Below are 72,089 nucleotides of genomic sequence, written 5' to 3'. Positions count from 1 at the left end.
ACACCCATGAGCCTTCTCAGAGACACTCAAATCTAACACCTGCCCTATTTCTTTTCAGCTACCCTTTCCCCCATAGAGATGGTGGCATCTGGTCCTAGGGAGGCAAAGGTCTCCAGCTCATTCTCCCTCACTTGTACTGTRATGGGAACACCTCTGGATAGCCCTCGATATGACTGGAATTGTGTTCGYCAGACCCCAGGAGGGCAGCTGCAATTTGTAGGCTGGATATATCCTTTTGGGAATAACACAGGCTATGCTCCAGCCTTCCAAGACCGAGTCACCTTTTCTGCAGACAAACGCAAAAGCAAGGTCTCCCTGCAGCTGCATGGYCTTACAGCCTTGGACACAGCCATCTATTATTGTGCCAGGCAGCATGCACAGTGATGCCAACGCAGGGAGAGGAAGCACAAAAAGGGGAASGACTGTGGTGGTGACAGGGTCTTTTCTCAAAATGACAGCTGCCTGGACTTGCTCTGAGARATGTCAGTGAGCTCTGGGATTGATAGATGTTGGAATTCCTTATCTGTCCATCAGTAACTGAATTTGCAGTAAAATTTGACATTTATAATAGAAGTTAGATATAAAATTTCATGCATGAGTAGTCACATGGGCAGATCATTCCCCAGTTCCTCAGATAACACAGATACTTCGCTTTCATTCACAGACTTCCCCACCGTCACCACCTCTTTTTTATTACTACCCTGGGTACTCTTTCAGTCCCAGGAGAATGGGGACAGAGGGACCATCCCAGAGCATCTCTCTGGGCAGGGATGCTGTTTGGGCCAGTGTGAGAGCTGTGGCAGAACACATGACTCCTTCTCTGTGTAGCCCAAATCTGCCCCAGATGCCTGCACAGCATCCTCCTGAAAAGAAGGGGGTTGTAACCTTGGAGGATTTGTACCCACAACACAACTCTGGGCATGGGGAGAATGAATGGATGTTTTGTTCATGTTTGACCTAAGGAAGAGAAGATATAGATGGGGGGAACTCATAAATATATAAATATCTGAAGGGTGATCTGAAGAGGGTAAATATAGAGGACAGAGCCAGGCTCTTTCACAGGATGTCTAATGTCAGGACAAGAGGCAATAGGCACAAATGAAAACACAGAGGGCTCCCTCTGAGTTGAAGGGAACTCTTTTTTTGCTATGAGAGCAACCCAATCCTGGAAGCAGGTTGCACAGAGAGCTTGTGGAATCTCCCTTCTTAGAGATAAGAGACATGGTCCTTGGCAGTTGTCACTACTGGCACTGTTTGAGCAGGAGAGTTGAAGCCAATGGCTTCCAGAAATCCCTTTCARCCTCAGCCATTCTCTGATTCTTTAATTCTAAGCTGTCTGTTACAGTTTCCAGTTTAGGTATACACACAGTTATCATTCAGTCCAACTGCCTGACCACTTCAGGGTTGACCAGAAGTTAAAATATATTGTTWAGGGCATTGTCCAGATGCCTCWTCATCACTGACAGGCTCAGGGTATCCTCCTCCTCTGTGGGGATCCTGTACCAGAGTTTAACCACCCTTCAAGTAAAGCAATGTTTCCTAATGTCAAGTCTGAATTTCACTTCATGCAGCTTTGAGCCCTTCCCACATGTCCTATCACTGAATYCCTGAAAGAAAAGCTCAACACCTCCTCTCCAATACCCTGCTCAGGAAGCTGTAGAGAGCAATGAGGTCACTGCTCCTTCTACTATTCTCCAATCTAGACAAAACCAGAATTCTCAGATGCTCCTTATGAGATGGACATGCCTTCCAGCACCTTCACTAGCTTTGTTGCCCTCCTCTGGACACGTTGAAGTACATTAGCATCCTTTTTTAAACGTGGAGCCCAGAACTGCACATAATGCTCAAGCTGAGGCAATACCTATGATCATGTCTTTTTTCCATCTGGATCCACTGCATTAGATACACCCAGGAAAGTGTKTGTCCTCCTRYCTGTCAAGGCAYTGGGCCAGCTCACATTAAGCYTGCTGTCAACCAAATTTCTTTAGTRTAAATGTATTTATGAAAGCTGTATGTTAACAAAGAAACAGAAATGTTTTTCCAAGGTGCCCAGGTGTAGAAAGGTGTGTCAGTGTAGAAAGATTTGCTCTCTGAAGGGTTTGGGGCATTTCTGGTGGTTTTAGATCTTTTCTCCTGGTTGATTATCCCTCCTCCTTGCTCTCAGATGCCTGTCAACCTTGTAGCATTGGTCCACTTTTCCTGTCAGCCTTGAAGCATTTGTCCCTATGTCCTAACAACTTTGTAGCATTTGTGTTTTGTGGGAGAAAGTTTCAAAGTCTCCCACCCCAAAGAGTTTTGTTGTTACTTAGTAACTGTCCCGTTATAAACTGGACTTGGGACATAATTGTCCTTGGATTAACTAACATCCTGCTAAGATTCTAGTAACATGTTAAAWAGGCTAATAAACATTAATAACCCATAATAAACCCATTATTACACAAGCAAAATCAAACTCAAGTCCTACTATTTAATGTTACTATTGATGCACAAGTCTATTGCTTTAAAAATTGTATGACTCACACATAAGCCCTACTAAATTGCAATTCTATTGTCTTTTCCTCTGACACGTTAAGATRAAAGAAATCTCTTGCTCCTTACAAGTTGGATAKTAGGAAAAGTCTGTTCCCCCAKAGGGTGGTTGGGCACTGGAACTGTTTCCCAGGGAATGGTCACAACCCCAAGGCTGCCACAGCTCCAGGAATGTTTGAACAACACTCTCAGCACAAGGTAAGATTGTTGGGGTATTCTGTGCAGAGTCAGGAACTGGACTGGATGATCTTTGTGAATCCCTTCCCACTCTGCATATTCTGCAGTTCTGGGATTCTGTGAAAATAACCTGACATTTAATGTRTCTGGTTCTTGACATTCTTAGGAAAATATCCTCCCTTAAATCTCTAGAAGTATATTAAAAATATATATGGACTCAAGTAATTTGATTTAAAAGGGCTGTTACAATCCAAATTGACCCATATTCAGTGTTACCAAGTATGTTTCAGAAAGACTTGCATTATTACCTTTATCTATCATAAAGATGATATTAAAGATTTTTAATAACAGCAATTGCTGTGTGGTTTGATTTTCCAGGAACAAAATGGCTGAGGAAGTAAAAAACACAGCATTCAAAAGACATCAAAGAAGAGGTGTCAGCTGACACTGAAATGAGAAGATATTTTTGTATGACTGTTCATCACTGTGTGGATTAGGTGCCACAGTGGTTAAAGGGGGCTGAACCACCCGACACAAACTGACTTCTGGAAAAGCCTTCAGCTGCAACACACTTTTCCTCCTCACAACATCATTTTCCCTCATTCAGCTGCACAATCCTGAAGCACATCCTGAAGCACAATCTGGTGCTGATTGGGATTCAAGCCATGGGATAATCATTATATGCCATGTCAGTTTTTTTCTGGCACTCAAATACAGATTTTGCTTTCCAGATAACTTGATTTTGAACCTTTAATTATCAAATCCAGTTCTGCAGATTCATGTTTTTACTTTTGACASTTTGGAAGTATTCATCTAAGTTACATATTGCGTCCATCTCCCTTTTATTTCAGAGAAACAAGTGGCTCTAAAGAAATTTGTCACTTCTCAATACAGATAAAATGACTTAGTCCATTACACTTGGTGCATGACTCTCTTCAAAACATTCAGCTGACTCTCTCAAATGTGCCCCTGGGAGGTAAGTAAAAAGACTCTAACTCAATGTGGCACATCCAGCTTTTCCTGTCCAGCCACACAGATCGTGATCCTTCACTCTGCTACTGAGCATCATCATTGAAATGGAACCCTCTATCTTCCTCTCAGCTTACAGCAAACAATGCCCCTCCATCCATGATCTCAGTCCAGTGTAAAAAGTCTCCCACCCTTCCTGCCTTTTCCACATCTGTTTCTCCTTCAGATCAGCARTTCAAGAAATCCTGCATTAATCCCCTCTTGAACCACATGATCAATGTTTTTCTCCATGACCCAGATTATGATCTTTTCTTTGCCCACAAAAATTGCAGTTTCTTCCCACTCATTATATCCTTAGGGACCATTACAAAGAATATTGTTTGAGTTTCTGACAGTACCAACAGCATCACAATCATAGCAAATCTTGGTTCATGCATTCATTCTTAAACAACTTCATGGGCTACAGACTGCTATGGGAGGTGGGACCTGCAGAATTTCCAATTTTGCTAAACTCTAAGAAAGGCCTTAGCTCTTGCCTAGAGTCACACAGGCAACTCAGAGCTTCAGGGAAGAGAGCAGGACCTCTCCATTCTGGGGCCTTTTCTGTGGTGGCCACCTTATTCTATGGTGCTCTCCCACCTCCTTTTTGATGTATGTTTTTTAACTCTCACAGCCAGCTTGCAACACACAATAAAGGATCAGATGAGTGGTTTTGCACCCTTTCCCCTTGCTGACCCTTCCTCTTGAGAAGATCAATACTATACTAGTTAAAGATTGCCTTRTAGTCTCCTGACAGAAGTAATCTTTTTCAGGATGCTAATAAATGTCTCTTCTTTCCTACCCCTCTCCACCTTGACAGCAATTAGGGATCAGTATTAAATCATATTTCCTTAGTACATCACCTCTAACTAAGTCTTATTTTCCCTATAAAGCTGTTAACATGAGGTTAGCTTAGAGTTGCTGCCTCAGGGTAAGAGAACCACAGCATATCCATTTTCTAGGATTGCTCTGCTTAATCACTGCCTGGGGTGGGGGAGAAGGTACTCRTACACCTTTCCTATTGCAAATGCCAAGTGATTCATTTTTCATTTAAAGGTATTTTGCATGTATCGTGGCTGTGTTTATATCCTTGCTGTCAGCCTAAAAAAGAACAACAATCTCTTTTTCACTTTTAAAAATACCAAAACCATTATAAACACTTCCTGAACCAGAAAATTACTCTCAGCTCTTGGCCCATCAAGGAAGATGATAGTTCTAAAACCCTAGATTGAGTGTATACAGCATCTTCAAAGAACAGTCAGGCAGGATTTCCTGACAGTTCTAAAACCCTAGATTGAGTGTATACAGCATCTTCAAAGAACAGTCAGGCAGGATTTCCCCACCACAGCTTCCCTGCTCTTACTGAAGTGGCAGCTGCTTTGCTGTCCAGCCTACACATGAGGGATGTACTCAAACAAAATTTATCTTTACCTGCATATTGTGCTCCACACAACTCTTCAGTTTCCCGTGCCACTAAGGATGCAGAATTTACCCTTTATACAGTATTTAATCAATCTGTTTTGCACCATCCAGAGCAAAATTTTTGTTTAATAASTCCTCCTATGGAAAAATGTATCTTTACCTAATAAAGAGCAATAATCTCTTTTTCACTTTTAAAAATACCAAAAACATTATAAAGACTTCCTGAACCAAAAATTTACTCTCAGCACTGGCCCATGAAGAAAGATGACMGTTCTAAAGCCCTACATTGAGTGTATTCATTTCCTTCCTGATCAACAATAAGCAGAGCATAGAGAAAAAAAAACAATATCAGAAAAGAACATGTCTGTAGCCCTGAGGCATTTTGCTAATTATTGTAAGATAATACTCAGATTTTTTTTTTCATTAGACTAAAATATGAGCTTTTGGAGAGCAACATTATAATCCTTCATCATAACCTTAAAAATCCTGAGGAGGTTTAAAGTTTCTCCTTTTTTCTCCTTTTTCTCTCCTTTTTTTCCAGCTTTAGATTCTTATTTTAAAGTCTGTGTGATTTCTTATGTTGTATCTATGGCATATGGCTCCATGTCTCACATGAATTGTTGTACAGGAAAAGGGAAGGAAGCAGCACTTTTTGTAACTAAGTATATCACTGTGTTGAGAACTTGGAGTAGCACAGTGACACAAACACAGTGTGGTCTCATTCAAAAACCTAAAACTGCCAAAGGAACAGTTCATTTTGAGGAAGAGTGGGAAAGAAAAATTTATTGAAGAAAAGAACTGCTGAATTCCTAGGAGTACTTACTTTGGACTACACTGCTTACTGAGAGAAAAGAAGAAGAGGGTTTTGGAAGTTTTTTTCCCTGATCAAGTTGTTTAAAATCACAATGAAATTAATGTTTTGTGCCCTCATGATTTTTGTTACTTTGGAGCAATTCATGGCAGTTTTTATGTGGACCTTTTGGACAAWCTCGGGCAGTTTATTCTCTGGTGTTTTGCATCATTAGAGTACACCGTGGAAGATGGGTTTATTGACTATGTGCCAACACCGTGGCAACAGACAAGCTYGTATTTGGAACTGGAGCCACTCTTTCAATTGAGCCAAGTAAGTTCCACTTGTCTTACTAATAAYGTATTTTCTAAAGTTTGTGGTGAARTAGCAAAGGGACTCTGYGAYGTRACAGCATAATGAGACATTTCTCCTGCCTCGGATCTCTTCAACATGTATTCTCCAGCTACATGTTTGAGTTCAGCTCTATTTAGTTTGAAAAGGTTTCAGGAAAAAGCTAAYTTCCTAGAACAAATACACCAGCATYACYTCAGAGATTCTCCCMCAGCCAGTATGCTAAATTTTGTTATTGATACCCAGTGAGGATTAGGTCTTAAGCCCAGCTTCAATGTGCAGTRTAAGAAGGTGCTTGCTTTCTTTTGTGTAACACTAATTGTGTGGAAAGTTAAAAATGAACTGTAAAGAGTTTCAGGAGAAAGTAGTTCTCATGGAAAAACAGGGTATATTAGTGTTTTTTGGCAGCAACTGTTTGAAATGCAAGCAAGCCTTGAATACTTAGAAATTCTCTGGGACATGGTCTTTGTAAGGATGAACTCCTATTAGACATCCTACTGTTGTCCTTTAGGATGGCTCAGCATGATGGTCTCATAACTTGGAGWCTTCTCCAGAGTTCACATAACACTGTTCTCTTGTCAAGAGAGGCTTATTTGCCTGGATTAAGGTCCACACAGAAMTATTATGGAAACTTTCAAAGAATGGAATTTGGAAAGATAACCTCCTGGAACAGAATTAATGTTCATTTGTTAATGAAAGATTTWACCTCATGTTAGAATTTAGCAACATTATTTTGTATCTTCAAGTAATTCCACTCATTGGAACAGTATTGCAGAGTGGAGCAACAAACCATCTTCCTGTGTGCTATGGTTAAGCCTTTTAGCTATATAAGGTAAAGGATTTTTGGGTAAATAAAAAACTAAAAAACTCATAATATGTATCATGTTACAAGCATATAAGGCTACTCTTTGAGTAAATAGTCCATATTGTTTTGAATTAAAAATTTATATGAGAATCTCGTTTGATTCCTAAAAGTTTCCTTCTCATTTCAAGGTTCCTCAGTTAAAGGTTTTTTTATATTTATATCTATATCTATATCTCTGTCTCTGTCTCTATCTCTATATCTCTATCTCTATCTCTATCTCTATCTCTATCTCTATCTCTATCTCTATCTCTATCTCTATCTCTATCTCATCTCTATCTCTATATCTCTATGTATGTACATATATCGGGTCTAGTAAAAACAAGGTTAGGAGCCCAAGGGATTAAAATCTCCCTTGAAAATCCCACCCTTTTCCTTCATTTCTGTTTTTGATCTGTGGTTTATGTGTTTCTATGGTAAACAGGAGAAAGAAATAAACATGGAAATTCACTCAGATGTCAGGGGCAGATGTGTCTGGACTGTATCTGAACTACAGATGATTTAGCTGACAGAAAAATAATTATAACAAAACAATGTTTCTTTTTCAGAGAGTCAAGAAGAGTCTGCCCCAGAGCTCATTGTGGTCAAATCAGAGGAGCCTAARCAAGACAAAAAACTGAACATGGCTTGTTTGGCAAGGACCTTCTATCCTAAGAACATCAGCCTTTCTGTGCCCATGAGTGATGTTTTGTATGACCTGAAGGCACCTCTTGTCACATCTGAGGGGGTGTACAGTACCATGAAGGTTGTTGGTGTGGAGCAAGGTGCAGACAGGACCTGCAAGGCTACGCACAAGGGAAGGGAGAGCAARGCCACCATAATTCTGCCAGGTACGGTGCTGTGGTCCAAATGTCACATCATTCTGGGAGATGAATCTTTTTCCTGGATTTTTTCCTGCTCTTTGAGSATCTAGCAAGGAAAATTAAGTGCAACCAAAAACATATTTAGGCACTAAGTTAGGTAGACATTCAAAAATACCTAGATTATATGATCATAATGCAAGAAACAAATAAACAATCCTAAAATTCCCCAGTTCAAAAAAAGAATAAAAACAATCATCTGTTATTTGTGACCTTTCCTTTATCTAATACAAAACAGTTGAAGGGTTYGCATTGGTTCAAATGACTCCTGGAAGAAAATTCAAATTACCTTCTTTGAAAACATAAAATGAAGAAAGGACATGTGACTTTTCCCCTGATATTTTGATTACTTTTGGATAACTTTTTAAATTGCTGTTTTTCTTCAAAAGAGAGAGAAAAGTAAAACTCAACAGTTGGAGGGGTAGTATGCAATCACATATAAAAAGCTAATTTTTCTCTTCAAGTTAATCATTAATTAATGACCTTCCATCTGATTCTCCAACACTGTTTAACTTCTGCTTAAAAAAAGCCTATTTTTTTTAAATAGCATGTTTTGTGTAGTTCTTGTCTTGTATAGTTCAGATACATGTGTAGTCTCTATTATTCATTCAACAGAAGAGAAAACTGAAGAATTCAAAGCAGTTAATATTTGCGACATTTCGGATGCTTCTAAAAAAGGTTAGTTACAGTTATGTTATTGGGGATTCAGTAACAATGCATGAATATGCACTGTACAGGAATGTCTGACTTGGAGACACTTATTAAGCAATGGGATGCTCTTTTTGTGGACAAAATACCAAAACATTGAACATTTCTGCACCAGAGAAGGCAACTACCAGAACTGGAAATGCTTATTGAGAAATAACTTGCTGCTTCAGTCTAACAAACTAGTGAGCAGTCAAAWTTGTATGGGATAAAACAGGAATGTAAAGTCAATCCTCTGCTACTTCCTGCACTTGATAAATTCCTCTCTCATATTTTCCTTAGTTCCTGCTTCTCTCACCCAGCTATGTTGTGTGAATTGTCCTTCTTTTTGGGGAGGACTGGGACTGCATGGTGATAACATCAAGATGACACTTTCTTTCTTGCCTTTTTTCTTCGCAAAGCAAATGTCAAAATGGAGAAAATGAATATGCTGTCTATGGCTGTTTTGGGTTTGAGAGTCCTGCTGGCAAAAAGCATCGCCTTCAATGTACTCATGAGTATCAAGCTGTTACTATTCTGAGGTAGGAAATACATAATTCAGCCCCTAAGAACATGACAGGCAAAATCAAACAGTGACCWTTTGCAACCTTCTGTAACCCCACAAGGAAAGGTATCTGTTCAGCTGTTTCTGTTTTTACTGGATAAATTGATGTAACACGTAAGTTGCACCTCATCCCAAATCAGGCTAATCTAGAGCATCTCACATTCTGTTARAAACCTGCTGGTTGTTTCACGTGGCAAAGCACAAAGTCTTGATAAATTTTCAAATCAGCAAGAATATACAAGTAGAATCCCCAAAACCAACAAAAATTAAAAAGGAGGCAGGAAAAGGAGGAGGGAAAATTATGATGATCAAGTAGCCAAATGCCTAAAATACATTTGGCTACTTGCTTCCTGATTAACAGAAACTAACTCCACTGCATTGGATATAAATAATAATTTAAAGCAAACATTGCTTGTTCTTTCAGGTAYTGGGTRCTGAAACAGCAGTGGGCTGATTAARAGCAGGAAAGAACAACATCAGGATAACAACGTGTCATCCCTGCTACCAATAAATACTGGAAGAATCAACAAATTCCCCAGTTTCTGCACATCTCTGAGTCTACTTCACCAAGGTTCTCTTCAGTCAACAACGTCTGGACATCCTTGCTAGACAGCGAGGGCTGCTGAACTCCTGTGTAATTTAGGATCATTAATGGAACAGTTTCTGTTATTTCTTTTCCCCCTCATGCCTCTGTTAAGCAGGAATACCTGGCTTTCCTACTCCTCTATCTATTGCACTGATGCGTCCAAATTGCTTAAATAGTTTCAAAAACTTAAAATTGAACTTTTTTGCTTAGTATGCTTTAAAAATACCATCTCTGGTCATACCATGTAATGCTTTTCTGCTTTGGGGGCACAGGGGAATACTGTATAAATATAAGTTTTTGGAGAATTTAATCAGTGGCAGTTTTTTAGGGCAGGTAACTAGATTTCACTTAGACATGAAGGAATTCACCTCAGACAGCTGCACAGTAGTGTTTTCATTTCCATTTCTTCTTTTAAGCAAACTTTTCTYTTCTTAAGTATATAGTACTTGCATTTCAGTTTTCCTAATATACATCAGAATAAAGGTTTATTATGTTTGCTTTGTGTTACGACCTTTCTGCTGAAAGTTGGATAAAAATCTTTGAAATTCCACTGTCCTACGCAGTTACCACTGAGAACTAGAAAATKACTTATTACAGTCCAGAGTTCCTTTTTATTAAATGTGCCTACCTTGGGCTTTCCACAGGGAAAGAAGAAAACTCTTTGGCACATTTAAAAGATTTCAGGACACCTGTAAATTCTGGCCTTATTTGGYTTAAAGGAATTTAATTTTTCATGGCTCTTTCAAGCTACTCAGACTCCAAATTGTGGATCATAACAAAAAAAAAAAGGAGATGGGTATAAAGAAAAAAGGTGAGAGAACAGGCTGCTGATTTTCAACTCACCAGTGCTTGGAAGGGGCCAACAGGAAACASTGGTGTTCTGTAGATCATCAAGCCGTTGGCTGGCAGTCACAAAAACCCAACATTGATTTGTATCTCATAAGCTGCTAAGCTGATAGGATGCTGTGGTTCAAGCACATCGACWCTATCATGCTATTCACACAGATTTCCCCTTGTTTTTAAAATCGTGCTAACCACTTCCCAGGTGCAAGGCCCACAGCATTTCTYAGATGTTCAGATAAAATACTGTTGACCCCAAAAAGGCCCCCAGAAGGTGCATGGCAAAACCTATTTCATTAATCTTGACAAGTTTAGTCATTCAAACCATCRCTCCAGATATTGTGATATTTGTATGGTGAAACCACTCTCTCTGGGTCCTGCAGTTCTGTGGTTTGGTCTCAGGAGAACATATTTAGTGTAGAAAATCATGGTAGCCATGGTTTTTTTCCAAGACATCCCAAGAGCCAAATGGACATGTGGAGGGCAACCTGAGGCACTGTGTCACTCTGGCCTGGAGCGTTTCAGGGCAGGTGGGAATCTCYATTGTCAGGCATATGTTTAGATAACCATTAATAGACAATAGGTTAATTAATACAGCCTTGCAGATTTGCTCTATACATACAAAGAAACACAAGGCAGTTTGTACCCTCGTCTGCCAGTTATTTAAAAAGGTAGGAAATGTGAGAGGGACAGGGCAGGATGTGTGAAAAARGAAGGAAAACACGAGGGGAGAAAAGAGCAGGAAACATGAGGAGAGTGGGAAATGTCAGAGAAGAAAAAGGCCTGGAAATGTGAGGAGAAAAGCATGAGAAATYTGAGGGGAAAATTGTGAGAAATGTGAGTAGACAAATTTGGGAAACATCAGGGGAAAGCATGGGGAAAAGGGCAGGAAACACAAYGGGAAAAGGGTAGGAAGTGTGAGCGGTAGAGTGGGAGAAAGGTGAAAGGGTGGAAAATGTGAGGGGGAAAAGGGCAGGACAGCCGAGAAGAAAAAAGGACAAGGAAACATGAAGTACAAAATGAAAGAAATATTAGAGAAAAAGTGAGAAATGTGAGGGGAGAAAAAAGGCAGGAAATATGAGTGAAAAGAGGGCAGGAAATGTGAGGGGCAAAGTGGTAGAAAAGAGAGGGGAAWGAATGGGAAACATGAGGCAGAAAAGAGCAGGAAACCTTAGCAAAGAAAAGGAAAGGACAGGAAATGTGCCAAGGAAAATGCAGGAAAGATGAGAGGAAATRCRTGAGAAATATAAGGGGAAAAGGTAWGAAACATAAAGGGAGAAAAAAGGCATCTATTGTGAGAAGCAAAGTGAGACAAATATGAGAGGGAAGTGTCAAAAATGTAAGAGGAAAAGGAGTAGAAAACTGAGGAGAGAAAAGGGCAAGGAAACGTGATGGGAAASTGCAAGAAATGTGAGGCAGAAAGTGTGAAAAACATGAACAGAAAGCTGAGAAAAACTAAGGGGAAAGCTTAGGTTCCCTAACGGGAAAGTGTTAGACACGTGAAAAGGACAGTGTGAGAAAAATTAGGGGTAAAGTGAAAGAAATGTGAAAGGGAAAGTGAAAAATATAAAGGGAGAAAAAGGAGAGGAAATGTGAGGGGGAAAGAGCAAGAAGTGAATGAAAAAATAAATATAAAATTAAATAAACAGAAGAATAAATAAACAATAAATAAATAAGGACCCCTGAGCATCCTCCAACAAACTCTGGAGGGCACTGTTTAAAATAGGATGAAAAGTTTCTGGACAGCAAAGCTGCTTTTATAGCCAAAGTAGGATTAGGGTTTTTAGGGTTAGGGTTAGGTTAGGGGTTAGGGGTAGGGTTAGGGTTGCACAGCAAAAAGTAGGGTTAAGGCTAGGGTTAGGGTTAGGGCTCAAGATAGAGCCCTAACCACTGCTGGTGGTGCAGTGTCGAGGTGGTGATTGGAAAATGCTGCTTTTTTACTTTCAGGAGTTKGATTGTAGAAGGGTTTTCGGATAGTTTAGGTAAAGTGTTTAGTTGTCTGATGTTTTTTACTTCTACAGCAGCTATTTTAAAAGYTCACTTGAGYCTTTTTGGGTCTTTGAAAAAACTGCTTTGGAGGAAATCTATGCTCAGAATGCATGGGGATTCTCGGCCAGTCACAGTGGGATGCTTCTGTTACTTTTTCTTAGGTGTATTTTAGCTTTTAACACAGTCAGCTCTTGTGATTTCTCTTTTACCTCTGCAATAGAATGGGTTCTGTCCTTACATGTCTCGATGGCATTAGGATACACTGTGCTCCTGTTTTAACTAATGCTTCGTATTTTTGTGGTTCTGATATGCCAGGCATCACATTTACACTGTCTAGAAGACATGGTTTTCTCATGCCTCTACCTGGCTAGAGGCAGGGCTTCTCTAACTATGGGTATTATCTCTTCTATAGGCACACTTACAGGTTCTTTTCAGGCAATTGGATATATCATCTCTCCTTCTATTGCATTTAGTGGGTTGATTACACGAAGTTGAGGCTACCTTTTTTTTAGAAGAGCTGCTTTGGCTAGTGTTTTTTTTTTGGTTTTTTTTTTTTTTTTTTTTGCTGACGCACCTGGGCTGCCAGGTCTGAAGTTGGTTTCTTTTCTTACTTTTTCTTGTCTTCTCTTTGCTTACATAGGAAGAACTACAGCTTAACTTGTGGGGTGTATTTTCTTTCTCTTGTTGGGAGACGTTGGGCTCTGGTGTTGGGGNTTTTTTTTTTTTTTTTTTTTTTTTTTTTGAGCTGACGCACCTGGGCTGCCAGGGCAGAAGTGGGTTTCTTATCTTACTTTTTCATGTCTTCTCTTTGCTTACATAGGAAGAACTACAGCTTAACTTGTGGGGTGTATTTTCTTTCTCTTGTTGGGAGACGTTGGGCTCTGGTGTTGGGGTCAGTGATTTGTATTGGTGCTACACTGATTTTCTTCATCTCTTCTCTAATCTCTTTTAACTCTTCTTGGAGGTCCTTAACTATAGCAGTGATGTGAGCTTGCATCGGGCTGTTGATCATACTCGCATAATACCGGAGCTTGTTGGCTACAGAATTTACTGTTTCTCGGTTGTCATCAGCATTAATCGTGGTAGTGAAGGTGGCATACTGGGATGGCCCCTGACTTGCCAGATTCTACAGCATTTGCTCAGTGTACTTGACCTGGTCAGAATCATTATGATGCTGCCCGTCTCTTCTAAAGAGTACTTCTATTTTCCCTACTTCTCTGAGCCATTGAATCTCCTCTTCAATGGTCTTTCAGGGCATTTTGTGATAGTRTTCTTGCATCCTGTCTCTATGGACAAATTTCTCTCTTACACYCATTAAGAGCCACTCCTAGAGAGAAAGGGTCTCTGGCTCCCCCACAAATACTTGATTAATACTTGCATCTTTGGTCAAGGGTCTTAAATACTTGGCTTCGTTRGTATTTATTTGCACACTTAAATTCATAAGGTTCCAAACTCTAAGTAAATAGGTTGAACAAACCTCGCCCCCCCCCTCGTGCGATGTCATCTCACAATTTGCAGAGGCTGTCATGTGACAGGCACTCGGTGATTATGTCAGGTTCTGGCWCCCCTGCTGGTTGTGAGGGCTTTGGTTTTCTACCATCATTAGCTGAGTGTACCAATTTGGTTTTATACTTCTTCTGCACAGGGGCTATTGCAGCTGGTTGTGCCTGCCCTTGTGGTTTGCCCTTGCTTGGACAGGTGTAASGTTTGTGGGTTCTACTGCTGTGTTATCAGACTTTTCTTCTTTGGGGCAGGGAGRGGATTTGCCATCAGCTGGGAAGATGTATTCTCTCAGCCCCTGGTGCATCTCCTGCATCTCCTCTACCAGTACTCTCACCCACTCTGGGTGGTGCAGCTCTTGTATCTCTTTTACTAGGACTTTCCCTCATTCCGGGCAGTTAGTTTTTGAAGTAGATTGTTGGGCAAGATCAGGCAGTGGGACAAGGTTCGKCCTGGGGAATGAGTCAGGCTCTGGGGCAGCATCTTTAGTTTCTGGGGCAGCATCTTTAGCTTCTGTGGCAACATTTTTGGTTTCTGTGGCAGCATCTTTGGTCTCTGGGAGTAATACCCCTGATCTCTGTGGCAGCACTCTTGGTTTCTGTGGCAACATCTCTAGTTTCTGTGGCAGTATTCTTGGTTCCTGGGGTAGATGTTAGAGTGGTTGCTCAGGGCAGTCTTACTTTATCTTAGTGAAAACAGAATATGCATATTAGTATCATGTAGGTAGCATTTAGGGGAAAAATGGACTCTTTGATCAGTGATGAAATAGCTCTAAATAAATGGGTGAAGGGTTGGGAGAATGCTTYCCCTGGTGTTATTTCCTCACAGTAGGTACCATTATTAACCCAACWCCAAAARCATRCACTCAGTGTGTGGTAGCCCTCTATCTAAGTGCCTGCTGTCCAGAGRAAGTTAAAAATCCACGGATTTTTCACTTTATTCACCCATTGTGTGMACTGGATAATGGCTACTGTAGTCTTAGTCATAGGAATCATGTTTAGGTAAGGAGCTGCAAAAGGGAAAAATACAGCCATGAGTATGTGCTACTTGAACTAAGGTATGCTAGACTACATAGTGCCACCTAGTGAGGTTCTTACACAAAGATAGGTCACTCAAAAACTGTTATTCTTTCTGTTCTCTTTTTKCTTTTCTGTGCCCTCRAGCCCCACATTGRGCRCGAAAATCTGTCTTGGTTTGAAAGAAAGGTGTTTGCTAATGAAGGGACTCTTCTTGGAGTGGTGGATATGACACTCCTTCCCTCCAAATTATTATAGTTTTGAAAAAATCAYGGGCTTTCAGGCAAGAATATGGGTAAAAGGGAATAACAGTTTTTACTAATATGTATAACAAGGTGAAACAAGTAACAACAGCGATAGCAACAATCAACTCAGCTACAGATTTAATGACAGCTTTACACACAAGGTACTCTTTTCTTTGGTGCAATGATTCCCCAGCGGCTGCAGGGGCACTGTGGTGCCAGTCCCGGCTGGTTCAGATCTCCCACATGGGTAACGACGGGCACAAATCAGAGACTGATGGAGAAAAGAGTCTTCTGCAAACTTACAGTGGAAAAACGCTGATTTCGGTGCTTTTTTTGGATGGCAAGAAACTTCAGAACGGCTAGATGGGCAAAAAGATGATCAGAATCTTGTGGCTGTAGACGGGATGTAGTAGAACTCAATTATTGCAGTTGGAATTTTAGGGGTCTCTGGCAAGGCATGGGGGGGCAGAAGACTACAGTGCAGTAAACAGGAATTGATGACAGGACGTTGGGTTCTGTACCAGCATGTCTTCTGAGCCAAGCAGGGCAGGAAGTGAAGCTACTCCCCGACCCACACACATGCACACGCTTTCCCTGAGCCTAAAACTCTTGCGAGAGTTTCTCTCTCTCCAAAGAGAGGGAAAAAAAAATGCCAGGCAGGAGGAGTGTTCAGGAGACTTTTTGGGTGGGGCGTAGGTTCTTTTGTCTTCTCCAATCGTTCAGCCATCAAAAGAATGAGTTGGCAATCAGTGTATTCTAGCAACAAAATGGGAAAGAAAATTCCCCAAGAAAGGAAACAAAAGGAAAAACTTCAATTTACAACAATCTCCCATTCTGTGGAGCAGGGATTTCTCRTGCAGAATTACAGACTTGCTGCACAGAGAACTTACTTCTCATCTGTCCAGGTCTAGAAGTTTTCAGATGTCAAATATTTCAGGCTCTTTAAAACGGGTCAGTATCCATCTCCCACAATGCCATGTTTAAGGCTCAGCGCCAAGCACTGCCRAACTCAACAAGATTTTATCAGGGCTTCTTGGCAATCTGAACTGCATACACATATATATGGAAGCATTATCAGAGTAAAAAACTTTACATTCTTCCTCTGAGCATTGCAAACCTATAACACCATGATTGTCATATTTGCAGGACCTTTTTTTCTTTAGTTGACATGTCAATTGCTTTATTGTTATAGTCTTGGAAATAAATCTCTATTATCAGTGAGTGGATATAAACTGTAAATAAAGATGGGCCACAGCCATCCCAGTCTCATCCTGCTGAAGTCTGGAGAGCATCATYCCAGATGGATTCAGATGTTATCTGGAGGATCTGAATCTCTTGCAAGAGCTGTGCTGGCCCGTTCTTGTTTATCCTGCGCAAGTCAATAGTTTTTTATCTCATGAAAGAGTTCATCTACTTCTGTTACTTGGCTTTGAGAAAGTCTTTAGCAAGGGAGTGCCTTCCTGTTCTCAAGAGCCCGTCTGCCAAAGGAAACACCGATGAGAGCATCGAGGCTCCGCAGGAGCCGCTTTCCATTCCCACATGTATTGAATGAACAGGGTTGTAAAGAGTAAGGGTTTGCAATATTTTAAGGGAGGTTTATTTCWAAATTATGCTAACAGAACAACAAGTTGAAATATAGTATTTATTGCAATTTATCATTTTCATGTCCTACATAYCGGATGTATTAAAAGCATACAATGTAATACATTATTTATACAGCATATATGAAAAGTGTATCCCAAAATACTTTCCAGAGTACCTGGAATAAATCACAAAAGAATACTTATCATGGTACAAATGTAGTCATACAATTGACTTACATTTAGTGTACTTTCTGGAGCTGTTCTACATGGCTTTTATTGCTGTTTACAGAAATTTTACTAGTTTATAGTACTAATTAACTCAGTCTTCAAATTGTGAACATTTATATAGAAGTGTTACATTCTTTTCAGTCAGATTTGTTATTATCTACATTAATTTACATTACTGCTTACTTGACTGGAAAGTTCTACATTTTCATGTAACACAATTATATAAATACAGTTCCTCTCCTGTTCTTCAGAGTTACCCAATTTAGATCAGTAGTCCAATCAAATGATGGTCATCCAGCTCACTGCATGTCAGAATGCTCTTAAAATGCAGCTCAGACTTCAGTCCTGATTTGGTTTAGAAAAAAAGACCATATTTCATCAGTCAAGACAGAATATACACAGAAACCCTCTACAGTAAAAACTTAAGGCCTTGCTGCATTCTTGGTAAAGTCTTGAGCAGATTATTGTAATTTTGCAAGTCTCAGTTAAAACATCTTACAGTATTTTCAGGAGTATATTAAAAGTAGAATGAACTTCCTTTGAGTCTGCCCACTCCTACCATTCATTGAGTGCCTCACAGTCATCAGGGTCTGTTTTCTGAATTCCGGCCAAAATCAGAAGGATAAAGGACTTTCACTCATTCAAACTWGTCAATTAATGTCTTTTACAACAACATTCATTTCTTTTTATCTAAAAATACCATCTACAGCCATTCATTTTAAATGTAAAGGTAATTTTCACAAACCATATTTCAGAATTCAAMTCCTGAATTACAGAGGGACTATGTGGGCACAAAAATTCTAAAAGACCTTCTGTAATACCTAAAGCTGCATCCCTAATGGGTATTAATATACATGTTGGGATTAGATTTTAGCGTCTATCTCTTCAAAAACAGATACTGYCCAAATATTTCCTATTATCAGCCACTAGATGGAGATAAGGTTTCACACGTCCAAAGCTTATCCCTGAAATAGGAGTTGAGTCATYACTCATCTTCTTGTGGGTTCAATATGAGGTCAATATTATTATTTTAAATACAACTTTAGGATGTGTGCTTGATTTGAATAGTCAGGACTGAATTGCATTAGCCTGGAGATAAAARCAATCCCTTTGGGAAGCTCTGTGGCAAGGTGAGCACCCAAGGGATTGACACTGCATGCAAGAACAATACTGATCATACAGAACCTAACTTGTTTGTTTTCTGTTGCAGTTACTGTAATTTAAAAAAAGGTCCTTCACTTATGTTAATGGAATTACAATAAAACATTCCTTACTCATTTTAAGTTTGCTAAGAGTGGAAGATCAAAACAAGATATAAATATATATATTTAAATTAGTTCAGTATTAGATACAGCAATTCCTGCTGCTACTTTGAAGCCAAAGATAAGATTTTAAGTGCTTTGGACAAAAAAAAATAGTACTCAAAACTCCAAATTCTGATTCAGGGCCGCTGTTGCTGTTGGAATTGCAAGGACTGCTGCAGTTTGCAGTAGGCAAAATTTTCTTTGATGAAAACTCCTTCCTTGAATGGAAAAGTAAATAAATAAAGTGTCAGGGATTTTCCTACACAATTACTACTGACTGTATCACCCTCTTTCTCATGACTGAGGAAGTGCAAACCAGTGCCTCAGTCCAACAAAGTAAATTCCATTATAATCTGCTCTATCCCTTACTATTTTGAGCAGCAAACACAATATTCACCTGCATGTGTTGAGGGAAACAGCCCAGTTCATCTCTCCTCCCAGCTAGTGCTGGGTACAAGAGAGCTCTCACTGGTGAGGAGAGCCCCTGACTGCACCACGTCTGTGACAGGTGGGATCCACCCTCAGTTTGGACAAATTTGGAGCTTCCACATTAATTCCCTCTGCCAGCATGGCTTCAGATACTGCTACCAGTAGTATTGACAATAGGATATATTACAGCTTCATTACACAAACAGAATTAAAACACAATACAAGAAAAAAAAAACCAGCTGTACAGCTATACAACTCCTTCTTACAGGCATTTGAAATGRCACATTGCACTAGACAGCTTCTAAAGAAGCAATATTGCCTGACTGCTGCTTCACTCAGCCTGCTTCTTCCCCTTCCCCTCACAGTTAACATCACTAGTAACTTCAGGTACAAAGTTACTGAAGAGCTGCTTTCAGGATRTATTTAGCAAGACTCCATGCTGCTGTTCTTCTCCATGAATTGATAAAAATTTACCTAACCAAGCTGCAAAGGTGCAAGATATCTGCTCATATTTAGAAGCTTGATGTGCTGAATGCTCAGGATGTACTGTTCTTTGTGCTAAATTCCAGCACTCTCTTGAATGGGGTGTAGGTTCTCACCAGCCTCGGGCTTTCAGGAGCTCTGTTCTCAGTGTTTATGCTGTTCAGGAGACAAGAGAAAGCTTTCAGAGCTAAAGTCAGAGTATCACACAGCTGGGCTCACAATGCCATGACAATGAACTTGTGCCCTTGTGTTGATTAGTTTAATTTTAGCCTGTCACTATCAGTGTATTTGGTATGTTCCATATTTCTTTTCTATAATGCYACAAAGAATATTTGACCATGGCAGATACTGAAAGGTTTACAGGCCTGCATTTGCTGGCACTCATAGTGGGATGCCCAGCAATAAACTTACTAGGACTTAGGATCCCGCAACAAAAAAACATAGCAATATTACATTTAAGAACATAATTAAAGGATCCTGCAGCAAAAAAAAGAAACCAATATTGCATTTAAGAACATAATTAATCATTGAGAGTAATTCCATGAAATCTAAACTGCACAGAGGTGCATTCCTGCATAGAGATAAATCTCAAAAATAGAAAAAGTAAGTAGGGGGTGTGCTTACATAGAGAGGAGCCCAAGAGAGGGCAACAAAGATAGGTTTCTGTTGACAGCCTGAGTGAAAAACACTGTATTTAAGGTTTAAAAACACATGCCATTAAAATGTGCTCTAGGTGGAACTCCAAAATGAGTGGTTTTAAATTATGATGGGAATTTTAGTCTGCTTGCTGATTTCACATGCTAATTTATGTTCCTCAAACTAAACTATTCAATTTGCAGGGCAGTTACAATGAACACAGATTATTAGCAAAATTRTTTACTAATGCAGCACTGATAAGGGACATTATGAGGAATTTTTCTACAAACAAGCGAAAAAGGTAAATACCTGTATGGAAGATCACATTCTACACCAGTATCTCGGGTTTCTATGTTGGTCTTTGGTTGGTTTTCCATTAAGTAGTCCAGTTTATCTTGTAATTGTTTATTCTGGGAAACAGTAATTTTCATCACAAGTTTATTTTATTTATGTTAATTAAACATGAAAATAAAATTGCACATCGCCCTCTCCCCACAAAAAATAATGTAAAAGTACTTTTTGAGAAAATAAAGGAATCCTTAATTCTGGAAAAAATATAAATTAAACTGATAGTTTTATTCAGAAGCTTCTGGTATAAAAACATTATAAACCATTATATATAGTGTGAATACTGAGCCTTTACTACATACATTCCTGACTGTATGACTGGTGTAGTAAGTTTAATTTCCATTTGAAGAACGGGAAATATACATTGTAATTATGCATCCAGATAACACTGTATGACATTGGATCAAATTTAATTTGGTTTCATAAAATAATCACAATAATAYAAATTTAAAAGGTAACGCCTTACCTCACATTCTAAGAAAGAGATTTTTTCTAAAAGCTGTATTATAAATAATTCCTTTTCTTTTACTTTCTTCCTTAACATTTCAATCTATGAGGAAAAACAAAACATTTAGTCTGATGGGGATGGGGAAAGGAAGAATAGGATCTAGATACCACAGGAAGAAACCACGTTTAATATTATTGTTCAGCAGCAACAGAATATCTGTAAGTATTCACAAATTGCTTTAATCCCTGGATTAGCTATCAAATYTTATCCAATTTTACTAAAGTGAATTCATTCTGTAGAACAGCTCAACTGAAATCAAGGAATGCTCAGATTGYATTCATTTTTTTCTGGCAAGAATGACCATTTCTAAATACTTGGGTCAAATTTTCCATGCATTCTCACCAGCCATTTTTACTTCTGTATCTTAAAACCAGTGCTGTGAACAAACACTAATCCCCTGCAAAACCACCTGTGTAAAATTTTTCAGCATATCTAGAAACAATGATTAATAGAAATATTCCCAGCCCACTAAAAGAGAAAAATACTCAAGACACRATAATGAAAACAACAGCAGTAYTTCCACCCTCCCAAAAACTTACTGCTAGAAATTATAAAATACTTCAACAAAAACATACAGAAATGTGAACAAAACAAARCAAAACAAACACATATATTAAACTGAAAAATGATAARTTATAACACTAATTGAACTTTMATTTAGYCTCCATGACCTTCAGGTATCACATCTCATTCATAGAATGATCAGTTGTTATTTGGAAAAATTAAAAAGAAACACCATACAGTGTTTTCAGCTAAACAGTTACAGAATATGGAAGTGCCATCATCATCCATCTTTCTCAAAACCAGGTATTTCCTTTATTTCTTTTAAAGTGCATGTAAAAACTATCCATGACATCTAAAGCTATCATCATTTCAGTTTTCAACTCACAGAAACACAAAAGCTTGTAGCATTTTCAGAAAATCTTAGAACATATTTCAATCTTCATATTTAATTACAACTTTGTTTAATAGTATGACTGAATTACGTCATATGTCTTCACTGGTTCAATAGCTTCAGTTCTGCCAATAAATTCCACTTCAGGAAAGATAAACTGTTCTCTTAGGACTTTCAAGTGGATCTTCTCTATTAATATTCTGTTCTCCCACTATGCATACAAGGAAATAATACTAATACCAATAATCAATGCAACACAAAGAAGCCCAAAGCCAAGCACAGCTGTGTGATCACAYTGACACACAGCCATTCTTGCTTGCTATTGAAAATAATCAACTCCATCAGCTGCCTAGGCTTGTTTTTACAACCAACACAAAATATTTCTATTTCCAAATATGTGGTCAAATTACCTGTCATCCAAATGCAAGACCAAACTCTTGTGTTTCACAGGCATTTACCTTGAGTTRTATTCATTCTTATATCATATTCATATGATAGAAAGATCCTAAGATGTGAAATAAACTGACAGYAACCCTTATGTTCACCAGGATGATGTACAAACAGATTTTGCGTAAGTTAAAATTAAAGTTCTGTTTATTCTTCACATTGGCTTACAGAGAGACAAGCTCCCTAAAGACATTTCTGAGTTATTTTAATTTGAATAGTCTGAAGGCAAAGATGAGCCTAGACACCTTAAAATCTAACAGAGAATACAAAAAGGAAGATCTTGGCAAACAGCTTCCTTGCCTTCCCAAACACAGAAATGAACTCCTGAAAGACATTCTGTACTTTGATGAGGATGCCCTAGRGACCAGCAGTCTGAACCATACACAGCAATTCCCAGCCTCACTGCAACACTTTTACACAGTCCCAGTCAGAACCCATCAAGTACAAGCTCTTGCCCCAGAATTACACCAGATTTTAAAAATACGCCTACTTTTTGACTATATGGCATGACATCATCACATGCTCCGTGTCTATCTAGCAGTCAAACAGCATGGTGTGATTAGACCAGGCAGGTTACAAAATGAACAGGCTGTGAATTGTGTAAATTACATAAAACCTTTTGRTGGATCTTTGCAACGTTATGAACTCAGACACAGCCACACACCCCAAATACATTTCAGGAGTAATAAATGCAGCAGTGGCTAAAACAAGAGGCTGTTTCAGTGCCAGAAAGAATGTCCTGCAGTGCTGCTCCCTGGATGCACCCTGTGAGGCCACTGCAGAAGGAAAACAGGGTCACAATGGAGCAGGAACGCTGCATTCCCAAATGGCCAAACAGTTGCCTCAGCGAAGTGGTCCAGCACAGATGACACATCGCAGCAGAGTGATTTACTATAAAAATAAGTTTATTTRCTGAATAAGGACTTGAGTACACATCATCTCATGCCATTAGCACCAGGAATGAACAAACCTGATCTGATTAATCCTTGAGAGGGTATGTTACAGGAAACCATGAAAACCAGGAATAATTCTAAGAGATTATATTAATATATTACTATATTAAATTTTAAGAATCCCAAAACCCATAAATCCAAGTCAGGGGAGTTTCTTTGCTTTAGAAGTTGCATCAAGCAAGAGAATAGCTAGCAGGTGACAAAGCAATAGATTTTGACTTTGGGTTAAATACAAGGTAAGGAGGAGAAGAGTAGAAGCAAGATGGGTCAAACACAATACTGAATGCCAGACCTGAGAGGTGGCCAGAATAGTCGGGTCAGAATGGTCAGAAACAGATCAGTGCAAGCCAAAGACACTCAAATTCCACGGACAGGTTCTTGTATCCAAGCAATTTCTGGACTGACTCCAGGATAAAATTATCATCTAGATGTTCCTATGTTTTCTTTGGTCAATGCCCACCACCTATAATCTACCTCCTCCTTGCTGTGTCTGCAGACTTCAGCATTTTAGCTCACTGAACTCAGCAACTTGCTCCCAAACCTGGCTTTTGCACAACTACCCTCTCAGATTTCTTCATAATTTTCTACAAGCACTATTCAGGTACATCCTTCAGGTTCTCTCTTCCAATCTTCTCTAGAAATGTCCAAACAGATTTTCCCTAACATTTTATTCTTGACCTGACTTTCATTGTTAAGACTCCTCATTCTCTACTCCTTCATTTAGCACTCAAACTGGCCACCTAGTTAGAAATATCAGCACATTAATGACCCACTCATTCATTTCAAAACAGTTCTGCTAGCATTAATAATGTGACTACCCTGGGCCACACAGCCACCCTTTGTCCTATCCCTTCATTCTCTCTTACCTCCCCCAAACCACTATATTCACCATTCCTGCTTTCCCTTCTCCAGCTGGGAGAACATCTGACTATTCCAAAACTGGGAAAACAACAAGGCCCAAGCTACAATTAGTAATTTATCTAGACAATGACTGAGGGGCATCATGTGCTCTCAGCCCTTCAGCCACCCCACCTCAATTCCYGGCATTTCCCTGCTGGGCAGAGAAAGGGCACCTGACCTCTCCCCATCCTGGCACAATCCATGAAACTCCTTGCAAATGGTGCTGGGTGTGCAGCTTGCATTTCACATACYCACTGCAATTTCCAATGATCTGAATCAGCACATAAGCTCCAACATGGAATGTGAATCATTGGGAATTTATCCACTGAGTCAGGATTAATGTGGTCACGCACTTCTTTTTAAGCTCTCTCATCCTYGTTTCCACCCTACTGCTGTTATCACCTCTATGATTTTGCCTCCTTCTGAAACCTTGAGGTCATTTCTCAAACTCCCTCAATCTTCAGGCTGTCACTTTATCTTGCAGCAGCTCACAGAAAATTCAATTCTTCTTTTCTATCCTATCAATGAAGATCTCTTTCTTTCTTAGTGATGCACCTCACAGAGTCTCTAAATATCAAACAATTGTCATGGTACTTGAATGGGCTGTATAAATACTTTCTAGGAAGAGCTGCACTTCTGACTTTATCCTGCACCATCAAGCAATTAAACTTTGCTTCACTAGGATATGAATATGTAAGATGTGAGATGTAAGAGTCAACAGCATTAAACTGATCTCATGGACAGAACATCTAAGAAGAACAGTCAAGAGGAGAATTGGAGAATCACAAGACCTAAAAGGAAGAGTCTCTAGAGAAATCTAGAGATATGTGTGTAGTGGTATTAGAATGAAGAGTCAATAAAATTATAAAGCTATAAAAGCAGAAGGRAAAAGCATCTTAAGAGAAAACTGAAATTATGTTTAAATGTAGACCCTTTATACAGAAAGCCCAAAATAGGAGACTTTATTTTATTCTGTGTGAYTCAGACACAGATCTGGAGGCATTCTAATACACAGGTTGGAACAGATCCAATTACGTAAACTCAGCATTTATCACTTGATAATATCATCCATTAGTTTAAACTACATATCAGAACATGACAGTTTTAATATATCTAAGTGTCATATCATTCGAGTATACTTATGTTTTCCTTATTCATCTACCATTAATGGATTTGGCATCTGTAACACTGATACAGAGACATGAACAAATTGGTCACAAATAAGACTACACACAGGACAAACACATGCTACACAGCAGGCACAAAACAAGACAGACGAGACATTGCAACATCAGCATGAACTCTCAGAGGTAATTGCTGTACGAGGAGAACAGGATTTTCCTCAGTCCAGTATTTCACTGGACCTTAATTRGTATTTATGAGAGGCTAGAAAAGAGTGTTAAAATTTTTTCATGGAGCCTAATACRGCAAATAGGAAGAAACACCTTCRCCTTTTAATCCTCCTTAAAYCAYGTGAKTAACTTATCAATAGTTTTTGTATTKTAAAACWCACATTATATTTACAGAAAAAGTAACAACTGATTGATTTAGGTTAAYRCACCAAYGCAGAGACYCTCCCAAACCAGCGGGCTCTATGAACACATCCTCCAGTGTTTGATGACCATGCATTGCTAAAGCAGGGGCTGATGTGGCCTAATGAGYTACAGACATTGGCTCATTGTCTGCACATCAACCCTCCTCATTAAGCACTACCTCAGTAATGGGCAAGTTTTCTAATTAACGACTTGGCCTGGCAATTCCCAGCTGAGAGTGCTGATGCTATGCATATATGAACACTCTCACCRAACACCAGCAGTGATTCTACTTCTGCCAATAGATAAGCAATGTACTGCTTCCTCAAGTCCACTGAGGAATGCCAAACACTTGCACTGGGGAGTGGGGGAGGAGGGTGCAGAAAGTTATTCATGTTCTGTCCTTTATCTTCTTCCACCAAGCTCCCAAGGTGGGTTCYTCTTTCTACATTTCTTATTCTGCATTTTTGTTGTTGTTGTTTTGGTTTTATGGCAGATTTTGGTTAATAGAAGTCTGGCATTTGTTGTTGGTAATTCCATCTCGTCCTCTGTGCTTCTGTGTGGTGTCTTTTACTTGACCTTGAAACTGTTCCTCCATATTAAAAGAGGGAAATTTTGCTATATMTCTAGACTTGGAGTATCTTGATACCGATGTTTTCTGATGGTTAAGTCTTTTGCAGAAAACATTCATCTTGTGTACCCCATTTGTGCAAAACAAAGTATCTTCGGTATTTGGGATATCATTTGCTCATTAGCACTTTGTCCTTTCATGCAAGTATCTTGCCCCGACAGAACAGGAGACAGCATCTCCCTGGTGTCTGGTCACCGTTTATTATCCAGTGCATCTGAGATTAAAGCTGGAGAACAGCTCATGGGCCATGACCTAGGGACAGTTCAATTCAGYAGTTAGGGGAATTTCATGTGAAATCTGAGTTCTGTAGATAATTTCTTGGCATGAAATCAAATATCCTTTTTTCTTCAGACCCCTTCAGAATAGCTTCGTACATCTGCATCAACCCCCTTGCCTTGCTTACAAATGTAAATGCTTATTTCCTTCCCTCTCCTGCTTCTCASCAATGAAACAACATTACATATAAAATAAGCTTATTATGCAATGAAATTTCAATTCATTTCAGAGTCAATTGCACAAATCTCAAAACCAAATCTCTGCATTCAGTACTAACACGATGAGACCTCTGAAGAGGAAGGTGTTAAATACTCTTTCCCTCCATGGCCTCCTACATTTGGTGCTTCTCTGTCAGCATCCCCTTTCATGCCTAAATTAGGACTGACCACCACCTCCTAACACATTTCTAAATGCCATCAAAACACCACCAGAGGTGTTAGAGCTTCCTGCTGAATCACAAAACTCCACTAGAAAGCTTCTCTTTCACTTCCTCCTGACTGCTTGCTGTTCTTTTGTGGAATGCCCTGCATGTGTCATCTTGCAAATAATCCGTCATCTTTCCCAAAACGGGCTTAAGAACAATCTATTTTGTTATTATTTTCAGTCAGGAGATTCATCTCAGTACTTGTCCGATTCTGACAGTTCTCCACGTAAGTTGGAAGCAGTATATCTTGTTTGTTCAGCATCCCTTTGAAGTGATGTTTATTTCTCCAATTTCCCTGAATTGGAGATGGTAATTGYATCAACTTGTTGTGATTTACACGGGAAGAGTGAACCCCTTATACTTCAGATCTGTGTCCAGTATACAAAGATTAATACTAAACAAAGCCCATGCTGTATTCAAGCAGATATAGGCTTTCTCACCTAGCAGCTCATACAGTAACTCTGTTTTAGCTTCCCACAAAAGCACTGCTGATAATTTTGGCTAGTTTCTTTCCTTCCACTCCCTGCCTGAGTTTCCCAGGTTAACCTGTTCTCACTCTAATTCTTATGCCACAGAGAGGCGAAGCATTTCAGAAACCAAGATTTCTAGTTTTTTTAATTAATTGATTATTCTTTCTCAATTATTCAAATGCAAGTTATCAATATCATTACAATACCCTCATAAACCCYAAGATGGCATGTATTTTACAGATACCAGACATGGAAATATTGCAATATTGGGTATATATGACACTTTTCTTGATATTCCATTACATTCTGCAATCAGTTAAATTTAGTGCAGGGAGGATATGTGTTTAAATATACCCTGATGAACATGTCTTCCGGGACTTAAATAGTAGTGCAATCTCCCCTATTTACTCTAGAAGATATTTTTAGTGCTGCTGCTCACTAGTTTTTAACTTAACTTCTGAACAGRCTCTTCAGATAGCATTCCTTTTCAATACTTCTGTTGCGAATTTCTCAGCTTCTATGGCATAGCTAACAAGTGCTGCTTAAAATGAGCCATAAGTTATTTATCTAATGTTACACAGAGAAAAGCACAAAATCATGAAAAGCACCACATGCTTGGATAGTTGAGGGCATACATATCTGCAKCTCTTTTTCTTGTGCCCCATGGTGAACAGCTACTTTTCTCTACATTATTAAAGCTGCTATTTTTGGGCCCTTAATCAAGAGTCCAGTTTAAAACAGGGCATGCTAACTATATTGTGGATATTTTCTCAAACAGAGTACAAGCACAATCAACAAATAACACAAAATTAAAAAACAAAGCCCCAAACATTAAATGCTGATGTATTCGGTATCACCTGACCTGATCAAATTTCTGGTACAGGAATCTTTAGCTAGYTCACAAGTGAAAATACTACAGGTGTTCATGCAATTCTCAAGGAAGCTGAATTAAAATAAAAATTAAAACACACAAGGACTAAAGRAGAGAGCAAAAAATATCTATCCTATGGCTATGTGGCAGTCAAGAAGTGAGACAGAGATTTAACTGAATCTGAAAAGCAGGCAGTCAGACAGCAGTAAGAAGTAGACATGTTTGACAGATAAGCAGTGATTTGGTCATCTAATGCTCTACTTGTTAAATCGGATAACCACATGATATAGAAGTGCTTTCTGTGTATATGAAGGCACCAGCAGAGGTAACAAGATTACAAGAATCACCAAACTAAACTCACCCATTAAATCTCATCTTTATGAAACAATAATCATTGGCACAAACTTTATATGTGGTTTTATTTCAAAACAAAACATGGAGCTGAAAGGATTTGTTATACCAATGCAGTCCACTAGAGGTCAAGTTACAACCAGTAATTTAAAATATATTTAGTAATAAAGGGCAAAATTTAGGCCACCATCCTCATATACTGCTAGAAACATTCAGGATGCCACATGTATCACAAATCCTTTACAACTTTTGTTTAGAACAGACAAAAAAACCTCATAATACAATGTTTGGCATACAGAGATACAAAACAGATTAAATAATTGTTCATGTAATCCATTAATTAGATGAATTGGATTGGATTATTAGACTGGAGAAGTTTYCTTAATAGAAAACCATGGTATAAAGACTGTTAGAGWGTTTTAGACCAGCTACGATGCTTGRAAACAGTTATARTGGCAAATCAAACCAAAACCTSAAGACTTGATATGTTTGATATGGTAGAAGAACTTTAATCCTTCTGTGTAACAGACACTTGGTATCACACATCTGATCCTAAAGAAAGACTACACCAAAACCTTATAAAGCAAAGAAGATAKATGTAAATACCTACAAACTTGACAAAACCAAACAACTCCATATCTAATCAGAAATCCTGTAATAGCACATTGTGAATGCAGAAAGAATAGATTTGAGGGGCTTCTGAACATTTGATTTTGTGAATATATGATGTCCAAATACAAATCAAAGATACCTCATGAGTGCCTGCCCTCTGTGCATAGGAAGGCTCATCTAATAGAGCTGCCAATCTGCTTTGTAAAGCTCCAATCTATACTTATCTGTTTCCCATGCCATTCTTTCCAGTTGGAGAAACAGAAATGTTTGCAATTACAGCCTTCTGACTGCGAAACAGTTTCCTGACACATAGGAAGCCTGCAACCTAAAGCAGCTATCCAGCACAATTCCACTTCAATTTTTACAGGAAATTATATTAGCTAAGATGATGTCCCCAGATAAGGGTAAGAAGAAATGAGCAGTGAAAAACTGTAATTGCTCACTTGTTTCTGCAAGGAATCACATTAAACAAGCAAACCCAAAGCAAAAAACCCAAGCAGAATTCCCAAAACCAAAAGAACAAAATAACAAAGGTCAGTTTTTGCCTTCCACTTCTGCACAGGAGGGAGACTCTTAATAACTAGTCTGCATCGTGTCAGCAGGTATCCTCTGAATGGTTCAAACTGAGCTGGAAGTTATATGTTGCATTTCCTGAATACCCATTAAGAGGTACAGAATTTGTTTCAGCCTAAAGATCACAATGTTTAACCCACAGCCATTGGTTTAAACTGCTTTCATCTACTCCTGCTTCAGTGGCACAGGGTGCTTAACTCGACTTCCACTGTAACTAAGGTGCCATAAGGCAATAGCACAAAGACCACAGTTYTCTTTGAGTTATGGACTAAAAGAATCAATGCTCCCCAAAGCCTGGGAGTTGTTTTACTAGATCTCACCTCCTCAACCATGTGCTTGACTTTCTTCTGTTGGCAGTGGACCATGTCATCCAGATGTTTGATCCGCTCTCTCAGGCTGGCTGCTACTTCCTCCAAATGCTGTGACCTGGCAAAACATGCAAGAATYAAGCCTGTTAGTGGGGTACTATGCAGTATAAGCAGAACAAGAATATAATCCCCCATAAATCAAGACAGGCAAGTCAAACTGCATTAACAGATGTCAAATTGTCCAAAGTACATTTTAATGTAATCTTAGTCCAATCTTAGGCCATCTCCACCCAAGTTAACTCACCTTTGTGTTGCATACTGACATGCTTACTCAGAGCCTGAAGTGCTGACAATTAAACAGTGTGACAGAACTCAACTCAAGATGTGTTTTGCTTCAAGTGAAAGGGTTTTGGACAACCAAATCTTTAGCATTAGAAAGGCACATTTAGCCTGACTTACTACTACCTGCAAATATTTAGGAAATGTATGCTAAATAAAAGCCAGGAAGCAGGTCTGCTTTCAAAGCTGTCTTACTGCAGGGAAGCCTTGAGTCAAGAATTTGGCAGAGCTGCCAACAGCAGCAGAATGCTAACTGGAATAGTATTAACTCCTCAACAGTCAGCGGGGATTGCTATGAATGGGTTCAGYTTGAGAGCTATCAGTTTGTGCATTTGACTCTTCAGATCGGTTCTGCATTTCTTCAAATCTGTTTAATATAGAAAGTGAACACCCACAGAACTCCTGCCACAAGCTGGYTTGTCAGCTTCTCAAAAAAGTAGCTTTAGAATATGCAAATAAACAGGAGAGAAGCTTTTCTGTAAGGTTTTGCCTCTTTGGCCATGGGAGTCTCCATTTTTATCTGAATGTCCAATTCTTAAATTTGTCAAAGAAAGCAATCACTTGCTTACAAAATAAACTGCTGCACTCCTCGATTCAGGACTGGACAGAATTTGAGAACTGGAGGAGGGGAATCAAAATCAAAAAGGCTTTTTTTCATGTTGATCTGGGCACAGCAGAAAAAAAATCTGTTAAAGCTGCAAATAGAACAATCATTCTTAGACAAAGCAGCAGATGGCAAACTGTAAGACATGATTCCAATGAATGACTGAATTGTACGCCGYTTCCCTCAAAAAGAGTCTCTATTAACAGTGAAGTACTCTGCAGAAATTAAACTGCAGCACTTTGCAAGGACTCAAAAAATTCAAGGCATTGCTGCAGGTTTTTCAGTTGTGCCTATTAAGGTCTCACAGAATTTCAATTTATATTTTGATTGCAATTGTAACACATATTTTGCATCTCATTAAAAGTTTCAGAATCTTAAGCATTGATAGCAATGGAGAAGCAGAASAGACATCCTTCCTAAGGTGGACCTCAAGTGTCTGGTAAGGTACAGACAGGTAGAGARCTTAAGAACAAACCAGCATCATCTGAACACAGATTCATTGCTTGCATAGCACAGATTGCAACTGTGAGCTTGCTTGCATTACACAAATTCCTACCTGAACACTGCCTTTACCCTTTTTACTGCAGTGTAACTTTTCACACTGGAAAGGATTCACTGAAGCAAGAAGAGTCTGTGTTATTCAGAGGGAAAGGAAGACAGCAATTATCTTTCATCTCCATATTCGATGCTGTATTGACATCTGTTCACTATAAGTTATTATTTTAACAGGCTGCTGTAAAAGGCCATTCTTACCCTGAAACCAGAGAAGCTGGTCTCAGATCAATACAAGGCACTGAGAAGCTCTCAGCAGGGACCTCCTTTTAAGTTTATGCTTCCTAAAGAACAGCAGGAAGCCCAAAACCTGAAAACTGAATTTCTAGGTGCCACAGAATCACAAGTAGTTATCAAGTACTATCATTCAGTTTCTGGTTATAATTAATCTTTACCCACTCAAGCAGTGTCATATAAACCTTTAAGTTTAGATAGTGAAAATGTCCATCTTCAGGATCGAACRTCGCTGAATTTGGGAATTTAGAAATTAGATTTAAGAAAAATGCAAGGCACAGATCTGTCACAGCTTGTTCCATCTGCAACATACTCTGCACATTTACAAAGAACTTTTCTGAAAAGATTCGTGAAGGTGGTCTTTGTTACAAAAAATAATTGTCTTGGTATTTTACATGTAAGTAAACCGACATTCAGATGGACAATCCCTACCACATTGCAGATTTAAGGTTAGGAAAAGTGAAATTCAGATGTCTTCAAAAACAAAGAAACCCCTAAAGTTTCCTAGTAATACYAGAAGTTCCACAGACAAGACATATCTCACCTTTCACTGTCAGAGCTGTTTTCAGATTTTGCTCCAGATATTTGTTTTTCATTTAATTCAAGTTGTTTTTGCAGCTGGTGACGTTCCTGAACAAGAAGAGTCATCTTTCAGTTCTCCATGTATTAAAATGTAAAGGCTTCACAAAGCTTATTTCATTGCAATTCAAAACATCATTTGTGAAATTAAAATAGAAACTGATTAAACAAAATTCATTCATTTCCTATAGCCAAGGAGCACAGAATACATAATAATAAAATTAATTTCCCAGCTATGCATGGAAATTAGATCAGAGTTTTCAATTTTCTATTTGAAGTTGTATGACTGTACTTGAAACTGAGTTTTTTCAATAAAAAGATGAGTCATCAAAATCTTTAACTACATAAATGTCAAATTGTCCACATTATCAATCCAAAAAGATCTCCCAATCCAAGGCTGAGATAAAAGATATTGCTGTATTTTCTTCCCCCAAAGGGTTCCTATTTATTTTTAAGTGCCCACCAGCATAGTGCTTGTGAAGATCTATGAGGACTTGGGGACTGAGTCAAAACAAGTTASCAGAGAAGTGTGTTACCCTCTTTAATGGGAATTTAAGAGGGATTCAATGTCATTGGGCAAGTATCAGCCAGATAAGAGCAGATTAAATAACAAATGTGAAGGAACTCATCTGTATTTGTGAACTGTGCTGCAATCCTACATTCACTGCACAATCCTTACAAGCTGGAAGCTGAAGCCCAGGTGAAGTTCATGGAGCCACTACAGGCACATATTAAGCTGAGTGATTTCTCACTGCAATCCCTAATTCTATTAATACATTTGCAAGCATTAGACAAAAGGGCTCAATGCACACCAGACTAACCCATCAAGCCAACAAGACTGGTTTGTAAAAACCTATTTCTGAGTAGATACTGACATTAGATATGTACTACATGAAAGTAAAATTGGTTAAAAAACCACTTCATTTGTAGAAACAAATTATATTTCCTCCACTGACTAAAACACTCTCTGCTCCTGTATTTGAGATACTGAGGTACAAGTCTTTAGAGATAATGAGATGCTTACTCTTGAATGAAATGAGAAATGCCAAAGTACATCCAAGACCATTCATAGTCACTGTGGCCAAGGCTGTCCCTGAGTTTCACATGCCCCAGCAGCTCCTCCTTATTGGTGACAACAAGGTCCAGAACAGCCCCTCTCCTCACTGGCTCCTCTATCAGCTGGAGAACGAAGTTATCATCAACATATTCCAGGAACCTGGATTGCTTATGCTGTGCTGTACTGTCCCTCCAGATGGTGTCAGGGTGCTTGAAAATCCCCACAAGGACCAGCGCTTGCAAACAAGAGGCTGCTCCCATTATCTGTAAAGGGCCTCATCCTTTCAGCCTTCCTGGCTGGGTGGCCCCCACTCTAAYGTCCCCTCTCCCTGCCCTYCCTTTAATCCTGACCTGYTGGCTCTCCATCAGCTTCTCACCCATCCCCAAATGCAGCCCTGTGCTCTCCATGCATCTACCACAACAACATTTCTAAGAGACTATACATCATTTATGATTACTACTTGATTAGGCTTTGGAGACCTTGCACACTAAAGGGAGACTGAAAGGTTTCTACATTCTCTCTTTAAAATAATGATTCATTTCCTAAATAAATGGTGGCACCTTAGCCCTGACTGTAAGGACCACTAGAAAGACAGAACCACCTCAACACCAGGGTCTCTGTGGCAGTCCAGGTGCATTTACTGACATAAATACAACAACCAAGATGCAAACAGCAATGGTATGTCACTAAGCAGGGAACTGGGAAGCAGAAGAACAACAGCAAGTGAAATTTCCTCCACGCACTTGTGCATTTCCCCTAAAGGCAGCATTCAGTTCTCATACCTCTTCCATGCGTTCAATAAGCCGGTCCAGCTCACCAATTCTCTGGTCTTTCTCCTGTATGCTTGTTTCTGTAATCTTCATCTTCTTATTTGCCTCTTCAATAGCCTTCAGAAGCCGATTTGTTTCCTCCTACAAATAAGAACATTTACATGTAAGAATATATTACATTAGCATCTAATATATTAACGAGGAATATTTCTTTTTCTTTTCGGCTATAGAGCCAAGCCAATAGCACTTAAAGAGCTCAAAGCTTTTCTGTACACCTGCTCAGAAATCTGTGAGTTCTGTAGAACAAAAGATTTTGGGTACTTTGAAATACACAGGTATTAGTAAAGCATCATCATGCCAATCCGAGAAAAACTTATACCCATTTCTTAGACAGCYGATTTACCTTCTGAGGATGCCATTAAGTAACAGCATGAGAAAAATATGCTGCTGAAAAAGACACCTTTTTAAACACCATAGTTTGCYATGTTCAGCTTTGTACATACCTCACATGTAAAGCAATATGAAYAAAAAGAGATGGGGGCATCTATCTTCAATCTCCATCATTATCTGACTCYATCATTTAAAAAAATACAATAACTGCTCATAGAAAGGTTTAGCTTTGGGCTGGAGGGAAATCATGGGGCAGGAAGAGTTCTTGCTCCAGTAGCATACAGTGAAGTTGCTCTTCCTCTCCTTCTTAAATTGTCACTTAAAATTGGATGTTTTATCTGTCTTTTTTTAGGGAATCAGAAGTTAAAAAAAAAAAACAACTTACCGTACTTCAAATTTTGAAATYTACATTACCACTGACATTACTATGTTTGAACACATATTTTTCTTAGTCCTACAACCCCAAAAATTTTGAAAGCTTAATAACTCTGGCACAACCGGTCACAGAGACAGAAGTGAAGAAGCACACATCAACTCTGSAGGATGAAGTGATTGAGAAATGACATCCAAGCTAAATATCACCCTTACAGACTCGCTATACATACTAGGAGGATTTCTTTCTCAGCCTTATGTTTGTGCTCCTCTTCTCGCAATTTTTCCTCATACTGACTATACAGCTTTCTTGTCATCTCTCTCATGACTTCAGCATTGGCTTCCTGTGATGATTCCACCTGTGAGAGAGGAAGGTTGACCCATCAGTAAGTACAGGATTGCTGGCAGCAGGAGAAAAGACTTCACATGATGAGTAAAAGAGAGTTTGAAGTTAAGCTCCACCTTGTTATAACCTGACATTGCAAAAGTAGATTTCCATTTGCATCAAGACCATTTGTAGCATTCTGTCACTATTCACACAATCTGAAATTGTAGAAGTTACTGTTCCATAAAATTCCTCATTTTCTGAATTTAGCTCAATAGTTTCYCCATTGAAATGACATTGTCTCCCCCCGTTCTACTAAAGCATAGATTAGAGAGGGATTAGACTYCTGTTTCCAAAWKGSCMMRRAMMMYYMAARSMAWWMYTTWWTWSMRKMMCCYYYYYGCTCTCTCTTGGTTTTTCACATTCTGCTCTTTCTGTAGGCACAAGGACTGCGGTAATCATGCAGCAAAGCAATCAAACTTAAAATTAAAATTCTCAGCTGTGTGGAAGGGTTAATTTTTAACAACAGAACCAGAAACTTTGCTAGAGCTACAGGGTAGAGGGCAGAATGGTAATTCAGGGAGAGGATTTCCTCCTTCTGTTGGCTGAAAACACTGACTGAACCACACCCTCAGYAATTAAACACCAGATAGGATATTCACAGCTTAATCCATCTCCTATGGAAAGCACAATAAAAGTGAAGTAAAATAACTAGTCCAGGACTTAGTTCTCTTCCCAGAGTTGCTATCAATCAGCTGTTCCAGTGAAATGCTGTGAGTGCTACAAAGGTGACAGGAAGAAGAGGAGTAAAGTGTTCCCTGCTGATCACTACACTTATCACAACTATAAAATACACAGCATATCACAATTTTTTCAAAATTTGACAAATTTTGATACAGTACTATATCCAAATCAGTCTACTTTGAGCAATTTTTAGAGAGACAAAGGTTTCCAGAGGAGGGAGGTTGTTTTAGTTGTTTTGTTTGGGTTTTTTGTGGGCTTGTTTTTTTTTGAGATTAAAGGAATACATTTGGCAGATAATGGAGAACATGATCAAGCTTTCGGTCATACAAAACCTTGCTGTTTGTGTTTTATTCCCTTGCATTTCTCAGGAAGAAATTGCTTAATTCTCTTTTGAAGATCCTCGCTGTCACAGCTCATAACTGCTGACCAAATGCTCATAAGATTTAACACATTACCTATTAAAAATGGTGCAATGCCAAAGAAACTCAACACCAAGAAATTCATGTAGCAATGTGTAGAGTTGTCATATTCCTTCACTTAAAAGGAATGAAGCTAATAACCATTCAATGGTTTCAATTTTCACCTGTCAACAGCCCCAACTCTTATGTTACATCCCATGTTATGGGAAGACTGCCTGTCACCAGCTGAGATTCTTTGTCATTAAACCAGTATCAATTCACAGCAATGTGTGAGCTCAAGGGCACAACCAGTGAAGAACCCTTTACAAATAAGGCCAAGGAATTAATTTGACAACCACCTAATGCCCTCAGTGTGCAGTATTTTAGAGGAGTTTATATACCACACCTTTAACTTCAGTAGCTGATTTTCAATTTGTGCTGTTTCCAGTTGCTTTTGCTTCTCTCTCAGCTTTTCCATAGATTGCTCATGTGTATGTTTTAAATTCCTTATTTGTTCTCTTATATCAGTGTTCTCCAATGTAACATCCACTAGGGTTTTCTATAAGAAAGAGGCAAACCACATATTAAAAATGAGAAATAATTTGATGAATTAATATTGACAAGAGATTACGAAACAGACAGCACATTTAAAGAGCTTCCTGTTGTATTAATGCAGTGTGAACAGTTTTGCAAGCTTTAATATTTAAAATTATGGCTTTTGTTGTTGCTAGAAGGTATTTCCAAGAGGAGTGTACTCAGTGAAATCAAGTCCTGGAACACCATTTAAAAAAAAAAAAAGAAACATGGATACATTTCAGTATGAGTAATCTTCCCATCTCTCCAAGGGCCATACCATACATAAAAAGTGCAGTGGACTGAAAACAACTGTGACATATGAGATAGTAGGGACGTTACGTTGTTCAGCTCGGGTACAAGGGAATTTGGAAGTCTTAAAAAAAAAAAAAAAAAAATCATTCCCACCGCATCCCTCTCCCGACATTTCACAGGTATGGAAAATCTCACAAGAAAAAAAAAAAAAAAAAAATCATTCCCACCGCATCCCTCTCCCGACATTTCACAGGTATGGAAAATCTCACAAGTTTTTGGCATCCAAACATGCCACTTCCATTTCTGTTAACACTGAAGGCACAACTAATTCAGGAGATGCACCATTTTGCATTATGCAGACCAAATCACATTTTCACYTTAGATCCTTCACAGAGACACGACTTGTGGCATTAGTCTGCTGCGCATCAGTATCTCTTCATTGTACACTATTTTAAAATGTTTGTTTTTTCAAAAAAATGGGTTTTGGAACCTTTTTCTCTGTTTCCTAATTTAGGTGCTTTAGATATCAAAGACAGTACATTATGGTGTTGTTTAGTGTTAGAATCTGTATCTGTCACCTACGTTTTCTGTGTGCTTTGAAATTTGTGTTAGAAAAGGCAGCTGTCAGCTGTGAAGCAGCTATGAAGATGTACCTGCAAGTCTATTGATGCGGATGTCAAGGAGCTGTTCATTTCGCTAAAGCTATCTAAGGCTGCAGCCTGCACTCGCACATGATTCTCTAAGGATTCCTGATGAGCATTTGTCACCTGAGCAAGGAAAAAAAAAAAGGTTTTATATAGAATAATGATCAAGTTTTCACCTAGTCTTTCCAAGAGAGCTACAGAAGAGAAAGACCCCAAGGTCATTTTCACAGTAGTAGGATGCTTAAAATATACAAGCCTCAAAGTATGTTCTTGCACCTCACAAACAAGCAAACAAAACTTAAAATCRAAATAAGCTAACAGAAATAAGGCATGAGTATCTAAGTTTATTGTTAGTCTGCAATCACTGTATCAGCTGTTCTTTTTGAAAGAGGAAAATAGGCAGCTGTCCATTCAGAAAGATTATAGAGTGGGCACATTGTAACAATTCAGAGTAAAAAGCAGAAGAATGCAAGAAATAAGGAAATCTAGAACAGTGAATTGTAGAGRAGTCTTAATTAAGAAGGAACTGACTAATCAGGTACATAAAGAAGCAACATCAAGAAGACGTGAGGATGAAACAGTACAAAGCAGGGAGGAGAAGCCAGAGAGCTTTGTTGTGTGAAAATTAGTCATCTTCTGTTATGTACACACACATGCTAAAAAACTGAAGAGGCAGGAAAAAGTACAAAATTACCATTCAAGAAGAGACCAAAACCCAAACACAGTGTAAATAATTATGAATGACCCAAYAATAAAGAGGAAAAGAGCGTCACTAATGGAGGCCAGCCTAGCTCACATTCTTAGATGGACCAGATTTGTTCTGTGATAAAAACATGACAACACTAGGGACTGATGTAGGGGGACAACAAGTAACCAGGCCATACACAGATTAGGTCAGCACRGGGATTAGAGGCCAAGTAGTTTCTGTTAAGCTTATATAAATATGTGCTCATGTCAAACAAACAAAAGCAGAAGTGCTTTGGATGGATTAAGAAAGTTACAAGGTAAGAACTTGTGTGGAGAAGCCAAGGGCAGGATATCGGAAGAGCAAATTTCAAACAAACTTTATGAACAAAAAGTTGTCTTGGAAATTGATAGGAAAAAGCACAATGATTGAAAGCTGAAGCAAAAGATATAGAAAGAATTTTTAACAGGATCTACCAATAGCACGAAAGACAATAGTCATGTAAAATCAAAATCAACCCCCAAATAATCAACCAAACAAAAAGCTCATGTTATTAGGAAGAACAACATTTGTGCTTCCTTTCAGGCAGTCTGGAGTATTAAAAAATGGGAAGGATGTCTCCTAATGWGCCAATTAAGTCAGCAGGAAGCTTCGTAAGATGCTAATTTGCTGCAGAACTAGATATTCTGTCAGAGCTGGCCAGAAACCCTTAATTAAGGAAGAATTTCTGACTCATGCAAGATTTCTACTGGTCTGACAGAAGATCTGGAAGTGCAGGATATCATCACTGCTATTCTATAAAGATCAGCAGCAAAGACAACAAAGCTGCACCTGAATCAGCATTTACCTACATGCACGCTGGGGCACAGAGTGAGTCTTGTTGGCTGCATTATGACTATTTAACACAGATTGGAGAAATTGAGTTTTTTTCTCTCTTCCCCTCAAGTCAGGGTGATTTTGTTTTCTCTTTTTTTTTTTTTTGAGATCAGTTGCACAAAATAAAAGTACCAGTTTGCAGCAAGTTCTGATTTTTGCACCCAACACAGCATGCAGGGAACTGACAGCCTCCAAATGAGGACAGCAGAAGGGCACAAGTCAGGGTCACAATCACTTGAAATCAGAATACTTTTAAATGCCAAAGCTTCATCTGAACCAGGGTTGTGAAAATCAATGCTGAACATAAAATCAAAGCAAGGTTTCAGGGAGATATTTTGGATCAGAGAAGTCAGCAGTTTAATATGAAGGCTATTTTTACARACTGCAACAGCTTTTATTGCTAAAGCAGCATATCAGAAGAAAGGTCATCAAATGACCATTTAAAAGTGCAGTTAAAAGCCAAAAGATAAGTGACTTTTTAGATTTTAATAATAAAAAATTGCTACTTCTTTTACTTAGCAGTAGAGTCAGTAAAACAAAGCAAAGTCTTGAAATGACACCAAGTTATCAGTTTCCCCTAATCATGCATGTTATCTATTMGATTCCCCTGGAAGCTGTTACATATATCTCCACTAATTACCAATACACAGAGGCAATGATAATAAGATCATTCTTTTATTTTCAAGAATTTCCAGCAAATTATTAATTTCCTATGCAAAAGCATCCCTGCCCTGCTTTACCTTCCTGGATGGAAAAATAAAGAAAGAAAGGAAACTACAGATGTCACACAAAACAATGAACTGGAGTGTTTTGGGAGATTAGTTCTGTTCTGCCAGACTAAAAGGAAAGCTTCTGATAACACTGGGACAATTATTCCCATATGCCTTCCCAACAAAGGAATGGATACTTACTTTCAGCTCATTTGTAAGCTGCTGTATTTTTCGTTTCATTTCATCATATTCACCATACATTTTCTTTCTTACTTTTTCCAGAGTTGCTCTCACCTGGTGTCAGAAAAATCAAATGCATTTATCAAACTTTTGGATTATGCTGTTTATACTGTAGGACATGATCTTTTTCTCCACAATCTTCATTGTAACTTTCTATAATTTCCATTATTAATCAATCTCTATGATGCCTGATGATTTTTGCTTTTCCTTTTTATGCTTTCTGTACCCTCTAGGCATTCTCCTGTACCCCTTAGCCCACATGCCTGTAATTCCTGTAACTTGATATTCCATCTTAGTTTAGGAGTTCTGCTGGGTAGAGAGACCAAACATCCTGAGGAAGGAGTCAGTGTGTTCTGTGCTATCCTAAACTCAAGACTCCAGCCTTGGGTGAAGCCTTCTGTCCAGAACATCTTGTGTAAACTGGGCTCTGGCCTCATCTGGGGGGGATTCATTAGAAKAGSRGGACATTACTGCAYTTGTTAMGTTTCTTATTGGGGAATCCTAGATAGATATGCTAATTCCTGAAATCGATAAAACTTGTACCCGTGCTGTACACAGGTGTGCATTCTGCCATCAAATTGTGCACCTGGGATCCCAAATACTGAGGTAAAACCCTTTTATCCCCTCTCCTTTAAGAGTCTTCTTTTAAAGACAACACTACTCTGGCAGACCAAAGTTCACAAAGCAGCAGAGCTGAACACAGCTTCCACAAGATGGGAGACCAAGAGCCAGCATGTGTCTTCCCATGTCTTTCCAACTTTTTCCTGAGAGCATCAGTACGCTGAACGCACAATCACAACATGCAGTTCACCTGATCTGATATGACCCTCCACAAGGGACAGAAAAGGGCAGGGAGATGGCCCCAGCCCAAGCTATTTGCACCAGGTACCACAGACAGTGCAATCTGGGGAGCTGGCCCTGTGTTTGCCAATTCACCACCCCAGCAGGGCAGAGAAACTACCCAGGCAGGAAAACAGCAGGGACATCAGCTTGTGTGCCTCACCAGCACTGCAGGAGCGACATACCCTGCCAGTCCCTAAACTAAGCAGCTTGAGAGTGGTGAACACTGGGAGCTGACAAACTGGGAGCAGCAAGGGAGAGAAGCAAGTGCTGATGGCCACAGAACAGGCAGGTGTTAGGAGCACACATGGTTAGAGTGCCATACACTGCTCACTTGACTCAGGGTTCCTCCCTGTCCTGTCAACTCAGTTTGCACTTGAATCTGTGTAGCACGGTAAACACTGACCAACAGCCTCCTGGGTGCTGAAGGTGGATGGAAAGAGAAGGTCAGATTATTTACCCTGAGGTAATTAGGGTGTTACTGCCAGTCTGAGAGCCAAAGACTGATGGGCAAAGAGATGCTGAGTTTCAAGCACAGAAAAATGTCAAGCAGGATCAGAAATGCACTTTTTGTTTTTCAGATCTTCTACCATCTATGATAAATGAACAGGCACAGAGAAAGTAGTACAAAGACATCCTTATTAGGCTGACTATTTTAAGGCTGCCCCAAAATATCCCAAGTGATTTTACTATGTCACCTAATTTGGAAGACTTTTCAAAGCTGCGGGTTTGGGGACTGGGGAAGCAGAGGAAGGGAGGAGAGAGCATTTATCCTTTCAGGTRTCTGCTTACATCATTTCTTCCATCAGCAAGCACAGTTCCCAGGGGTATAGCATGCTTTCTTCCCAACTCAAATACTATCAAGGCCAGCCTCTAGCTTCAGAGTAGGTTCTCAATTCAAACTCAGGTGCTGGGGTAGATATCAGTAATCCCATTATATCCTCACAGCTTTACATGGATATATGGAAAGGGCATTTAACAAATCTTGAAGGTKAAAATGTAACTTACTTCTTTAATGTAATTCATCTCCTCTTTCAGCTGATCAGCTGACCAGCCATAAACCACCATTTCTCTTTTATGGTTGTTGTCAGTTCGGTGCACAACACCATACACCATCCCATGAGAGAGCTTCCCTGGAGACATCCCATTTGGTACATGGCACAATCCCTAAACATAAAAAAAAGAAAAAAAATGGATACTAGAATAAAAAAATAAATTAAAATACAGTAACTCAGGGCCAGGACAGACAACCAAATATAGAGAAAGCACAATGGTACATATGAACACTAACTCTCAAATGTTTTGGAGCCAAACTGTCAACCTTCAGCGTTTTGGAAAGACCAATGACCAGCTTATAATTGATAAWGAATAYAGAGATGTCCAATTACCACTGCCTYCAACAGAAGTRAAGTAGRCATWGCTAGAGACACAGGTTGAATTTATACAAGGAGAGGTAGAGTCATGTAAGTCATGGGTTATCCTGGCTTATTTTTATTCACCACCATATGCTACTTTTCTGCATTCCTACAGAGAACTGTCAGGTCTCTATTTCCCTCTAAATTCATGCAACCACAGAATTGTCCCTCATTTCCCAAACTCCCTGCTACAGGAAGCAAAAACTTATCAGTTTACTAAAAAATTATAAAAAGTTTTAAAAATCTGAAATCGAAACATTTTAGGCAAGGTTCCTTAAAAGAGAGCTCAGAAAATATGTTTCTCTTGAAGATAAAAGAAGTAGAATTTCAGTTTGCATTTAAAGCTAAGTAAGAACACCCAAAGTTATCACACTCATTTCAGATCTCCATTTCTTCTACAGATGTTGCAGAACTGACATCTTAATAGCTAAAACAAAGCTATGAAATAGCATTTATCTGGGTGTTCCAGTGTTATTAACTACTGTAGAAGGATAAACCTTCTAAATCAGGTCTTGCTATGTAAATAGAGGTTGTTCCAAAGAGATGATGTTTTATTTTAATGATCTGCAGAAATTTGTGAAACATACTTGTAATAATTGCATGTCTTGCTTCAAGGCACCCTTTGCAACARACTCCTCTTGTTGATCTCATGAATCTACTAAGAAAAATATTCATGCAAACAGCAGGAATCATTTCCCTCAGCATGTAAATAAATATCTGCATGGTCAGATCCACCACCTGACCTGACTACTCACCTCTCCTCCCTTCTAATCAGCCCAGGGAAACATCCTCCTGTAGCAAGCATCTGAAATGAGTCAGTCCTCGGGACTAYGCATTTCTTTGCTTGATTACAAGGAATTTAAACAACTATCTTAGATGAAGATATTCACATTATGACTGCTTTTATAAAAKGAGGAAATATTCTTACCAAACTTCAAATATTTGCAGACTAGGAACATTKGGTTCATTGTACATTGTTTGCGAAAGATCAGTTCTAGAGAAAAATCAGATACAGGTGGTTTTACTGAACTTACTTTCTCATGCTTGATATACCTGGATACAGGTAAATTTGAGCAYATTTACTACATTGACTTTAGAATATGTTTTGGTTTGTTTGTTTTTTTTTTTTGTTCTAAGCATTGTCTAAATACTCTCTTTGACACCAGAGGCWGAAGGCAGTGAAACTCAGCATCTTATATCCCTCTGCAGCTGCATCCTAGATATCTYCAGTCCTTATCATGATGAAGAGAGGACACCATCTGCAGTCTAAAGCAGCAGCATTCTCAGTTTTTAGGAGCCAAACCAACACAACTATGCTGGCAATGTAAGAATAAATACTTACTTGGGTAGGGAGCAAATGAACAGGAGAATATACTTAAGAAAAATGGGTAGAGACAGACATTTGTTTTATATTGTGTCCTTCCCACATGGCACTGACAGATTTTCCTCAACACTGTAAATCCTGCATGCTCTTCTTTATCACATCATTAATAGTTTAACCATGTTGCTGAAGCTCTGGGTKTGTGTGCAGGGCTGGGAGGGGAATGATCACAGAGCAGACACCTCATAAAGAACATTTCAGGCAAAGAACAACAAAGCTGTAAGCCTTCAAATAAGAGCTTTAAAACCACTTACTGAAAAAAGCATTGGGCAAACAGCCCTWTCTATTCATGATATAATTTTGCACTTTGAAAACCTTATATCCAAAGCTTCATATCCCTGTAATAAGACATTTCATAATTATATATTATTGGGGGTTTTGTTTTGCTGTTTGGATGTGCACAGACAAAAGCCTCACACCTCATACTCTGAAACAGAGAAATACAGAAACTTGATGGGGACATGACTCAATCTTTTTGTGTTTGTTTGCTTCCAGGGTTGTACAGTTYCTTTCATAGTTCATTGCAGCTCCTCCCCTGCATCTGGAAAAAGGGATTACACACAAATTTCCATCTTCCTGATAACAGAATGAATAATCACTTTGATTGTTTAGAGGTTACCAAGGCACCAGACACTGAATTCATAAATCCATACCCTTTGCCCATGATCATTCATTTTTAATGAGGTGAACAGCTGAATACCAGCAATACCAAGGTCCTTTGTGCTTCTGAAACATTAACAGAATTGTCTAAAGGGCTGTTTCCAGAGTTCTGGAATAAAAATTATGACCAAGTTCCTTATTTTTAGAATATTATGAACACATTCCTAAGGAACACTTTGAAGGACCTTTTCCCCCTCTAAGAAAGACCTACAGATTCAGACCAATGGGTTTTCAGAGAATCACCCACGGCACTTATATATTTCAGAGATGAACAGACTTAAATTTACATCATAATGAGCAGTACATGCAGGATTAGGTATGCACAAAGGCAGACTGGTTACTTGTCTCTTGCAACAATGCTAAACTTGCTTGTTATCTATATTTGCACAAGCCTCCCAAGATGTCTTTGTTACTTCTCYTTCAGAAGATTAAAAGAATCTCCATCATCTGTTGACTGTTCCATTCTATGTGCTACTTAAAATACAGGATGTTATTTTAACCCTCTCCTTATTCTTCCATCCTATCACAATCCCCAGACAAGTGCCTGTAAAAACTTCAGTTCTTGCTTGTTCAAAGATGTGTGAGCCAACAGCTACACAAGTAATTTCTCATATTTCTTYAACCTCTTTCATTGCTGTTCTATTCCAGCCATGCTTAYCTTCTACTCACCRTTTTCTATCTGGAAACYCTTTCATTTCTATCAGGGACCACTAATTTAAGGATTCTGTAAAAACAGCCAAAAAAGAGCTCACCTGATACAGTCTCCTCTTAAGGAGAGGGAAAACTTACAATCAGAAAACTCCTCTGAATGCAGGGTTGACAGATGGTTGGTTTGTTTTGTTTGGTCACTCCTTTTTTAATACAGCTTTGCCTCTAAAGGAGGCCTTGCTGAGTAGCTCAGTTCTCAAATATCTCCACAGAACTGCATAAATAAGTATGCATTGAGTATACTTCTGCTAGTTTGTCTCCTCTCTTCAGTTATTTCCACCCACTTTTGTCTGCTTTTCTCCCTTCACTGTTCTTTTCCTTTTCTGCCTTGTACTCTCTTCTTCTTCTGATACATTGTCTCTCCCGTGCTTCTTCTTTACAAATCGAGATTTTCCACATCCTCAAGAACTACAGAACAGTTTTTTTTAAGTCAAATACTTCCCATTATTTTCCTCTATGTCCCATACACTCCCACTGTTAGAACTGAGATATTTTTCCAAGCAGGTCCTCAATGGTCTCCACTCTTATCTACAGCGAGGCATCTCAGTGAAGGTAACAGCATTAGCAAACACATGCAAGTATTTAGGAGCAAGTAAATACTGTAAAGCTAAACAGAATAGTGCTTTAACATGGATGGGTTTGTGAGATTAATCAGCTCTTGCTGCTTGAGGTCAAAATATAAGCAAAATCCCTGCTAATGTGAGCTGCTGATCTGAAAAGCCAGAGTTAGCTTAATCAATTCATTGGTATTTCTTTGTGCCTATAGTCAGTTCTGTGATAGTCCAAGGTGACAACAAGTACTCATCCTGTGGATGCACACACGTCCTGGATCAGTCTCCAGGAATGCCTTGCCTCTGTTGCAGCAACAGACAATGTCACTTGGTGTGATCACACAGAATGTACAAAGAAAGACAGACTGTGTTTACTTAACTAATAAATATTTAAATCAGAAGCCTACAYCCCAAGGTTGCAAAAGCCTCGATAATTACCATGCATCCTGTTTATRTCTCTTTCTCCAAGATGGCAGCACAAGTAGCATGAAACAGGTGAAGAAAAGACATTATAAAACCAAACCCTAAATAAAAGTTTTTAACCTATATATATATATATATATACACACACATATACATATATACATATATATATATATATATATTAGCTTATATAAAAAAACATAGGTTTCATATGATCCATGGTTTTATTTGTATTATGTAGGTAAATAACACTGAGGGATGATTTGTTTCCCAATCTATCAGTTTTTWAAATGAAAGTCAGATAAGCTCATATTTTATACTTCTCTCTGCCCCAAAATTGAAAGCGAAAGCTCAGAAAACACATCTTTTTTGAGAAAAAAAGGACATCCAACATAATGCTTAACATAATTCTGTGTTTAGTACCTCTATGGCCTTAAAACTTCCCTGACTCATGATCTTCTGTTTGCCTACATCATCAAAAAACTTTTAACAAGAATTTTATCAGTTAAGCGAGGCTTTATCTTTTCCTTAACAGCCACATTCCAGAYGGTTCTAAAACATCCAGTCATCTTTTACCTGTTCACTAGTTATACACRGAACAAGAACACTCACACTATTACTTAGGTTACATATTTTCTATTCAGTAAAATGACATATTTATAACACCGAGCTCTCCAAGAAAAGTTACTGTGCTCTGAGAAAAGATAGCTCTGTTTTTATATCTTTTCATATTCCTCTACAGCCCATGAAAGTCATGTTACACTTAGGAATGTTTAATATAAAAATAGTATTAAAATAGGGAAAATATGCTGTTGCTGAACACGTTCCAACTTTCAAGCTCCTTGGGTGTAGACTTTAGGTGTCCATCTCAAAAAAGAGAAGTGCCAGACATTGTACAAAGTCATTTCTAACCCATGAAATCTGTACACAGAACGCCAGTGGTTACACACCAGGAAACTAAAAGACAACAAATACAGCAGTAACCTCAGAAGTCAATGGAATTCTCTCCCTATTTCATGAAGCACTGGTTTTAACAAAGGTGTTGCTTAATTAGTACACATAAAAAAATCAAGCAATCAGTGCTGGAAAGGCTGAGAAGCAGTAACATCAACCACCTGTAGCAGATGAACCACATTTGTTCAGGCACAAGGAGGTCTGCTCTGCTGACAGGAGTGGGCTGGCAGCAGCAGAGAAAATAGGCACCGTCCTAGATTCCATGTGCACCACAGCCCCAAGTTTACTGCACTCACATTCTTGAACCGAGCCTGACACAAGTTCCTGCTTGATTCTCACCATGACGTATAGAAGCAGATGCCCCTTCTGGCTTCTTTACAGCCTACTTTTTTTGCTGGGGGAAAAAAAAATGTGCTCTATGTTTCTGTGTCCTTGCTTAGGAAGTCAAAAGCATTTCACTTCTTAGTTGTGATACTTTAAAAAAAATAAGAAAATTAAAGTGTGTGAAGATATATACAGCCAAAGTACTTAGCTGAGTTTAAGAATAAACACTGCTCAAGCTCAGCTGAAAGCTACAAAGACGGTAAAGTGACACAAATTTCTTGAGTGTTATCTCATTTTCATTCTCTTGTCCACAGACCCAGATGAAAAAGAAACATATACATATATGTGTATACATATCTCCATATTCTGCCTTCAAAAGCTTAGCTGCAGCTTCCAGTGACACTTACAAATTTAGCCATAATGGTGAAAAAAGAGAGTGATGGATAAAAATAAGCCCAATCCCAAACAGGGACAATACAATTGTCTGGTAGYCCTTTATTATGCAAGACCAGACAGGCTTCAGGACATGCAGATTTTGCATACAATCTGCCAAGCACACTATTCCTTTGTACTTCATGGTGACATAAACAGCCTCACACCACTGTCACCCGTTGTCTATCTTGGACAGAAATAATGGAACAAAAGCGGAACAGTTTGTAATTCTCTCTACCTAAAGTGCTAACAATTCAAACAACCCAACCAGCCAACCTCTACCTGTGAGTTAAGTTCTTGTGTGCTTCTTTCAGGGTATGATATCCTAAATATGAGTATCAAAATCCAACCTGACACAAGCTCACTCCCCCCTCAGCTTTTGAGATCAGTCTCTAACTCTGTACCATCTGCCAGCCTTTCACAGGGAGATGCCACCCTGGTACAGTRTTGCCTGCAGCAATTTTGTTGCAACAAAAGCACCCAGATCCATCACTTCATTTTAATCTCATACACTGGTTCATTTTTATTTCATGGATGGATAGCAATAAAAAAGTTAACCTACAAACTTATTGCACTGATACAGATTGAATTAAATACAGCACAAGTTTCCTGCCAAGTTTCCACTACAATGAAAAAGGCTAAGCCAAGAGCTACCACCATAACTGATAAAGAATCACTTCTGATCTGACATCAAGCAGCAGAGCAAGTTATTGGGAGGATCAGCACTAGCAAGAGCTGCTGTGCAGTTCCTYAGCTGATTCTGCAATTGAAGCACCTCTTAATGATACTGAGGCTGAGATAAGCAGAAACGGTCAGTGAGCTGTCACCGTGTMACATTAGGGCAGCTCAAAATCACCTCCTTCTAATGAAAGATTTSAAAGAGAAGCTTACAACCAAATGTCACGCCATGGTGTATTTATAGTTTTCTGGCATTCACTCCAACACTGCACRGTCTCTGCTTTCCTCCCTCAGCAGCAGAGGCAGAGATTTGTCCTGCCCAAACAGGGGAGCACCTGCACCAGGCTCTGACTGCCTGACTTGCTGGAGCACTCCAGCAAAAGCTGCACAATCCCACAGATTACCCTGCAGTTCATTTCTGTAAATCACACTAATGTACTTTAAATACTGAAAGCATTTTTCATGTTCCCATTTTCTTGGCAGTCAGCAATTWAAGTCAACACAGAACTCTAGATTCCAACAAGGGATCTGATGTTAAATTTGATTCTTGCCGAAGCTGGATTTTTTGACCTTAAATTGTAAAGTGCAAGATAGAAAACAGAACAGTTCCCTACTTTCTATTATCCATATTTCCAAAAAGGGGGCACAGTTATCATAGGACTGTGTGAGGATTATCTAACATTTGTAAAGCTTGCTCTCAAAGTGCTTTAAGCAATTTCATTAACATGAAGTCAGCTGAATATTGGTGATCAGCAGAGATAGCTGATCACTTTTAGGAGATTTTTTWAAATTAAACTGTGCAGTAAAAGCATCACAGCATGACTAGCCAYGAGGCATGTGTGCACTGTAAGTTACTGTATAACTAATTTGAATACATAAAGCAATCGATTACATAGACAGTAAAAACCCACAGGTAATAGACTGCTGTCTGGCTTTAGAGATATGATGAAAAAACAGTTCATGAGCAGTGATTTTTTTTGTAGCTGCTTCCATACACTATGGCTATACAATCTGTGGGGTGCATTTTTTAATTATACAGAAACTATAAAACACAAGCAGTTAGCACAATTCCTCTGCCTTTTTTAATTGCTATGGAATTGACTGGCAGATCCACTCCAGCTCTGAAGCCTGACCTTCTAAGTATTTGAATGGCCTAAAAATACTGAACTGTAGAAAATTATCCAGAACATACAGTATTTAAATTGCATATGGTTTTTCAAGTCTCAACCAGTAAGGACCCTTGAACTTCGCTGCTTTCCACATTAAGCAAAGCAATGCATTTATTTCTTCATATCCTCTCCTTAACATTCTCTGATTAGAAGCCCACTTGCCTTTACTTGTATTATGGGGGAAATAACAGCTCTCACTRAATACAAGGTCCCACAGAGAAAAAAAAATGGTCACGTAAGAAAGTCACTACAAATTGTCCAACCCTAATCATTGACATTTCTTTCTTATTATCACATTACTCAGCACCATAAAGTGAGTAAGCCATGAGTAAATATCTATCCTCCTCAAAAACAAACTTAGACTCCTCTTAGGGCAATRGCCCATAAAATGAGTCCAGTCTGAGGGTTGCTGCAATCAGATACAAGCTGACAAGACACTGACAGAGGAGCTACTCTATGAGCTACAACTAAACACCTCTGTGCAAAATGTATYATTACTATTGAATGGTGGCCCAAATTCAGTTTGCATTAAGGCCTATTTTATCTATTCTGTAAGTCACATTCCTAAATTCTGAAGCACCAATTACKCTGCCAGACCAGTGCGTGGAAACCKGAGTGTATACAAGATTCCAGCACAAGAAATAACTGATAAAGAATCCTTATCTTGAGCATTTTACTTTGCATTTATTTTTATTGCTTAAAATGTTCTTCTCAGTAATTTTAAAGTTATTTTTGTTTGTAAGTATCACTAAGAAATTATTTCTAGTAAATTCTATTGTTTTGCTTTCCATTGTCTTACTGCTATTCAGGCATTGAGTCTGGCAAACTTCACCATTGATAAACCAAAATCAACCGAGACAAAGTATAAATGTGGTGAAGTTGTGAAGGCTGTCCAGCTTCCCTTTTTAGCCTTCATCCTTAAGACTAATTAAACATGACCTCTTGCTATGAAACAGCTCTTAAAGTTCTGCACCAAAGMAGATTGTAAAACCTTTTCTGTGTGCACACTGCTCACTGCTGAAAAAAAATGCCCTCCTGAGCCCTTCGAAGCAGGATCTTCAAATCACTTTCACTTCAGAACAATCCTGATTCCTTTCTATTTCGTATTTGTACATCACTGTATACCAAAGTTAGCTGACAAACACAAAACATCAAGGTGCCCAGCACACCAACTCCCCATATATGAATGCTCAAATCTTGCACACTGTTAAGCCTACATGTAATATAAAAGCCTCTTTTAGGATCAAGAGGATGCTGATCAAGATCCTGTTTAACACAGGACCTTGTTCCTGAGAACAGTTTCCCGCTCTTTGATATATGAAATAAYCACATTTTAAAGGTACCTCAGTCACAAATCACCCACAATCTCTGTTGTTCCTCTACCACTGTCCTATTTCACATCCAGTTTTGCCATCCCTAACTCCAAGGCTCAGGCTCAAAGCTCACACCCAACTTGATAACTTTCCACGTGTTCTTAAMTCTTCAAAGATGACTGAGCTTTTGGCTGCCAAAACAACAAATATCAGCATCTGTGGAGGGTAATATTTACTTCTAATTTACAGTGAATTTAACTTTGATTCTTAAAACTTACACTTTTCTTTCTCTCAATTTCCTTTGGTCCCACTTCAGGCTGTGACACTTCATCAGGTGGTACTGTAAGGCGTAATCTGCACACATTCATCTGAAAGAARAACGAGATTTAGATGTTACAAAAATTATTTGAATAATTTGCTTTACAGAATGAACTGTACTGAGATTCAAATTTGAACTTACTATTTTCTGTTTTCTACCAAACAGCTGAAAAAATATTATTTAAAAGGTTAGAGGGGTTTTTAGCTGGCAAAAAAATGATTCAAGGGCATCCCCATAATTACATACCTGAAAAGCAAAAATCCATTTCAATCAACAACTTGTTCTTAGGTACTCAAAAATTACATTGAGAGCTGAGAACAATAAACATAATTTTCTACTTCTGAGTGTTGTTTGCTGATTTGGCACACTTTTATTCTTCTTCAAAAGGGATTGTTTAGAAACACAGAGTATATTTTAGAGTAAATGCTTCTTTCCTGCTCAGCATATAGCCAAGTATTTCAYCCAAGGATACCTCCGTACTACAACTCCACTAAATGTGGAATACGAATATTATTGAAATCTGATACATACAAATGGTTTGTAAATACCCAGTTTCAAAATGCTTCAGCAAAAATTTAAGAGGTGTTGTTTCTTATCTGATTTTAGAACAGTTATTCTCTTGCCAAAGAGATACCAGGCACAATACCCTTGTGCCCCCAGTTGCAGATTRCCTTACTTTGGGCTGAGACATCTTTGGTTTAATGGTATTTTCAGAGCAATGTATTTCATACAAGAAACTTGGTTAAAACGTTCAGTCTTAGTCCTGCTCATGACATTTTTGTGGAAAACAACTCTAAGCAGAGCATAGCAAATGATTAAATGAGAAATTTGTCTGTCCAAATTCGAAGCTGCACAATATCTTCCTGTGAAATCCCAGCTGCCTATTGGTAACAAAGAGAGCTCTTAAAAGATCTTCCTCAAAACCACGGAAGTGTCTCTTTCATGGTTACTGTGGGCCATCATCACTGTCCCTCTACAGCCCAGCATCACATCTGTTCTAGACCTCTCCAGTTTCTCCTGGAGTCATGCTGAAGGTGTGTGTCTGTCCCTCACACCCACCTTCCCCCTGCACTTGATCCAGTCCACAGCTCATGTCTTGGTCATTACAGCACCTTCTTTTGTCTTGAAAGTGGCAATAATGTTCCACTCACTTCATTCAGAGCACTGCAGCAAAGCCTTTCCATACACCCCAAATATTACCATTTTTCAATTTATTTCTTCCAACTGTCTTTCATGTAATTTAAGCTGCCTTGACTGCCTTTTCTAGCCTCTTTACAACTCCCTCAGAGATCACTATTCAGTATCACAACAAGGATCCTTATTTTCCATTTCCAGACAAAAGACCCTTTTCAACTTCTCAAACAGGCTTTAACTTTTTCTTCTTCCCAAGCAAAAGCAACTGGAAGAACTATCTGCAATGTCACTGTGTTTCTTCTGGCATTTCATTAAATCTATTGAGAGGACAAATCAATAGCATTTAGACTACTGCCATGYTGTCCACTATATTTTTTAAATGTTACATACTGCCTTCCATCTTCCTCTCAGTTTGATCTTTCAAGGCTGCAAAGCCAGTAAGAAACAGTGTCCTGAGACAGATAAAAGTTCYTATAAAATGTGATATGCTCTGTACTATAAAGAGTAAGAAGGGGGAAAAAAGTCTATAAGAAGATGAAGGTGAAATATAACCTATTCTTTAGATATATCTGTGAAAGCAATGTTTTGTGCAGGGGCCTTCTCACTGATAATTTATGATTTAACCATATGAAAATCTAGAAGCCACAAAGTGACCTAAAGCCYCCAAAACTTAATATAAGAGCAGTTTATGCTTTCCTGTTTTCTAAGGAATACTGAAACAGTGAAATGCATTTAAAAATTCTGAAACTTGGTACATTGGCTTTTGATACTGATTGGCTGCTATGTTTGTTCTAAGAACACCACATTCTCTTCATGTATTACAGAAGTTGGTGGTACTCCCCACTTACAGATTAGTTGTCCAGATAGATTAATAATAAACTCCTCATCTTTGTAACTCATTGATTCATAAGATAATTAACATCACCTTTTCTCACCTATTTCCCCCTGCCCTTTCCTCCCATTATATTAGTACWGCTCTTTCCTCTTAAAACATGCCTGTTTGCAACAAAAAAGGGGAACACTGGCATTTCTCCATGTAGGCAAACAAAGACCAGARCCATAAATAGGAAATAGAAGTGAATTTGTGCTGTGCAGGAAGTGATAGATGAGGCCAACTTTTTCTTACAGTGATTTTGAACAAAGGAACACTGGACAAAAAAAAGGAATGAATGTATTGCTAGGATAAAACATTAAAAAGGCCTGAAATAACTAGAAATAGATAATGACTGGCAACCCAGTGTTAGGAGAAATGTGGTTGTGTTTGATTCTCTGAAGCAAATAACCTGCCTATTAATCAGTACAAGGCTAATTATAGCCAACACAGATTCACAGCAAGGATTGTAAATAAGCAATTATCCCTGTACCTGTACACCAGTGAATGAACCGTGACTGCCCTTCACATCACAGGTGTTACAGGGATACKATGAAGGAAATCACAGAAGTCCAGTACAGATGGCAGTCAAGTTGTAACAACTAGGTTGGAAATATAATATTACAATAGTAATTTGTTGAGACTAAAACCACGATACAATCAGAAAGTTGTTATCATTAAAACTTCTTTTTCTTGTCCTTTTCACCTTTCCTTATCTATTAACCCCAAATCACTTCCCCCACCCCACCCCAACTGGYAATCATAAGGATTCCAGCCTTGAAGTTGTGCCCAGCAAGGCTTGTACAGCAGTGGCAAAGTTCCACCCAGTTCCTTGCTAGAACAAACTTACACAGGCTGTACTCCACTATTGTTTACAACAATAGGACTTCCTCAGCATCCCTGGGGAAACAGCAGCARATGTGTAAAGTAGCCATGCAGTCCTGCTCCTCCTAGGCCCCAGATGAARCATTCTATTGAAGGACAGAACTACAGACCCACCTGTTAAAATACAGAAACACTCTGGAGATTGGAAAGGAAAAACAACATGCACTGCTTTTTCCTCTAGCCTCCAGAAGCAGTTCTGAACACTGCACATACAGTTCTTGCTCTGCAGTGCTTCCTGAAAGGAACAACACACTGTGCCATTCGTCGGCACATTTCCTTGACCAAATCAATGAGCAGGCTCRCATGGAAATCACAGCAAGCCCTCCTCCCACAGCAAACCCTCCTGTAGTGATGCCTTAAAATGGAAATTAAATCCTAACAGGAAGAGCCTCGACACGGTGCCAAACAGTGGCAGGGTAACAYGCAACTGAGGATGAAAAAGTAGTTTCCAGAAACAAATTGGGCAATTGGGCAGAAAGAAAATGGGAAGGAGAATGAGAACTACTCTAACAGGGAAGAGCTGCGATTAATTTCCTTCATCTACTTACTGACAGTAAGAACAAGTGAGAAAAAACTGGGACAGACATGACTTCCACCTTACCTTTATGTCATTGGCATTGTAACATTGTGAGCATAACTTGTACAAAGAAATACTGAATAGAAGAAGAACCAGGTATCTTTCTAAAAATCCTACATGACTTTCAGATTTTTGTTTACTTTGCAGAATCTGTAGCTTTCACAAGTCAACATTCAAAGTAATCCTAATTGTGCCAAAATGTCATGTTCCCTCCTGGCTTTATGACACCAACAACCCATGAGTGACATTTCCAAAGCTAATCTGACATCATCTGTGAAACAAAGACACAGACAGGAAAACAAAGACTGACAGGTTCACYCCAACAAAACACAACACAGCAGAAGTTTCCTGAGTGCAATGAAGCAGGTGACAACATGCTTTTTTACCAAATTTCACATTCATGTTTACCATCCTACTCAAATCACTAGGGTGCAACTTAAAAAAAATATAGATATCAGATTCAGTTTGAGTAAGGCTCTTCAGCCTCTTCTTCCCCCTTTCTAAAAAACAAACCASCCAGAAAGGCATTAATCATAGTTATCTATGGGCTGAAATAATTACAGATTATTTCATTAAAATTAATTGTTACATTAATGAGCAATGCTGTTATGGAATAAAAAGGTACTAACACAGCAACAGAAAAATACAGSCTGTTCTACTAGCAATCAGTCTCTAAGGGAGCCCCACAGGAAAAAGATCTGGTTCATTATTGATCTAGCTTCAAACCAGCTCTGGAGTTTAATATCACCAGAATTTAATATTGTTCATATTGTCTGATAAAAGAGACAAGGATAACACATTTGTCAAGTAACTATCTACTACCCTATCAGYTCCTATCACTCCATTAGCCTACAGTCCAAGGTTAGCTTTACACTTTCAAAGGTGAATGGAGAAAAACAGTCCATGTTTAATTTCAGCCTAAAAAGCAAAGAAGAAAGTACTTTCATTGGTCATTTATTTGTTGATTAGCCTGCTTCATTTATGAAATATCTGCTGTGAGATTYCCCACACGATTAAAGGGCACTTTTCCTGTGACCAGAGGCACACAGGAATGAGACGCACACCTTTCATTTATTCAGCAGTTATTCTAACTGTCTTTCTCCCCTCTTTTGACAACTCATGATAAGGGAGTCACATGTCACTAAAAAAAGAGACAACAGCCTCTCAGTGGGTTGTAGCTGCAAATTAAAATCATATCAGTTTCCTTAACAGAATGTATCAAATAGAGTTCATCATCGCCAAGAAATCTATCAAGGATCTGAAAATAAGAAGCTTATCACCTGAACAGAAGTTCCCTTACAGTGACTTCTCTCAGAAATACTAAAACAGGGAAACTCAATGGAAACATGGAAGACATACAGGGAACATAGCTATGATTTTCAAGTCATCTTAATTTTTCCACATATATGACAAATTTCATTYTTTATGAAGATCAGGGACCATTTTCTCAGAAAAACCATTCTGACCTTCTTGCTATCATGTAAAACAGAGCAGCACAACACTGTTCATTTTTTCAATTATGAACTCATATTTTTGAAGCATCAAAACAATAACTGCATAATTCAAGAAACATCATGATTATATGGATGTATTTCTGGTAAGGATAAGATTACCACTTATTTTGATTCCTTTCTTGTGAATGCTCATGTAGAATCAGCATTCACAATGATAACAATGTATTTACAGGGGCAAGAAAAGGGCTATTTAAAGTTGGGTGGTTGTAGAGACATTCCTGTCGTATCTGCCTGAGTTTTTAATAACTTTTTAGAAGCACTTCCCAGCTGATTAATAAATGGTTACTATTTACAGCACCTRTGAAAATAAAAAACCTACTAAATTATGTATCTGCATTTAAGGAGCTGATTGTACAATTAAACCACTATTGCCATCTAAATCATTACGGTGAGCTTTCTCACGATAGGCAAGTTCTATAGGATAGGCKAGTTCTAAATTGTAAATATCCAGGCGCATTTCAAGAATGCGGGGAAGTCTCCAACACAAGTACACCTTCCTCGGAGGTTTACAGAACAGCCAGGATCTAGCACTACAAAAGCCTTGCAGGACTCCCCAAAAACTCTTCCTTTCCCCACATCTACAACGAACGCACAAAAAGATGCTCTCGCAAACCGCAAGCTGCACCTGAAAACACGAAARTAAGGAAAGAGGGTGGAAAAAAAGAGAAAAAGAAAAAGGCGCTCCGCGGTAACTACACGAGACGGGATGTCAAACCTCCGCTTCGCCCCGCGACCCCGCCCGCGGGACCTCCCGCCGCCCCCCCGCGCTGCCCCGCGCACCTTCCGCCGGGAGCGGCCGCCGTCGCCGGGCGGCCTCCGGGGGGTGGTGGCGGTGACCGTGAGCCCCGAGCTGTAGCGCAGCATCCCCGCGGGCCGCCGGGCCGGCGCTCTCTGCGGCTCCCGGGCCGGCGCCGCCGCTCCTCCCCCGCGCACTTGGCCGCGGGCGGCCGCAGGGGCCGGGCGGGGGCGGGCCGGGGCTGCCGGGGCTCCGCTTCCCCCTCCGCCCCGCGGAACTCGCGGCCCCGCGCCGGCTCTTGGGCCACTCCAGTGCCCGGCTTCATCGCGCCGGTGACGCTGGGCAAAGTCGCCGTGGGACGCTGAGGTGCCAGGGCAGGGTGCCATTCCCTCTGCTCMCGAGAATATGGGGTGTCGGGCTTCGAGGGGAGACCCACACAGGTCCGTCTGTTCACACAGCCGCCTCCCGGCAGCGCAAAACGGAGGTCAGGGCTCGCAGGAGCCACTGGCAGCCGCTCAGTCCCGTTCTCCGGCACCCACCTCTGAGCACTGCAGMCAGAGTGCTATGTGAAAGCTGGACACTGTCCTCCCCTTCTTGCCACAGCAATTCGTGAGCCACCCAGGTCCGTCAGTTGTTATCCGTACTCCAGGAACAAGTACCAGACTSGTCAGAAAACACCCAGATCCCAGCCAGCCTGGGGCTGACAGGCACAAAGCTGGTGTATGAAGGACAGCACCGGYCTCAGTGCCAAAGGTCCAACAAGGTGAGTGTGGTCTGCCCGAGCCGGCTGGCCCCGAGCCAGMTTGCACCTGTGGACTTCAGCATTTCAGATGCTCAGCTCTTCCGGATCTGATGAGAGCTGAGGGAACGTCATAACCCTACACGGCCTAGGCACACAACATCTTTGTCTGTAGCCTTGAGCATCTGTCACAAGCACCACATTCCCCAGTAATCAAGGAAGTTATAACCAAAGGAGATGCTTTTGTTTGAAAGTAATGGCAAAACAAATACCTTAACTGCATTTTTAAAATAATTTATCTTCTGTTCCCATGTAAATTAAGATGACAAGAAAACAGAGTTATGGCTATGCCATGTCCTTACCGGTTATGATGTTAATGACCAGAGTGTACAAGAGAGGAAATGTGCCTTGGAAAAATGGAAACTGCATTGAGCTATGGGTGCCTCACTCTCTCTGTGTACAGTTCCTCTGTTCACTTCACCTCTCAGCTTTATGTCTCCAAGGGAGGATATTGAGCTATTAACATGACAAGGATCTGAGGAGAAGAGGAAGAAAAAAATCATTGCCCAGTCCAGACGAAGGAATGAAGGTCTGCATTTAGTATTCAGTTTTTTTTGGTTTTTTTTGGCTGTTGTTTTCCCAGGTACTATTCTGTTTTCATCCCAGGAAGTTAATACAGCCCAAGGCAAATGAATTAAAACATCCACTTGCATTTGGATTTGTCTCAAGACAAGATTGGCTTGGTTACACGATTCTTTTTGTGGCAAGGTGTCTTGTTGGTACAAACAATTGCAATTCCATGTGAATCACCCCCTGTCTTAAATCTTGGTTGTAATGCTGCTTTTGTGGATTTGCACGTGAATAATAGTGTATCATCATCAATAGGAATAAGTTCCTTCACAAGTATGTTGTCTACACTCTGGGATGTCCTTTGGCCTTTGTTCCTGGTCAAACTTGTACTACACTATGGAAAAAGACCTTCTTTCCTATATAAGAAGAGTATGCCACAATAACCATCGGCATGAGAGAGTAAGGCACAATAATCAAATCTATATGGGAAAATTTGCAATGTCTGCATCAACTTTGAGAATATTGACAATTTTGATGGAAATCTTGTAAGTGCATTGCTTGTCCATGGCTAATACACAGACAATAAAAATATGGCTTTCTCACTTATGTCTATCTTAGCAGCTCCCTCCCCATTTCCTGGAAAATAGCAGCTGGACCCATTTACCTGCAGGTTTGTCATCTTGATAGCTCCCCAGTCAAAAGACCTCTGACCACTCCCTTGTACTCCTGGGCATGACTGACTCCCCACCAAGAGTATTAGAGATGATAGCCTTCTAACAAGCAACAGGTCTCCTTTGCTCTGAAAAGCCACTCCCGTGCCCAGCTGTTGCTTGTCTKGGGCACACTCTGCATGTACTCACGGCTGCAGCTCATTATTCCACAATTGCCATTCTCCCTCACCCCCTATGGAGGTTTAACACAGACACCCCTCTTTCTCCACAGTCTGCCTCTTTCACTCCCTGAGACCTCAGGGAGGTGGATCTTACCTTCTTGGTTCAGATAATCTGAAGTAGATTTGCCACAGTTTACAGCTCCTTTTGCCTGCAAGAGTCATTGTACACTGTTGTGAGCATTTCATATGGGGCTTGGGATGTGGCACTAGTTTACTGAAAAAGATGGAATAGAAAGTAAGTCTCTACTTGGGAATTAGCTTGATTAAAAAACAGTATTCTACAGATTTTTACAGCTGGACAGACTGCCCAAAAGGTATACCTAATCATATAGACTGCTCATAGACAATATACAGTGTGGTGGCAGAACATGATCTGACCAGGATGCCGAGCTTTCAGTTCAAAACCTGCCAGCACTTTGTGACTACAATGGTCCAAAGGCCCAGCAGGTAATTACGAGATAACACTACAGTATGAATATCTGAAGCAACAGTTATTGTGAAATAGCTAATATAATTATATAGAAATGGCAAGAAAAATAAAGTGTAGGCACCTTCTTCACTTTTTTTGTAACTACCTTGTTTCCCATCACCAGCATTACTGAAATATTTTTTTTCCCCAGGAGGCCCATTATGCTGTGGGAAAAGTGAAATGGGATGTCACAGAATCAACAGGCCTTTCTATGAAAAGTCCTTGATCACAAGATGGACACAGAGCATACAATACATGGAGTAGGAAGAAGGTCTGCCCTCCTAGAATAGCAGGAGTGGGCAGCCTGGTTTTACCATAACTTCAAGCATAAATTGCTTGAATGTGGACATGGTAAAACGCTGAGGTTTTTTTCATCAGAATCTCCTGTCCATCTTCAGACTAATTGCTGATATAATCCAGAAGAAAAAAGCAAAGTTCCTGTAACACATGATCAACTGGAATATTAATCCTATGAGATTTGGGAATAATTGCAGTTACAAATTGTACAAGAACTCACACCCGTGGTCATTAAGGTTATAAAATCCCATTTGTATTGCTACAAAAATGAGGTGTTATAATTAACTTCTAATAGCCTTCACTTTCYAGGGGGATTAAGATCTATTCTGCCTTTATCATCCCTAAGGCATGAAACCCATTTATAGCAGAGATTATCAAATGGACAGATGCATGTAAAAGATTTCAGAACCAGACTTAATAAGAACTGGAGGCTTGATTAACTGTGTTTCCTCAAAGCTSTTTCTTTTTTCTGCCAGCTCTCACCCTTGTGAGACACACTTAGCTCAGTAACCATGTACCTGTCAGGTTCTTTTTCTTGGGTATTACAGCTCATGTGAACATTTTAGCCTGCTARTGGTTACAAAACAGCCTGACACATWTCAGAAACTGAGCCCATAAARTCAGGTGCYATAGGTGCTCTTATGTGCAATATACAAACAAATCKATAACATTGTGCAGTTCTTGAGCACTATTTTGTCTTTCACTGGCAAATAGATCTTTGCTGCATTTGCAAATGCAATTTGTTACCCTTTTGAATTTACATTATACAAATACCTGAATGTCCAGCTTGGTTTAACTACAAGCATCATWTCACTTCTCAGACCTATTGATGTAACTGTTTGCTCTCACTTAACACCCTCAGAACATGGCTAATACAAGATTACTGCAAAAACTCAGAGYCTTTCCTGCTGGTCTCACACACACCAATCTATAATTAGGAATTCCCACACCAGGAGTTTGAAATGCAGAATACACATTTTACTTGTGCAAAAGCTTCAGTATGTATTTTTTGTAATTATTTCAGTTATGGTTGAATTGAATAAAAAAATAGATTCCTGGAGTTACCTGCAATAACACCTTGATCCGATCTTTACTGATAATGTAGTCACACATTGTAATTGCAGAAAATGTTTCTTTTMATATCTTCTGCTTTTCGTTGTTATCCAACTTTCTACTTAAAGTCCATCTTTCTGTTGAGTTCTCGAAGTACTTTTTAACTATATGTCAACAAAGTAAAAAAATGCTAGATAGSTCAATAAATAATACAATGCCATGTRCACAGTAATTTCCCCTGGAACAGTCAGAAAGGACAAAATAGAATGGTTTATTCAAGAAAAGCTGTATCTGGGCATGAACACAGAGTAAGTCCATTGAGGCCAATCAGGTAATGACAGTACTAACAGGATTCTGCCATGTACCTTCATGCATCCATGTCAGAGCATTTCCCACTGAGCAGTGGGAAAAATAAGAATTACATCTGGTAGGTGTGATCTGTAGAGCCAGATTGTTAAAAGCAGTTTATAGAGAAGCAAAATTTACTACTACTAAGATTTAAAAGAAGGCTGCAAAGCCCTAGAAGAGCATGTGTTTCAATTAAAAGATTATTTTACCTTTATTTAGAAGGGCTTTTCATTAAGCATGCCTATAAATCATAATTTTACAAAGCTATAGTCATGGCTTTTATTTTATTAAATAGGAGATTGGAATTTAAAATCAACTGAGCACTATTAAATATATCAAGGCAAACATAGGACATTTGCATTTGTCATATGTCTGCATGAGAATGAAAAGCTGGCACTATAATTTTTCAGTCATAAATTCTTAGGTATTTAGATAGCATCACTTGAGATCTTGCTGAAGCATATAGGGCATCGAATAGAGTTCGGATTCAGCACAAAAAGTACCAGCCCCTGATTCATCTTCACCATTTCCTTTTTCATGTAGGTGCCCCATTGAGTTCACAACTGGGTCACAACCCACGACAATGTGGCTGGAGATACACGTGAAATGCAGGAAGCCTGTCACTCATTCTCCAGCAGTTGGTTTGGTTTAGTCAGTCCATGCAAGGAGAACAGTTCAGCACAGATGTCACATAAAAATAATGCAGCACAGGAGCAGCAGCATTGTTCACACATGGGTGTGGTTTGGTCAGGTTACACAATGGAACTGGTTAAGGTACGTAGGAGAGTAGAAAACAGACACACCCCACCATTAGCACCACTGTTATATTGTCAGGTARCTGCATTTAAAATAATTCATTTTACTCCCTGGAGATAATAGCAGATGATCGATCTCTTCTGATTCCAACATTGTCCTTGTGGCAGGAAATAAGGAAATTTTAGAGGCAGAAATAAACTGTGGAGTGCAAGCTCTTTTGTAAGTGTAAGGAAAGGACRTATTTCAGGGAGCGGGAGCATTAAGGACAGGAATTCACTACTTGTATTTGACTGATTTCTTCTATTTACAAAGGGGAAGATGAGACATTTCATCTTTGTTTCTCCACAAGAAAGGAAGCRGAAGAATAAGAAGGGCAAAACTAGATAGAGCTTCAGTTCTATTTCATGATAGAAGATGAGAATAGCAAGTGATTGCTTTCAGCCATGCTTCAGGGCAGAGGATGACAGAAAGATTTTCAAAACAAAGAAACCAGGCACTTGTCTACAACATCTGCACAGATGCTACGGAAGTTCTCAGTTGTTTGATTTCTCCCTTATTTCAGATCTAGTTTAAGGCCTCCATGTTCTCCCACCTCAGAATGATGTACATGGGAATTTAGCAATTCTCAACGGACTCTCACAGCCTGTTGCCAGTTCACACACACAGCTGGGACAGGGAGCTGTCCATAAAAGTTGTTTAGTGTAAGGTCTTGTCTTATTTCCTTTCTACATACTAAAAAGAAGTCTATTAGAAGTCTTATAAAAAGAAAATAAGGGAAGAGGAGGAAGGGGAGGTATTTTAACCATAAAATRCCAGGTCATAGTGACTGGTGGAATCAGAGGACTTTTATCAGGAAATTTTGGTCCCTCCAGCTCCAAAAACTTTCTAGCAGATACGTATCTGTATCTACAGTATAATGAAATTTTCTTATCTTTTCACCAGGAACTGTCTTATTTCCTCTGTGCCTAAGTCATCATAATAATAGAAGAAAGTAAAGTCATAATCAATACAGAAGATAGTGTTGGGTCTAACTGGAGTAAARTTATTAGGAGGCAATGTAGGAAGGATTAACTAGTTAAGGTACTTACTAATAGCTCAGCCATAATGACTAAATATTACTTAGGGGAATGCCCCTCTAATGTTAGTCCTAGGAAGGAAATGGATTTACACACCTAACCACTTATATGACTTCGTCACACATTGTATCTGTGAATCTGGATGTCCACTCCCCMCATTTCCCGTGTGTCATCCTTCAGRATGCTGCAGCCCAGAAGGAGATAAAGACTTCTGTCATTARCATTGACTTGGAAATTGCATTTCCCTTAACAATTAATTAGCTGCTATTCTTTCTTTTTCTCTTAAGCTCACCACGCTGAGGCATTTTGCTGCATTTTCTGGCCTACCCAGGTTTCTTCTCTGAAAAGTTTATTATAAGATAATGGAGCACCATTCCCACACCTGGAAATCTTTGAGAGGAGTTATCTGAAGGACTGAAAAGCTGCTGGAGTGGCTGGACTGACTAACACATGCAATTCTATTAAAGGCCTCCTCGAGCTGGCCTAATAGGGCCMATTTTCCACTATTTCTTGCTGGGGCAGAATTGTATCATCACCTTGCAGGGATAAACAGAAATGGCGTATCAAGASGTGTGTTTAAATTCTTCTCTGTTGCAGCTTTGCATGGAAAGCAAACCCTACGGGCTGCTGTATTTCAAAATGCAGCTTCTGCAAGGGGTATTCTTTTCCCATTAGCTTTGTCTAAGTAGAACACACAAAGCTTTTTAAAATTCACAYATACACAGTCTTTGAATTGAGAAATATCTGAGCAAACAGATATGAGAGGAGTATGGATAGCAATGAGGGCTTGGAACAGACCTGTCTGAAACATCTATTCTCCCTGGTGCAGACCAAGAACAGAGAGGCACCAAAAATCACGAAAAGACAATTGCCCTACTTGTGCTCTCCTTTTTCACTAGCATCTGCCTAATAATAACTGTGAAGTAAACCAAGATGCTCTGGATATTAATGTGGGTTAATAGAATTAAAGTAGCACAAAGGAAATATCTTAACTGCTTTTTGTAATTAACCTGGAGATCCATTGCTGTCACAGGTCACTGAGTGAAGAAGCACTGGATGAATAGGTTGATACACGTGGTTGTGGGTGGGTTTGCAGGCTCAGGTTTGGGCCAGGCAGGATGGTGAGCTGGCTGGCATGAAATCAGCCTGAGTTACCAGTCAGACTTACTCAGGCTAACAACAACCTGAGAGAGATTGACAGTAACAGTCTGTGACACAAYGGACATGGGGGGAAGGAAAGGAGGGGATCTGCCTTCCTATGGGGCTCTGGGACTTGGCACTGTTGAAAACAGGATGTTAGACCATCACTTCACCCCTGGAAATTTCTATATTCCTGCTTTTTAGAGAAACATTTACCCAATGATTAATATAGTGATGTAAGATCCAATCCTCCTGCCTCTAAAATCAATAGCCAAATTCCCATTCATTTCTACATCTGTAGAATAGAKGCTATGAAATATTAACAGCATGCACTGGATACACTGAAAACACGTGATGGTTGTACATTTTCTAGCTTGCTTTTAGTAAACCATTTGGAGGAGTAATGAACATTTTCAAAATCTTAATCCACTGTCCTACAGCACACAGTGATCTTTTGCTAAAGGATTAGAATGAAAAGCACACCAAAATATTCTGACAACAGACAGGCTAACTGTTAATGAAGCATTTTGATACACTTCCCACTTCTCATATGACTAAAGTTATAGAGTCTATGAATTTTGGGATTCTCCTGTTAATACACACATTTAGTATTTTGATGGATTAACAAAAGAAGAGAACATACTTAGACAAATAGATCCTACAGAATTTAACATCAGAAAAAAAAAATGTTAAAGTGCCCTCCATAATTGTGTTCCTGCTGAACACTTCTGTTCCTGTCCTTAGGGAAACAATGTTGATTTCTCAGCAGAATATTGTTTTCCTCTCCTTGGCTTATGCAAATGCCCAATGTAGGTGCAAAAGGAAGATGAGTATAACTGGAACACTTTCTGCATCCTACCCAGCTAGACAAGTCTCCTTGTTTAATAGGATGCATTTTCTGCATAAATCCGCTGTAACCATAAGCAGCACCTCATCATCATTTGGAATAATTTCAGTTTGGAGGTGATTTTCTGACAACAGTGGAAGAATCTAGAAAAACAGTGACTTGAAATGTATTTGGCTGAAGTTTTGACCCGGACAGGAACCTGACATGTGCTTCCACATCTCTAGGCTGAATGTCTGAAGTGCAGGAAAGGCACACAAGCACRCATACCGACGATATGGTTAGATCAAAATCTGTCTGGCATAACTCCAGCCAACACCTTTTCATGAATAATGGGTGTTCTTACCAGCTCTGAACTTCTGGTTTTGATAAATTATCACCATCAATACCAGTGTGTCTAATTGTGCTGTATTAAAAAAATACGGATTTTGATTATCCTTGCTCTGTTCTGGAGACTGTCACCTTTTTACAGTGTCACTGAACAGTCAAGACTAAATACGCTTAAGCTTAATCTGTCCTTTGTAAATTAATTTCTTCAGACTCAGAACTACTCAATTTTCTGTCATGCCGTAGTATCTGTGCACTTACAGCTGCAGCAATTTTATAAGAAAGCACCATCCTCCTTCTCACATCAATTACTTTGTTCACCTTAACATCCTGAATGCTACTTTGACCGTGGTGGAGTCACGGAAAGGATTTTTGTGGAGCAGCATGTCAGCTTCTGAACAGACTACTTCTTGAAGGGAAACCTGACTTTTCTGTYTTGTATTTCAATGGAGAATTGATATCCATGGAAGATGCACTGAAGATGCACCGAAGCACCCCTGCTCAAGAAGCCGGAGCCGCCTTTCTCTGCTGCCCCCTGCGGGCCGCGCTCTCCAGCAATTTCTTAGAGGCACCCACTTGTCAGGTTTAAGAATTCCAAAGGTTTTCTGTCGAAAACCAGTAATTTTTCTCAAGAACCAGAAACGCCAAGCTCTGCTAAGCACAGAATAGTTTCAGAGGATCAGCAAAGTTAATTGGGTGCTAGTGTCCCATTCTCCCTCCATATTATTTCTAATTCTTAAAAATTATAAAGGTGATAAGAAAAATTGCACTGACAAGAATGAAGTGCCAATCAGAGTTAAAACGTGTTGTTTGTATCTTACTTTCTGCACTCAGCTCATCCTCAGAGCATCCTGCCAGGGCTCACAGCTGGCAGCTGGGCACACTCATGACTGGGGTCAGAGGCATGGTTCCCCTGTGTCTCAGTGGGATTTTTATATACTYGAGAAAAAAAGCTAAAATGACAAAACTCCACAAAAGTTTGCAGAATCAAAGCTCAATTACATGATATCTACTGCTGTAGGCTTGGCATAGGAGATACAGGACTATTTAAATTCAATGTGGACACTTATGCAATGCAGGAGTTACCCTGTGCACTGGTGCTAAGACACCCCASAGATCACCCTGAGCCGAGTGCAGCACCCACTGAGAGTTTCCTGGTACCCAGTTCCCTGTCTCCACCTGCACTGCCCTTCAGCTGCAACTGCTAACGTCACTTAATGGCATCCTGACATCGAGGGATGCTGCGGTTTAGACACAGCCTCCTGAGGCTTGGGTAATYTGGCTTTGAGTCATAAGCACCCACATTCCCTGCAAAGGCATTGTGTGGCTTCACAGTAAGAGCCCGCAGGTGAATACAAACATTCAGCAACAGGTGAGGTAAGCAGATATTGCACAAGTACAAAAAGCTCCTTATTTTGCTCAAATAAAGCTGAAAGACAGGTGTTCAATGTCGTGGCCACAATGCATCATGACATTTCCAGTGCTACCACCCTGGCAATGTCACCACAGCAGACCGCAGACATTGCCTGCCTCTCACTGGACKTGTGGACACACGGTCAGCAAAAAGYAAAGTAAAATAAAATCCCAKGCACAGAAAAAGAAGACCCAACAGACACCTGGAGAGTACAACCAGGAGAGGGGGSTTTTTCAGATTTCTTTTTCTTTCCTATCCTCTAACCAAAATACCTCAGAAGTCTAAACTTGCCATAAAAAGCAGAACGTCCCAACAGCCACCTATCAAACAGCCACACCTTTCTGTCAGTGCCTGTGAACCTGTACTTGCTGTGAATAAGCTAATGTATAATCTGTTTCCCAGACATCTGGTGGTCAGGTCTCTTCACTTCCTCTCTGGCCTGAGATGCATCTAAGCCATGCATTGGGTCTTCCAACAGCCTGCACTTGTCACTGATGAAGGAAGAATCAAAACTGGGAAGGACATTTTGAGCTGGTTTGTCATATCTACACAGACCATGGCTTTCATTGTGACTCCGCAATGCCTAAGAAGTTCACAGTTGGGAGGGACAATTTGATCTAAATTACAGATTTGATCTTAGCTCTAGAGAAGCTGGACACCATACACAATATGTACTGAAAYAGCAGGCACAGTGGGCTGTGTTTAAAGTATACATAGCCTAATTCAGGAAGCTTCCTTTCTTTGGYTGGCTGATTTACAGCTTTTACATAGTTTTATTGGACTTCATTTTTTTCCTTTCCACTTTACACAGCCATTCTACCTGTTACACAATAAACCAGTTCCTTGTTTGAAGAAAACCAGATTTGAAACTCCCCATAAAGCAAGGAAATGTATACTTGAGGCTGTTCTGCAGAAAAGACACTCCCCAGAGCCTGTTGGTTACTGCAGAGCCCAACCTTCAATGTCAGATGTGTGCCAGGATCCTTGAGAGTGAAGRGAAGGTCACAATCAAATGAATCAGAACTGGATCCTGAGTTGACTCTTTCCTTCTGTCTGTATTTCTTCCTTACTTCYCATTATGCCTTTTGGTAGGGTCCATCCTAGCCAGCCTGCATGCAATYAAGATGAAAGGAGTACTCGAAACTAGTGAAAATAGCTTTATAATTTAACACAGGAAGCATTGTTCAGAAAGCCCATTCTGTGGAGRAAGCAGAAGTACACAGAAGGCAAAGCAAAACTCAGGTTACCTGTAATGAGTCCCTCCTCTGTACTCACATAGAAGTGTTCCTACAGTTTTCCTACTGAAAGCTTGGAGAGCTTAAACTTTCATCATCCACCTGTGCTCTGAATTTAAGTAATTTTTTTTTTTATTGCCTGTTCTTCTGTTAATAGCATGAAGCTTCAGGACCTAAATAAAGCAGTAAATTGTTATTAGAAGAGGAGAACAGATCAAATGTTCCACCTTACATGTAACAGTCTCTGCTGACCTCACATAAGGTTCACTGGTACTAAGCATTAAAGGGCTGTCATGCTGCTACTGAGGTAGGTGAGGCAAACTGACTCCTGCACTTGACCTTTTCTGTTGAACTTTGCTCACCTTCTTCTTAAGTCTTTCCTCTCTTACACATTAAAAGAAAAAGCTATAATACAAAAAAACCCTCCTATTAATTTCTCTACCTTTTTCTCAATAGCCCAGTGCTCATGAGTGAATTTCGAAATGACAGTGAAATTTCCCTCAGTATAATATAGTAGGGTCAAAGGGTTAAATATGTGACGTGGTCAGAACCTTATGAAAGAAGAAATTTTATGTGTTAGAAACCCTCGCAATTTCTAAAGAATCTTGCTCTTTCAGCAAAGTCTTTGAATATTTTGCAATCTTACTTGGTAAGTGCAGTTGGTAGAAATTAAGCAGCTGAAATTTAGTTGGTAGAAATTAGGCAGCTACTCAAAGGATAGGAAGCTCCAGCAAGCTAAAAGAATCAACATTTAATTACTAAAATATGCTGTATGATCCAGAAAAGGCTTAAATGCTGAAGCTATTGAGCTGTGTAGCTCACTCAGCAAAGCACACAGCTGGTCTGTAAAAAATGAGGAAAACACATGGCTTCTGGAATAGTTTAGAAAATCATTTATAAATCAGAACAGATTACTYAATCAGGAAAAGGGAAGAATTGAGAAGAAAGAGCATAAATCAGAGGGATACACAGATTAATTAACAAGTCACAGTCTAATCACCAATAGTTGTGGAAGGAAAACCTGTCTGGTGATTGAACAGTAAAAAGCACAGTGATGAATTAAGAAAGTATTTGCACAGTACAGAGGTTTCCTTAAATGAAGTGCAGTGCAGGGAAGCAGGTACAGGGGACAGCAAGAAGATGATAACTTTCCTTTTTTTTTTTCCTTCAGGCACTAGTAAGAGATAAGAYGTCTGAAATATCTGAATGCTTTTATGAAATAAGATGCCTTCCAAAGTCAAGGGATTAAAATGCATTATTGYGACAAATATCTTTAATTTCATTAYTTAGTGAGTGAGGAGTCTATGGAGKACAGGAGGATTTTCTTCATTTAACATTTACATATTTTGCATTGCATAGAAATTGCCATGTAAAGATCTTGGAACACTCGCCAAATGTTGGTGATTTAAACACTAAAAAACTCCTGCAGAAGTTAATTGGTTTTCTCCTATTTACAAAAGCAAACCCAGAAAATYAAGGCCATTAACACYAGAAAAGGAAAAAAAGCTCACTATTCACCATAGATTACTTACACTGAGAAACAAGCATCCACTATAAAAGTCATCAGTTAGGCTTATAGAAAACATTATTTAGCTTGGGTCTATTTAAGAGATATTATAGTGCCATGGAAGAAAACGGAAGGTCTCTACAGTCAGAATTCGCRCCACCTGCTTTACAAGTTACAAGGTAGTTATCCAAAGAGAAGAAAATGCAGATATTGGTTTACAGCATAAGTATTTCCCAGATAATTATTTTCTTGTTGTGTTTTAAACCCATGCATCTTCTATATGAAATTCAATTGTCATATCAAGCTATACACACAAAGCAGAACTGAGAGCACTGACTGTTTATTTTAAGTGAATTTTTCTTTTGCAGTTTAGTGTAACTGGAGGTAGATGCAATATTAAGTGATTTTTTTCCAGTAGTTTGAAATATGTCATCTATAAATATTATAGGATGGAGTACTGGGGATTGGAATCAGTTGCTTGAAGTCTAYATAAACATGCAAATGAAACAACAAATAAATCACAGCAGTTTCTATCATGATTGTCAATACAGTGTAGCACAGGTCTTCTTGGATGAAAGGCTGTTTCTGTGATGTCAAAAYAGTAATGCTAATATTGCAAAAATTCCACGTATATGCTACTGGAGGAGATACAAGATTCAGACACAAAGCAACAACTATGCTGTTCCTATTATTTCCCATGTAACTCAAATGATCAAAACCAAGTTGAAGGGAATTACATGCCAAACAGTCTGTAACCTGCTGTGTAGGAAAAAATTTCAGACCTTGCAGGCAGGGGTTTCATTTCATGTAATTTTATGAAAATGGATACTGCCATTGTCATGACTTTTGCCTTAACCACATCTGTCAGACTCACTTTCAGAGCTGTTAAATTTGTTCTCCTCGGTGGATTTCTTTGTGGGAATAAYGGAAGCTCCCAGAAACTTCAGTTGAAAGTACTTTTACAATTACATGATTACTTGATCAAATCAGTGAAGTGCTCAACAATCTGTAACTGGGGACAAATACTGATAAATAGACAGGCCCTAACTATGGTTTAGTAATAAAATTTTGTAGTAATGCCCTTTCCATAGAATCCTAGATTTGCAAAGGAGCAAAACTGGTCTGGTGTAATATAAATGGCAAAAAAAATTAGCAACAAAATAGAAAGTGTTTTTAAAATAAAATCTTCAATGCTCTTTCTTTTAAATTTGCCACAAAGTTTGTTGGATATACAGATAACCCAAAATACAAACATTTCTGTAAACTGAAATACTCATACTTATCTGCATATATGACCATACACTGCAACATCACAAGTAGATGGTCAAGAASAAGTTAGAAAGAAAAATCAGATTATATGCTCTGTGTTTCCTTGGTGCAATTTCTTGCCAGCAGCATACAATTTTTGTATTAATTAACAGATTTAAGCACGTATTTAATTCAAAGACCACAARTAATTTTACTGGAATGAATCGGACTCTTCAGAAACTTTCAAGATAAGACGGTCCCAGTGTCCTCAAATCAGCAGGCCTGTAACGTTCTGCCTCTGGCAGTATTGAATTCCTTTCAGGAAATGAAAGATACAATGTAATAACTGATCACTCTCATCCTTCCCTACTAAGAACAGAAAGCTTCCCAAATGAAGTTTACAAGRAAGTTGAAGGCAAGCCTCTCTCATCATACAGATGGGATGGTCCTTTTAAAGTCAACAGGCAGGATTAACATTTGACCTCTCATACACAGAACATATACAATAGAACTTACACTGATTTTAAAATGTACTTCCTGGCCCGAGAACTAAGAATCTGCTCTGATTCATAATGCATGAAATGTAATCATTTTCATTTGTTTTTTTTCTTAGTGAAAACCCAAACAATATAAATTTAAAGATTTTTCATATCAAACTGATTTATATAATACTCRAAACTTTACAAAATAGTACTAAAGTAGTCAATAAAAAGATCAAATTTAAAATATTTACATTTTGTACATAATTTCCTCTTAC

The 72,089-nt window shown here is 39.2% G+C and overlaps 2 protein-coding genes and 1 gene segment (V, D, J or C); 1 reads left to right on the top strand and 2 right to left on the bottom strand.

Moving 5' to 3' along the window:
- Positions 1 to 69: 69 nt before the first annotated feature.
- On the top strand, positions 70 to 9,224 carry LOC130577011 (T cell receptor delta constant-like). The segment is given in 5 exon segments: positions 70 to 376; positions 6,188 to 6,259; positions 7,688 to 7,969; positions 8,615 to 8,677; positions 9,106 to 9,224. Coding segments are annotated over 5 exon segments (834 nt in total).
- Positions 9,225 to 16,047: 6,823 nt separating this feature from the next.
- On the bottom strand, positions 16,048 to 58,026 carry MYZAP (myocardial zonula adherens protein). Of its 6 annotated transcripts, none has more exons than XM_057372128.1 (13): positions 57,462 to 57,590; positions 51,660 to 51,749; positions 42,382 to 42,540; positions 40,495 to 40,587; positions 38,032 to 38,145; positions 36,957 to 37,109; positions 35,317 to 35,442; positions 34,334 to 34,462; positions 32,460 to 32,545; positions 30,199 to 30,304; positions 20,902 to 20,985; positions 20,397 to 20,497; positions 16,048 to 19,607 (listed from the first exon to the last, which is right to left on the bottom strand). In XM_057372128.1, the coding sequence occupies exons 1-13, from the start codon at positions 57,543 to 57,545 to the stop codon at positions 19,505 to 19,507; spliced, it is 1,428 nt and encodes a 475-aa protein (XP_057228111.1). In that variant the 5' UTR covers positions 57,546 to 57,590; the 3' UTR covers positions 16,048 to 19,504. The 6 variants fall into 6 exon arrangements, with proteins under 6 accessions (XP_057228111.1, XP_057228106.1, XP_057228105.1 ...); XM_057372122.1 differs by lacking the exon at positions 57,462 to 57,590 and adding an exon at positions 57,957 to 58,026 and having other exon boundaries at positions 16,050 to 19,607; XM_057372124.1 differs by lacking the exon at positions 57,462 to 57,590 and adding an exon at positions 43,717 to 43,782 and having other exon boundaries at positions 16,050 to 19,607; positions 51,660 to 51,697.
- Positions 58,027 to 70,408: 12,382 nt separating this feature from the next.
- Positions 70,409 to 72,089, bottom strand: part of CGNL1 (cingulin like 1) — a 53,828-nt gene continuing 52,147 nt past the window's right edge. For all 3 annotated transcript variants that reach the window (XM_057372119.1, XM_057372121.1, XM_057372120.1), the window contains one exon: positions 70,409 to 72,089. This exon is cut by the window's right edge. The gene's annotated coding sequence lies outside the window, so the exon portion shown is untranslated.

Source organism: Malurus melanocephalus, unplaced genomic scaffold, assembly GCF_030028575.1.
Source record: "Malurus melanocephalus ecotype Western Australia unplaced genomic scaffold, MMel_1.1 scaffold_163, whole genome shotgun sequence".
Taxonomy (NCBI): Eukaryota; Metazoa; Chordata; class Aves; order Passeriformes; family Maluridae; genus Malurus; species Malurus melanocephalus.
The sequence above is the reverse complement of the archived record's forward strand: the minus strand, read 5'-3'. Positions and strand labels throughout refer to the sequence as shown.

Bases quoted from the DNA above. Each gene is read 5' to 3' on its own strand.
- MYZAP (XM_057372128.1), bottom strand. From the start codon at position 57,545: ATGCTGCGCTACAGCTCGGGGCTCACGGTCACCGCCACCACCCCCCGG. The intron at 20,986-30,198 runs GTGAGATCTAGT...TTTTCCTCATAG, and splicing joins TCAAGCACATGGTTGAGGAG to ATTGAAATGTTAAGGAAGAA. The intron at 19,608-20,396 runs GTATTTACCTTT...TCTCCTGAACAG, and splicing joins GAATGTGATCTTCCATACAG to CATAAACACTGAGAACAGAG.